Source organism: Aegilops tauschii, chromosome 5, assembly GCF_002575655.3.
Source record: "Aegilops tauschii subsp. strangulata cultivar AL8/78 chromosome 5, Aet v6.0, whole genome shotgun sequence".
Classification (NCBI taxonomy): domain Eukaryota; kingdom Viridiplantae; phylum Streptophyta; class Magnoliopsida; order Poales; family Poaceae; genus Aegilops; species Aegilops tauschii.
The window spans coordinates 581197837-581269084 of record NC_053039.3 but is presented as its reverse complement, the minus strand read 5'-3'; the positions used below and the strand labels follow the sequence as shown (position 1 = coordinate 581269084).

General features: G+C 45.5%; 3 protein-coding genes and 1 non-coding gene across 5 annotated transcripts; 3 read left to right on the top strand and 1 right to left on the bottom strand.

Moving 5' to 3' along the window:
- The first annotated feature begins 27612 nt into the window (after positions 1 to 27612).
- On the top strand, positions 27613 to 28708 carry LOC109766327 (membrane protein PM19L). Its single transcript, XR_005758519.3, has one exon. It is a non-coding gene; the product is annotated as a membrane protein PM19L (transcript).
- Positions 28709 to 36481: 7773 nt separating this feature from the next.
- On the top strand, positions 36482 to 50226 carry LOC109766321 (myosin-6). Of its 2 annotated transcripts, none has more exons than XM_073498528.1 (38): positions 36482 to 36590; positions 37303 to 37581; positions 37760 to 37905; positions 38000 to 38156; positions 38295 to 38353; positions 38475 to 38634; positions 39155 to 39304; positions 39397 to 39533; positions 39628 to 39774; positions 39874 to 39975; positions 40708 to 40765; positions 40868 to 40969; positions 41303 to 41340; positions 41423 to 41549; positions 42311 to 42478; positions 42553 to 42684; positions 42799 to 42908; positions 42989 to 43049; positions 43686 to 43863; positions 43949 to 44154; positions 44468 to 44587; positions 44946 to 45044; positions 45471 to 45719; positions 46089 to 46228; positions 46340 to 46442; positions 46529 to 46558; positions 46640 to 46693; positions 46784 to 46954; positions 47101 to 47247; positions 47488 to 47661; positions 48066 to 48170; positions 48249 to 48319; positions 48411 to 48510; positions 48777 to 48833; positions 49192 to 49248; positions 49337 to 49417; positions 49532 to 49605; positions 49718 to 50129. In XM_073498528.1, exons 1-38 carry the CDS (start codon positions 36495 to 36497, stop codon positions 49830 to 49832), a joined length of 4560 nt encoding a protein of 1519 aa, XP_073354629.1. In that variant the 5' UTR covers positions 36482 to 36494; the 3' UTR covers positions 49833 to 50129. The 2 variants fall into 2 exon arrangements, with proteins under 2 accessions (XP_073354629.1, XP_040247287.2); XM_040391353.3 differs by having other exon boundaries at positions 36484 to 36898; positions 49718 to 50226.
- A 13011-nt stretch (positions 50227 to 63237) lies between these two features.
- LOC109766320 (ubiquitin-conjugating enzyme E2-23 kDa) lies at positions 63238 to 65928 on the top strand. Its single transcript, XM_020325086.4, has 6 exons — positions 63238 to 63525; positions 63631 to 63710; positions 64823 to 64937; positions 65039 to 65091; positions 65198 to 65326; positions 65425 to 65928. Exons 1-6 carry the CDS (start codon positions 63482 to 63484, stop codon positions 65559 to 65561), a joined length of 558 nt encoding a protein of 185 aa, XP_020180675.1. The 5' UTR covers positions 63238 to 63481; the 3' UTR covers positions 65562 to 65928.
- Positions 65894 to 66852, bottom strand: LOC109766324 (1-aminocyclopropane-1-carboxylate oxidase homolog 1-like). Its single transcript, XM_040390277.3, has one exon. It carries the CDS (start codon positions 66850 to 66852, stop codon positions 66091 to 66093), a length of 762 nt encoding a protein of 253 aa, XP_040246211.2. The 3' UTR covers positions 65894 to 66090.
- Between the last annotated feature and the right edge of the window lie 4396 nt (positions 66853 to 71248).

The following is a 71248-nucleotide window of genomic DNA, read 5'->3' as shown; positions in this document are numbered from 1 at the left end:
CCGATCTGGATCGAGGCAACCCGTCCGCCTGAGCACCGCCCCGCCACGCCGGCCGGCGAGCCGACACCGACGAGCACCAGCTTGACCGCGTCGCGTCTTCACCAAGCACGAGCTCCTCCAGCTCCAGATTTGACGAGCCTCACCGGATCCATCTCCTGCACCCTGTAGCTCGGCGTCCCTGTGTTACTTGTCGCTGGAGCAGCCACACCAACCTCGTCGCCAGTGCGCTGGGCCTCCAACCACCTCCGTCAGGCCAGACCACGCCTCCCCTTTTTCTCCTTCCTCCCTCTGTTTTTCTCCCTCTCCCTCTCTCTGAACCTTAACAGGAGCCATGGCCAAAGCTTCAAGCGTTGCCCGTCTCGTCTCCATCCGATGCCGCCGCCCTGGCCTCGGATCCGTTGGGTCCCGGCCATCCCCGTCGTTGCCGGACCTCCCCAGCTCGCCGGAGTCGCACCCAAGTCCCTCGGCCCCGCCGCCTCGCCAAGTCCCCGCTGCCGCCGTCGTGCCCTGCTTCTGCCTCACCCGCTCGTCTTTGTACGCGAGGGAAATGAGCGCTCGACCGCGCCCGCGTGGACCAGGAGGCCTCGATCGCCTCCAGCCAAGCCGCCTAGGCCCAGCCCAGCAGCCCGCGTCCTGCGCCAGCAGGCCAACCCAGCACCGACCGGGCCAAGAGCCTACGGTGAGCGCTCAGCCACACCCAGCAGTTTCAGCCCAGTGCACGTTTTTTCCCTGTTCTGCGAATTTAGCAATTATCCTCATGTTCATGCATGTAATAACTAATTAACCATGCATCATATGTAAATAATTTATATATGTAAAATGCTCAGAATTTCATCTAGTTTCATAATATGCTGCTCTCATCCATGTTTAAAATGTTTAAGTTGCTGTTTACATTTATTTTGCATAAATGCCATGCTAAATGATTTATTTCATAACTAAATAATCGTAGCTCGCTCCAAATTTAATAAACTTTATATGTAAATGGGGTAGAAAAATGCCTAGCTTAACATGGTGCACTTTATTTTGCTGTTTAACAACATTAAAATTGTGTTTAGGGAAGAAAAGTACCAAATTCATAATATGCATATATATATGGGGATTTTCCGGAATTGTTGTTTGTTGTTCCGGCCTCATTTAAACTTGCCTAAATAGATAGTTTATTTATGCTTCACCCCTTGCCATGTTGAATAACATTTAATATTGTTGGGTACATAAACAAGAGCAAACTAAATAACTTGAATGTGGTGTTTCGTCAATATGCAACTCATTGCATATTGAGCTCCACTTAATTTGTAGTATTGTTTGTGCACTTTGCCATGCCATGCCTCTTTAAACCGGACATGCATCATACTTGGTTGCGAATCATGCCATGTTTATGTGATGGTTGTTTACTTTGTTGCTTGCTTCTTTCCGGTTTGCTTCTCTCGTTAGCTTCGGTTTCGTTCTGGAGTTGTGAGGATTCGTTTGACTACGTCCGTTTGTCTTCTTCTTGGACTCGTTCTTCTTCCTTACGGGATCTCATGCAAGATGACCATACCCTCGAAATCATTTCTATCTTTGCTTGCTAGTTGTTCGCTCTATTTCTATGCCGCGCTACCTACCACTTGCTATATCATGCCTTCCATATTGCCATGTCAAGCCTCTAACCCACCTTTCCTAGCAAATCGTTGTTTGGCTATGTTACCGCTTTTGCTCAGCCCCTCTTATAGCGTTGCTAGTTGTAGGTGGAGATGAAGTTGGTTCCATGTTGGAACATGGATATTTTTGGGATATCACAATATCTCTTATTTACTTTAATGCATCTATATACTTGGTAAAGGGTGGAAGGCTCGGCCTTATGCCTGGTGTTTTGTTCCACTCTTGCCGCCCTAGTTTCCGTCATACCGGTGTTATGTTCCTTGATTTTGCGTTCCTTACGCGGTTGGGGATTTATGGGACCCCCTTGACAGTTCGCTTTGAATAAAACTCCTTCGGCAAGGCCCAACCTTGGTTTTACATTTGCCTACCTAAGCCTTTTTCCCTTGAGTTTTCGCGAGCCCGAGGGTCATCTTTATTTACCCCCCCCCCCCCCCCCCGGCCAGTGCTCCTCTGAGTGTTGGTCCGAACCGAGTAGACCGCGGGGCCACCTCGGGGAAACTTGAGGCTTGGTTTTACTCGTAGGATGTCTCATCCGGTGTGCCCTGAGAACGAGATATGTGCAGCTCCTATCGGGATTTGTCGGCACAGTCGGGTGGTCTTGCTGGTCTTGTTTTACCATTGTCGAAACGTCTTGTAACCGGGATTCCGAGCCTGATCGGGTCTTCCCGGGAGAAGGAATATCCTTCGTTGACCGTGAGAGCTTGTGATGAGCTAAGTTGGGACACCCCTGCAGGGTATAAACTTTCGAGAGCCGTGCCCGCGGTTATGTGGCAGATGAAAATTTGTTAATATTTGGTTGTAGAGAACTTGACACTTGACTTAATTAAAATACATCTACCGCATGTGTAGCCGTGATGGTCTCTTTTCGGCGGAGTCCGGGAAGTGAACACGGTTTGGGTTATGTATGAACGTAAGTAGTTTCAGGATCACTTCTTGATCACTTCTAGCTTCTCGACCGTTGCGTTGCTCCTCTTCTCGCTCTTATTTGCGTATGTTAGCCACCATATATGCTTAGTGCTTGCTGCAGCTCCACCTCACTACCTTCTCCTACCCATAAGCTTAAATAGTCTTGATCTCGCGGGTGTGAGATTGTTGAGTCCTCGTGACTCACAGATACTTCCAAAACAGTTGCAGGTGCCGAGGATACCAGTGCAAGTGATACTACCGAACTCAAGTGGGAGTTCGACGAGGAACTTGGTCGTTACTATGTTTCGTTTCCTGATGATCAGTAGTGGTGCCAAGTTGGGACGATCGGGGATCTAGCATTTGGGGTTATCTTCTTTTCATTTGGTTTTGACCGTACTCGGTCTATGTGTGTATTTTGAATGATGTATGATTTATTTTAAGTATTGTGTGAAGTGGCGATTGTAAGCCAACTCTCTTTATCCCATTCTTGTTCATTTCATGGGATTGTGTGAAGATGACCCTTCTTGCGACAAAACCTACAATGCGGTTATGCCTCTAAGTCGTGCCTCGACACGTGAGAGATATAGCCGCATCGTGGGCATTACATCGGAGAGGCGCCGGCGAGTTGAAATGACGAGGGCCGACGGCGACGACCGGCCCGGAGACGATGGGAGGCCGTAGCAGGCGCAGACGATGGACGAGTCCGGGTCGTGGCCGGCTCTGTTTCCGGGTCGTAGAAGTCTTTAGAAAATTCACATCTGAGTCTGAGTCTTTGTCGTAGTCTTCTTTCCTTCTTTTCCTTTTGCTGTTTCCGCGACTTTGGCAATTCTCATGGAGAGCCGGTGTGGTACCGGCGGTTCACGGTGGAAGCGATTCATGGTAGAAACCAACAGTGGAAACAACCACGGCAGCGGTTTGGAAAAACTTGGCCTTGTGCATGTTGATGGTCTGCACCCATCGGACTTCAGTGCACCAATACTGAACCAAACGAAACCTTCGGGATCTTCTCTAATTATCTTGCCAACCGACCGGATGAACTCCAATAAAAATAATTCTAATTTTGATCAAAGCTGACGTAGGTCCTTCCAAAACCGACTTTCCTTCATCCAGAAATTTGTGTACTTCTCGAAACCCTAGTGAGAGATCCCTCCAAGAACTCAACACCACCGTGCGCGGGACCCATGGTGGGCGCCAACTGTTGTGGATTTCTCACGGCAGGTGTCCTAGTGTGAGGACTTATTCGCGAGGCCAACACATCTATGTGGTAGCTTGAGAGGGGTTGGTCGGGATGAGAGACGCGAGGCGGATCAACACACAAGACAAGGATTTAGACAGCTTCGGGCCCCGGGAAACATCATCCGGTAATAGCCCTACATGCTGTTTGTGGTTAGGTCTCATTATGATCATGAGGGAGTCGCTGTAAGCCAGCTCCCCTAGTTGTGTCTAACCTAGAGATTATTCAACCTGTCCCTCTTGGGGTGCCCTGCCCCTACTTATATAAGTTGAAGGGGCGGGTTACATGTAGTATCCAACTCGGACTTAAGACTTAACTATTCTGACTTCTCTTCACGGGCTTCTCTCCATGGGCTTCTTAACGTTTTGGGATTATTAACCCCAGGTGACTCTATCACAGTCTGACTTAAACATCTGGCTTAAACAATCTGCCGGCTTATAATCTGCCGGCTTAACATCTGGCTTAACTGTCTTGCTTAACCGTCTGTCGGCTTACCATGCTTAACTGTCTCCGCCGGCTTACCATGCTTTAACTGTCTCCGCCGGCTGACCCTGCTTAACTGTCCGCCGGTTTAAACAGCTTAAACAATCTATCGGGTCACCAATGAAACACCAAGTCCCAACCGTGTCATATCTCCGGCCGGGTCATACCGCGGGGTATATCCCCGACAACCGGCGAACGAACCCTAGGTACGGGCGGTGCGGTGGAGATTGACCGTCCCGGAGGCGGCGCAGTGCGGAAGCGGCGGGGGCTAGGGTTTGGATCGAGATTAGACTGATACCATGTTAGAAGGGAAAGAGAGGGATTGGTTCTCGTGGGCATATATATAGAAGTACAATGATCTATTTGGAGTACAAGACATACCAGAACAAATTCTAATATATCTCGTCTTTTTTAATAATCAATATACTCAATGTTGAGAAATTGAACTTGGGGCTGCCTTTTGTGTTGCAGCTACATTGTTCTGATCATCGCAGCGGATTTTTTTTCTTGTTTTTACTTTAGTAAGGTTGTGTGCATCCGTGGTGCCTATGTCAGACATTTTATTGTTCCAGCTGTGTGTATTGTCAGGCATTTTATTGTTGCAGCTGCGTGTAATTGATATCTTCACGATCTTAATATGTCTTTTTTATGAAAAATAGAATATTTGTGGTTTTAATTATTTCTTTCATAGAATCATAATCTGATTATCGCTCTGGCAGAACAGTAGATATACGCATTCTGTCTAATGAAAATGTTAGCGAATAATATAAATAAGGGTTGGTCTAGGGCACATCTAGATGTGCCTTAGGTATTGCACATCTAAGTGACACAAGCAAGCATAGAAAGGAAAAGAAAAAGAAAAAAAGAAAATACCCACACGAATCTTCATTTAAGATCAATGATATATGACTTAAATGTGCAATACTTATGGCACATCTAGATGTGCTTTAGCAAAACTGTATAAATAACATCATAAACAATACGCTTAGACCAGGCGAGTAAAATAAGTACCATCATAAGCAATACCCTTAGACCTGTTCATAATTTCATATGCAACGATCCCAAACTATGACTTCTCCCACCAAAGAGTGCACCTCGCAAGATAGCGAGGTCCGGAGCACTAAACTTATACCACTCCTGTTTAGTGGTCAAACATATTCCTATGAAGCAAAGTAGCGCACAACATGAATATGCAGGCTAGCGGCTCTAGCATTAGAAACCCCTACTTTTTTCTATAGTTATATCCAGTAAAAATTCCTCAAACTTACTAGGTGATGAGGACATAGACCTGGGGTAGGGTAATAGGCCTGATCTATACGTCTTACCTAAGGTCCTTGTCCTAGAAGCAAAGAGGTTCAAGAGTAAATAGAGGGGACCCAACAAAGGTGTCGAGTGCAATCCACTCGACCTACCATTCACTCAGACCCCCCCTTATTTAGGTCACTCGGCCACTAAACCATTCGACGTGCAGAAGACCTAAAGCCACTCCGCGCAGCAACGGTCGGGCATTTACCCTTAGACTTAATAGTCATTTATAGCACTTTACTACGGACGTTACCTGTAACGCTCCTTCTTTATGAACATTGAACCCTGTGTAACGGAGGGGAGCTGGGGTCCTGGCGCACTCTATATAAGCTACCCCCCTCCTCTAGGACAAGGGTTCGTACCCCCTGTAACACACACGCATATAATCCAGTCGACCGCCTCCGGGCTCCGAGACGTAGAGCTGTTACTTCCTCCGAGAAGGGCCTGAACTCGTAAAACTTGTGCGTACAACTTCTCCATAGCTAGGATCTTGCCTCTACATCCCTACCCCCCATTCTACTGTCAGACTTAGAACCACGACAGTTGGCGCCCACCGTGGGGCAGGTGTCTTAGCGACTTGTTGGAGAAGTTGCAATTTTTCCGATCCCCATCAGCATGGTTTCACACGGAGGATTGACCGAGGGCCGCGAGATCCGTCTCGGCGCGCTCGTGTTCGTCGCCGACGACTCTGCTTGGCTCCAAGAAGCTCCACTCGACGTCGAGGCGCTCCCCGTCTGCGGGGCAACGCACTTTCGCACGTGCGTCCTCCTGCGGCAACCGTCGACCCAGTATCGGTCGGCTCCTGTGGCGTCTTCACTCCCTGCTGCCCGCCGGCACAAGCGTTCCGGTCGGTCGAGGCTCCAGCGGTGGGTGAGGCACGCGGTGGCTCGCTAGTCGGCCACCCCCCAAGTCATGGCAATCGAGCCCGATGAAACTCTCTACGGCTTGTTCGACCTGTCGACTAGCTCCATTGAGTCTGCATCCGAGTGCGACAGCAGTGACCCCGCGGCGGAAGTCCTGATGGTCAACGGACCGCGTAGTCCTCCTGGCTTCCCCCGTGACGACGGTTGCGATGCCGGAGGCGATCCGTCGTGTGTCCACGAGGAGTACCGCCCCGAGCCCCTCTCTTCACAGCAGAGGGAAGAGCTTCGCTGCCGTAACATGGATGCACTCCACACTCCTATCGTTGGAGAAACCCCCGAGGCCCGGGCCTTGGAGGAGGTGCGCCTAGCCAACTTGGCTGAGCGCACTCGACTGGAGAACCTCCAGCACGCAGTCGACGAGCGTGCTCGGCAGCAAGTTCCTGAGTCCAGTCGACGGCAACTTTTTCCGCCTCCAACCCAGGTATATCGAACTCCGATCCAGAATCTCACAGCTGCTGCCCGAATAGTAGAGTCGATTCAGCCTTCCCAGTCGGAGGCTGGTAGGGGTTTGATGCAGATCCGGGCTTTGCTCCGGGCGGCGGGGGAGCAGAACACAGCAGTGTCACAGTCTCGGAATAGGATTCATAGTAGATCTGTAATGGCAGACACAGTTCAGTCGGCTCACAGCCCAAGATCACCTCCAAGGCGTGAGGGTCGTGGAGATCGACAGGATCAGTATAGAAACCGTGAGCAGTATGATCGTCGTCGAGTACCCACGCCTCCCCCAAGGAGTGGGTCATACGCGCCTCGGCAACACGATGACAAACGCCCTCACAGTGGTGGGCGAAGGATTCCAGCCGACCCCCGGGAGCCGGGCTTTGACGCGAGATCCATTCTCGTTCAAGGTCTGGTTGACAGGAACAGGGCACACAGAGATGGCCACGATAGAGATTACCCGACCGGCAGCAGGGTGCATGTTTCAGGTCCTGAGTGTTTCAGCAGAGCCATCAGAGCAGCAGTGATTCCTCCCAACTTCAGGTTGGCGACTGGAGTCAGCAAGTTCACCGGTGAGTCCAAGTCTGACACTTGGCTTGAGGACTACCGAGTGGCTGTGCAGATTCGTGGTGGCAATGATGAAGTGGCCATGAAGCACCTTCCTCTGATGTTAGAGGACTCGGCCAGAGCGTGGTTGAATCAGTTAGCACCTGTCAGTGTTTATAGCTGGGAAGAGCTTGCCCGAGTGTTTGTCAAAACATTTGAAGGTACATGCAAACGGCCAGCAGGGCTAACAGAGCTGCAGTCTTGTGTGCAGAAGTCGAATGAAACTTTGAGATATTATATCCAGAGATGGATCACGTTGCACCACACGGTGGAGAATGTGTCTGATCACCAAGCAGTTTGTGCCTTCAAGGAAGGCGTCAAGTATCGAGAATTGAATCTGAAGTTCGGTCGGACCGGAGATATGTCTCTGAGTCGAATGATGGAAATTGCCACCAAGTATGCTAATGGTGAAGAGGAGGATCGGCTCCAGAGTGGCAAGCACAAAATAGTCGCCCACGAAACCGGGGGAGGGAACTCCAGTCGGAAGCAAAAGCGCAAAGCCGAGCCAGCTGCTCCCGGAGAAGCCTTAGCCGTGACTCAAGGAAAGTTCAAGGGGAAGCCCAAAGGGCCATGGAACCCCAAGAAAGTAAAAGATCAAGATGGAAATGATGTGTTGGATTTACCATGCCACATTCACACCAAAAAAGATGAGGAGAGTAATCTCATTTACCCGAAACATACCACTCGACAATGTCGGCTCCTAATCCAGCATTTCCGAGAGAAACAGCCCAAAGAAAAGGAAAAAGAATCGGACAAAGTTGAGGATAAGGAAGAGGACGATGATGGTTACCCCCACGTCAATTCCACTCTGATGATTTTTGCTGATGTTGAGAGCAAGAGTCGACTGAAAGTCATCAACAGAGAAGTGAACATGGTCGCTCCGGCGACGCCCAGTTATTTGAAGTGGTCTCAGACTGCCATTACATTCGACCAGTCTGATCACCCGACACACATAGCCACCCCTGGGAGGCAAGCGTTGGTGGTCGACCCAGTCGTCGAAGGCACTCGGTTGACTAAGGTTCTGATGGATGGTGGCAGTGGCCTTAATATACTGTATGCGGAGACCTTGAAAGGAATGGGCATTCCGATGTCCAGACTCAGTGAAAGCAATATGAGTTTCCATGGAGTTATTCCTGGCAAGAAGGCTGAGTCACTCGGCCAGATCGCCCTCGATGTGGTTTTCGGCGATTCCAAGAATTACCGCAAAGAAAAGTTGACGTTTGAAGTCGTCGATTTCCAGAGTGCTTATCATGCTATTCTGGGCAGGCCGGCTTATGCATGTTTTATAGCTCGACCATGCTACGTGTACCTCAAATTGAAGATGTCTGGTCCTAAAGGAGTGATCCTATCACTGGCAATCGGAAGAAGGCGGAAGAGTGCTTCCAGAAGGGCTCAAAGATCGCCGATGCGCAAATGGCAGTAGTGGAATTGCAGGAGTATCAGAAAAATGCAGATCCGAGTGATTTGTTGCGAGCTAAGAAGCCTGCCACGGATTCAGCATTTCAGTCATCTGGTGAAACGAAGCCGATTTATATTCACCCGACCAATCCCAATGCTGCTCCGACTCACATTTCGACAACACTCGACTCCAAATAGGAAGAAGCGCTCATCCAGTTCCTCCGTGAGAACTGGTACATCTTTGCATGGAAACCTTCTGACATGCCGGGTGTTCCCAGGGGGCTGGCTGAGCACCGTTTGCGAGTCGACCCAAAAGTGAAACCAGTTAAAGAACATCTTCGACGGTCCGCCGTACAGAAGAGAAAAGCAATCGGTGAAGAAGTGGCTCGGCTCCTAGCAGCTGAGTTTATCCGAGAGATTTACCACTCCGAGTGGCTAGCCAATGTTGTCATGGTCCCCAAGAATGACGACTCACTTCGCATGTGCATTGACTTCAAGCATATCAATCAGGCCTGCCCGAAAGATCACTTTCCTCTCCCCCGCATCGACCAAATAGTCGACTCGACTGCGGGGTGTGAGCGCTTGTCCTTTTTGGACGCTTATTCCGGGTATCATCAGATCCGACTGTATGGACCCGATGAGATAAAAACAGCTTTCCTCACCCCATTTGGGTGCTTCTGTTATGTCACCATGGCATTCGGCTTGAAGAATGCTGGAGCCACATTCATGAGGATGATTCAGAAGTGTTTACTCACTCAAATCAGTCGGAATGTGGAAGCATACATGGATGACATTGTGGTCAAGTCACGTAAAGGTTACGACCTGCTGGCTGACCTTGCTGAAACTTTTGCCAACCTCAGAAGGTATGATATCAAGGTTAATCCATCAAAGTGCACATTCGGAGTTCCGGGCGGAAAATTACTCGGTTTTCTCGTTTCCGAACGAGGGATCGAACCTAACCCAGAGAAAGTTGGTGCCATTCTCCGAATGAAATGCCCTGTGCGTGTGCACGATGTCCGGAAGTTTACAGGTTGTTTGGCCGCCTTAAGTCGATTCATTTCTCGCCTCGGTGAAAAGGCATTGCCTCTTTACCAACTGATGAAGAAGTCTGATAAGTTCGAGTGGACTCCTGAAGCTGATGCAGCATTTGCAGAGCTCAAAGCCCTGCTTTCCACCCAGCCGGTGCTTGCTGCCCCAATCAGCAAAGAGCCTTTACTGCTTTACATTGCAGCCACTGGACAAGTCGTCAGTACAGTACTTACGGTCGAGCGGGAAGAAGAAGGAAAAGCCTGTAAAGTTCAGCGCCCAGTATATTATGTTTCTGAAGTTTTGACTCCATCAAAGCAAAGATATCCACATTATCAGAAGCTTGTTTATGGGATTTATATGACCATGAAGAAGGTTGCACATTATTTCTCTGACCACTCCATTACAGTCGTCAGCGACGCTCCATTATCAGAGATTCTGAACAACAGAGATGCAACTGGTCGAGTGGCAAAGTGGGCGATTGAACTCCTTCCCTTGGATATTAAGTTTGAGGCAAAGAAAGCTATCAAGTCCCAAGCAATAGCAGATTTCCTCGCCGAGTGGATCGAACAGCAACTGCCGACTCAAGTCCACTCGGAGCACTGGACCATGTTATTTGATGGTTCCAAGATGCTGAATGGTTCCGGTGCTGGGGTGGTACTGGTATCCCCCCGAGGAGACAAGCTCAGATATGTTCTCCAGATTCACTTTGATTCCTCCAATAACGAAGCGGAATATGAAGCACTCTTATATGGGTTACGTATGGCCATCTCACTCGGCGTCCGTCGCCTCATGGTCTACGGCGACTCAGATTTGGTAGTCAATCAAGTGATGAAGGAGTGGGACGTCAGAAGCCCAGCTATGACTGGTTACTGCAATGCGGTGAGGAAGTTGGAAAAGAAGTTTGAGGGGTTAGAGCTCCATCATATACCCCGACTGAAAAATCAAGCAGCCGATGATTTGGCAAAGATAGGTTCCAAGAGGGAAGCCATTCCCAGCAACGTGTTTTTGGAACACATTCATACACCTTCAGTTCAAGAAGATCCTTTCACTGAAGAGCCCCCGCAGCTAAGAGTGCCACAGATCCGACTGAAGTCGAAGTCCCAGCCGTGGTCGACCTGATCATGGAGGTTTTGGTCATCACTCCCGACTGGACAGTGCCATACATTGCGTATATCCTTAGGAAGGAACTCCCAGAGGATGAAGAAGAGGCTCGACAGATCGTCCGTCGATCCAAAGCCTTTACCGTGATAAGAGGACAACTGTTCAGGGAAAGCGTAACCGGAGTCAGCCAGAAATGCATAACACCAGAAGAAGGTCGGGTGATCCTCAACGACATCCACTCGGGGACCTGTGGTCACCATGCGTCCTCTCGGACCATTGTGGCCAAAGCATACCGAGCTGGATTCTATTGGCCACGAGCAAATGAAATGGCGAAAGATATAGTCGACAAATGTGAAGGCTGCCAGTTTTACTCCAATATGTCCCACAAGCCTGCGTCAGCCCTGAAGACTATTCCACTTGTCTGGCCCTTTGCTGTTTGGGGATTGGATATGGTTGGACCCCTGAGGACTGGTAGGAGCGGCTTCACTCATGTGCTTGTAGCAGTCGACAAGTTTACCAAATGGATTGAAGCCAAGCCTATCAAGAATCTTGAAGCCAGTACTGCCGTCAGCTTCATCAGAGAATTGACATTCAGATATGGAGTTCCGCACAGCATCATCACTGACAACGGGTCGAACTTCGATTCTGATGAGTTCAGAGCCTTCTGTGCTTCCCAAGGCACACGAGTCGACTATGATTCAGTCGACCACCCCCAGTCGAATGGACAAGCAGAAAGAGCAAATGGCTTGATTCTCAAAGGACTGAAACCCCGACTGATGCGTGATCTCAAGCACGCAGCAGGCGCCTGGGTCGATGAACTTCCATCAGTTCTTTGGGGAATGAGGACAACTCCCAATCGGTTGACTGGCCGAACTCCATTCTTCTTGGTTTATGGAGCTGAAGTTGTTCTACCGAGTGACTTGCTTCACAATGCACCCCGAGTCAAGCTCTTCTCTGAAGATGAAGCAGAACAGGCCCGGCAGGACGCAGTCGATCTCCTAGAGGAGGAAAGAGAGATGGCCTTAATCCGGTCGACCATTTATCAGCAAGACTTGCGTCGATTCCACGCCAGAAATGTGAGGGGCCGAGCCTTTCAAGAGGGAGACTTGGTTCTTCGAGTGGATCAGCAGAAACCACACAAGCTCGCCCCTGCTTGGGAAGGTCCCTTAATTGTCACCAGAGTTCTCCACAATGGAGCATACCATCTTTACAAGGTCGAGCATCAGAAAGACGAGCCACGGGCTTGGAACGCGGAGCTGCTCCGCCCCTTTTATAATTAAGTACTCATTCGGATGAGATGTAATAAGAAATACCTTTGTAGTTTGTTTATCAAAGACAAGAGCTTTACAGTCTTCCTAAATGGTTGTTGTTGCTTTTGTTTGCGTTTGAAATCCCCCAGTGGGTGACTTTGTCGCGGATCCATTTCGCCTAAAGTTTGAAAAATCCTACCGAGTGGTGAGCAACCCTCCCACTCGGGGGCTTAGCCGCGAATCCGTTTCGCCTAAGTTTGAAAAATCCTACCAAGTGGTGAGCAAACCTCCCACTCGGGGGCTTAGCCGCGAATCCGTTTCGCCTAAGTTTAAAAAATCCTACCGAGTGATGAGCAACCCTCCCACTTGGGGGCTTAGCTGCAGTCCAGTACTCGCCTAAGTTTGAAAAATCCTACCGAGTGGTGAGCAACCCTCCCACTCGGGGGCTTAGCCGCGAATTCGTTTCGCCTAAGTTTGAAAAATCCTACTGAGTGGTGAGCAACCCTCCCACTCGGGGGCTTAGCCGCGGATCCGTTTCGCCTAAGTTTGAAAAATCCTACCGAGTGGTGAGCAACCCTCCCACTCGGGGGCTTAGCCATGAATCCATTTCTCCTAAGTTTGAAAAATCCTACCGAGTGATGAGCAAGCCTCTCACTCGGGGACTTAGCTACAGTCCAGTACTTGCCTAAGTTTGAAAAATCCTACCGAGTGATGAGCAAGCCTCTCACTCGGGGGCTTAGCTGCAGTCCAGTACTCGCCTAAGTTTGAAAATTCCTACTGAGTGATGAGCAAGCCTCTCACTCGGGGGCTTAGCCGCGAATCCGTTTCGCCTAAGTTTGAAAAATCCTACCGAGTGGTGAGCAACCCTCCCACTCGGGGGCTTAGCTGCAGTCCAGTACTCGCCTAAGTTTGAAAAATCTTACCGAGTGGTGAGCAACCCTCCCACTCGGGGGCTTAGCCGCGAATACGTTTCGCCTAAGTTTGAAAAATCCTACCGAGTGATGAGCAACCCTCCCACTCGGGGGCTTAGCTGCAGTCCAGTACTCGCCTAAGTTTGAAAATTCCTACTGAGTGATGAGCAAGCCTCTCACTCGGGGGCTTAGCCGCGAATCCGTTTCGCCTAAGTTTGAAAAATCCTACCGAGTGGTGAGCAACCCTCCCACTCGGGGGCTTAGCTGCAGTCCAGTACTCGCCTAAGTTTGAAAAATCTTACCGAGTGGTGAGCAACCCTCCCACTCGGGGGCTTAGCCGCGAATACGTTTCGCCTAAGTTTGAAAAATCCTACCGAGTGATGAGCAACCCTCCCACTCGGGGGCTTAGCTGCAGTCCAGTACTCGCCTAAGTTTCAAAAATCCTACCGAGTGGTGAGCAACCCTCCCACTCGGGGGCTTAGCTGCAGTCCAGTACTCGCCTAAGTTTGAAAAATCCTACCGAGTGGTGAGCAACCCTCCCACTCGGGGGCTTAGCTGCAGTCCAGTACTTGCCTAAGTTTGAAAAATCCTACCGAGTGGTGAGCAACCCTCCCACTCGGGGGCTTAGCTGCAGTCCAGTACTCGCCTAAGTTTGAAAAATCCTACCGAGTGGTGAGCAACCCTCCCATTCGGGGGCTTAGCTGCAGTCCAGTACCCGCCTAAGTTTGAAAAATCCTACCGAGTGGTGAGCAACCCTCCCACTCGGGGGCTTAGCTGCAGTCCAGTACTCGCCCAAGTTGAAATACATCTCTATCCGCAAGGACGGCGAGGTGCAGGTCGACTGCAACCTTCTCCTTCGGAGCTGCGCCACAAGTACAACGTGCGCTCCATCCCTATCCGCAAGGACGACGAGGTGCAGGTCGACTGATACCTTCTCCTTCGGAGCTGCGCCACAAGTACAACGTGCGCTCCATCCCTATCCGCAAGGACGACGAGGTGCAGGTCGACTGAAACCTTCTCCTTCGGAGTTGTGCCACAAGTACAACGTGTGCTCCCTCCCTATCCGCAAGGACGACGAGGTGCAGGTCGACTGCGACCTGCTCCTTCGGAGCTGCGCCACAAGTACAACGTGTGCTCCCTCCCTATCCGCAAGGACGGCGAGGGGCAGGTCGACTGCGACCTTCTCCTCGGAGCTGCGCCATAAGTACAATAGTTGCATCTCAAGTACAAAGATTATTCCAATTGAAAAGCGAATTCCACTCGAAGGCAAACACAAGCATATTCAGAGATAAACCAAGTTCAGATAAATCCTAAAGTTCCGGACGACGGATCAAAAGTATTCGAGCATCAAACCCGAAGAAGTTTAACGATTACACAATCACTCGGCATTCCGAGGCAAATAAAGGTGGAGCATAATGTTTCTCGGTCGCGCGTCAGGAGAAGGACTAGCTGGGTCGCAGAAACTGTCAAGGTCTATGCTGTCTGCAATGCGAGTGGCGGCGTCAAGGAAAGTGTCCATGAAGGATTGGAAGGTGTGCCTCTTTGTGTTAGCAACCTTGAGCTCCGCCAGCTTGTCTTCTTTGACGTCTTTGCAGTGCACTCGGACCAAGGACAACGCGACATCAGCGCCACAGTGAGCAGATGACTTCTTCCACTCTTGCACTCGGTCAGGTATTTGATTCAGTCGAGCCATCAGAGACTCGAGGTCTTGAGACAGTTCCACCCGAGGCCAGAGTTCAGTATCAACCCGAGTCATCGCTGCCTTCAGGCGGGCAAGATAAGCAACCGCGCTGTCCATGCGAGATTCCAACCGTAGCACATTCATCGCAACATCATCCTTGACTGGACAATTTATGGGATCGAGACCCGTCTCGACCCGCCCAGTTTCTGCTTCAAAGTCTTGGCAAAGCTCTACACAGTTGAGTAAATGGTGAGTCGACGATATAATCAAGCTTGACAGTCGACCGTAATAAGTCAGTCAATCATCAGTACCTTCAAGTTTTAGGACCAGCTTTGCAGCAAGCTGGCCCAGATAAGACTCCAACTCGCCCTTCTTGGCCTTGAAGCTCCCAAGCTCGTCAGTCAGCTTGTCCTTGTCTTTCTTCAGTCGCTCGACCTCCCGATTGGCGTCAGAGACAGCAGTCTTCAGTTTGGAGTTCTCCTCTTCTAACTTGCCGACTGAAGCAAGCTTCTTGTCAGCAAGCGCCGTTTTCTCTCGCGCTTCCTTCTGTGCAGCAGCAAGATCCAGATCCTTCTTCTCCAAAGCGTGCTTCATTTTCTCTAAAGAAATAACATTCTTCAGACGGGCTTGGAGTTGACGGTTTTCACTACATACATCTGCTCGAGTGGAGTCACTCGGTTCAAAAAATGGAAAGGAAAAGTGCCAGCAGTGAGAAATACAGTTGATGATTGGTTACCTCCCATGGCAGCTACTTCATCACGAGCAGTCTTGAGATTCTTCTTGGCCAATTCCAGATCAAGGTTGAGGCTGATTTTCTGCTTGTTCATTGTGGAAAGCTGAGCCCCAAGATCACAAGATTTCTGCAGTATAAGCCATGTCAGTTGACCGAGATAAAAAGACATCACAGTGATAGCCACTCTAAGACTACCGCCGAATCAAACATTCAACGGCAGTCTCGGGGACTACACCCAGTGGGTGCACTTAGCGTGCCCCCACTGGTTTGAATAAACACTCGACATGGTCTGCCCAGCGCGAGAGTAAAAAAAGCAGTTCTCACACCATAGTCGACTGCCCACAGTCAACCACGGTCTCGGGGACTACACCCAGTGGGTGCACATAGCATGCCCCCACTGGTTCTGGTGTCATTCGACTTGGCCAGTCCAGACCGAGTGACAAAATTCAGATTCTCAGACCACAGTCGACTGCCCGCAGTCAACTATGGTCTCGGGGACTACACCCAGTGGGTGCACTAAGAGTGCCCCCACTAGTTCAACGATTCAATTCAAGACGACTCAAATTGACTCGTGCAACTTCAAAAACAGTCACACCCCGGTTGTCACGCCCAATATGCGACCCTATCCGAGAGTGACTTGAAAGTCCCACCAAGGATAGACCCGCATATTGGAAACGCTTTTGGAAGGTGGATATCATTACCTCATACCATTACATAATAGTTGGGGATACATACATAAGGCACATACGTCACAGAATACATCAACATACATGAGAACAACATCCGACTACGGATGAAACCTAAACAGAAACTCAAACAATATCCACCCTGCTAGCCCAGGCTGCCGACTCGGAACCTAACCCAAGATCGACGGAGAAGAAGAACTCCAACACAAGTAAACATCGCTCTCGCGTCATGATCATCGCACAACCTGTACCTGCAACTGTTGTTATTAATCTGTGAGCCAAGAGGACTCAGCAATCCCATTACCATGGGTATCAAGACTAGCAAAGCTTAATGGGTATGGAAAGGATAAGTGGTGAGATTGCAGCAGCGACTAAGCATGTATGGTGGCTAACATACGCAAACAAGAGCGAGAAGAGAAGCAAAGGAACGGTCGTCAACTAGTAATGATCAAGAAGTGATCCTGAACTCCTACTTACGTCAAACATAACTCAACAACCGTGTTCACTTCCCGGACTCCGCCGAAAAGAGACCATCACGGTTACACACGCGGTTGATGCGTTTTAAATAAGTCAAGTGTCAAATTCTCTACAACCGGACATTAACAAATTCCCATCTGCCACATAACCGCGGGCACGCCTCTCGAAAGTTTAAACCCTGCAGGGGTGTCCCAACTTAGCCCATTATAAGCTCTCTCGGTCAACGAAGGATATTCCTTCTCCTGGGACGACCCGATCAGTCTTGGAATCCCGGTTTACAAGACATTTCGACAGTGGTAAAACAAGACCAGCAAGACTGCCCGATGTGCCGACTATCCCGATAGGAGCTGCACATATCTCGTTCTCAGGGCAACACCGGATGAGACAGGCTACGAGTAAAACCAGACTTCGAGTTTCCCCGAGGTGGCCCCGCAGGCGGCTCGGTTCGGACCAACACTTAGAGAAGCACTGGCCCGGGGGGGCTAAATAAAGATGACCCTCGGGAGCGCGACTCCCAAGGGAAAAGAAGTAGGTGATAGGCAAATGGTAAAACCAAGGTTGGGCCTTGCTGGAGGAGTTTTATTCAAAGCGAACTGTCAAGGGGTCTCCATAACACCCAACCGCGTCAGGAACGCAAAATCAAGGAACATAACACCGGTATGACGGAAACTAGGGTGGCAAGAGTGGAACAAAACACCAGGCATAAGGCCGAGTCTTCCACCCTTACCAAGTATATAGATGCATTAATTAAATAAGAGATATTGTGATATCCCAAAATCATCATGTTCCAACATGGAGCAATCTTCAACTTCACCTGCAACTAGCAACGCTATAAGAGGGGCTGAGCAAAAGCGGTAACATAGCCAAACAACGGTTTTCTAGGAAGGATGAAAAAGGTTAGAGGCTATCATGGCAATCTGGGAGGCTTGAAGAGCAAGTGATAGGTAGCGCAGCATAGCGATAGAACGAAGCAACTAGCATAGCAATGATAGCAGTGAGATCCAAGGTGACGGTCATCTTGCCTGAAATCCCACTAGGAAGAAGAACGAGTCCATGAAGAAGATGAAGCCGCGAAGACGAACCAAGCGTAGACGAATGAATCCTCACGATCGCAACGAAACAGGAACTAACGAGAAGGAGCACAACCAGAAAGAAGCAAACAACATGGTAAACACTCCACATAAACAAGACATGATGCTCAACCAAGTATGATGCATGACAAGGCTACATGAAGCTACTCATGGCAAGAGATGAAGCACACAAGAACAACACATCAAAGGTAGTTTAAATGAGGCCGGAAACAACATATAACAATTCTGGTAAGTCCTCATATGCAAATTTCGAAATTGGTCCAGATCTGAATAAACCTTATGTTCAAGTGGTTAAACAGCAAGTTAAGATGCACCAAAATGATCTACACGAAATTCTAGTCAAGTTACATATAAAGTTCATTTAATTTGGATCTACGGCCTAGAAGATATGAGCAAAACAAGTTAAACATGGCATTGATGCAAAATGCATTCAAACATCAAGCAAACACACTCAAAACATGGATGCAAGAAGGTAACATGAAACTACATGCAAAACTAAGCAAGTTTAATATAGAGCACACTCAAAACGGAGCAACGGTTCAACACATACACATGAAACAAGTTTAAAGGAAAAACTGTCCAAAACAGCAATTAGGCATCTAGCAAGCATCAAAACAACATGCTACATCACCTCAATATGAAAACAAAAGGCATGGACGTGATGTAAAGGTAAAGCATTACAAAACATGAACACTGAGTTATCCCCATAAATCACTAAAACATGCTCAAAAGGACATGGCAACATTGCAAATAATAACAGTTTCACAGACTTGGCAGAAATCACTGGACATGGCAGAAATAATATCAGGTTGCAAAGTTTAGAGCTATCAAACAACATACTACAGGAACACATCATAGCAAACAAAGGCATGGAATGAATCTAATAATTGCATAGAACAAAAGTCCCTTAATGATCATGAGCCAAAAAGGCACAGAAGATATGATGGCATCCATGTAAACATAGCAAGTTTCATAAACAGATTCAGACTTGGCAGAAAAACTGAGCATGGCATAAACATAATTATGAAGGCATCTTTTCGAGCTCAAATCACTCATCACAAAGCATTTCATGGCATGTGAACGTAACTCAAAGTAAGAAGACATGTTCATGAAGCTAAAAATGGCAATAGCATAATCATAGGATGCATGGATCACTAGCAAAACACATGGCAAAACTAAACTAAATGTTAACAGGCTGACAGCAACATTATTTAGCAATTTGAGAGCAAGATTACAACAAGCTACAGCAGGCTATAAATGCAACCAAAGGCATGTTTTGATAGAGCATCACATGTATAGAAAAACATCCTTAATGAATATCTCCAGAATATGCACGGATTACTTGGTAGCATCAAGCAAAGATAGCAACATGATATAACAGTTTCAGCATTGACAGAACATTAACAGCAAGTAGCCCAGCTCACAAGCTTGATGCACTCACTATAGAGCATAACAAAATACAAGCCTTGCACCACTGTAAAGATGGCATGGAGACGCTTCACAAACATTTAGACATAATGCTCGTAGGATGCACACGCAAAATACAACAAAAATGACAAATCAACAAGTTATAACAAGTTTCAGCAGTTAACATCATATAGCACTCTTATAATGATAGTTAGGGCATCCAGATGGACTCAAACAAGCATGGCACAATGGAACAAAATGAAGAGAATCTCACAATGAACATTTTGATATATTATATGCATGATTCGGAGGAGCACACATGACGTTATGGCATGGCAAAGAGTGCAACATGAGATGAGTTTTCAGGGACTTGGTGGAAAATATACCCTCCGGAAATCTGGACAGGGTCGACCCGGGACGGAGGGATCCTGGTGCGGGGCGTGTTTGGTTGGTTGAACTGGTGGATCTGGTCCACCTCCAGATTCGGCGATTGCTCCGGCGAACTCCAGCGAGGAGGAGGCCGGAGCAGGCACGCGAGGACGAAGGGGCGACGGGGACAGCTGGATCAGGTCCGACCCGACCGGATCCGCGGTGAGGCGGCGGCGGGGCGGAGCTTCTCCGGCGGCGGCGCAGAGAAGGTCGCCGGCGGCGAGGAGCTTGGCGCGGGGCGGCGCTCGGGGAAGGGCACGGCGGCACTTGGGGTCGGGCGCTCGGGCGCTGGGGTGACCGGCGACGAGGGGGCAGCCGGCGGTGGCGCGGCGGCGGGGCCACACCGGTGAGGCGAAGGCGGCGAGGTCCGGCGACGACAGAGCGGGCCGGTGCGCTGGGCGGCGGCGGGCTCGCGCGGGCCCGCGATGGGCCAGGCGGGCCGCGGCGGCGGACGGAGGCGGGATGCCACATGGCGTGCCCGGATTGGTCACGGGCGGCGGCGGGATGACGTGTCGGCCCCGGATTGGTCCGGGCGACGTGGCTGCGGGGCGGCGGACACGTCCGGCGGCGGGCGGACATGTCCAGCGGGCGAGAGGGAGGTTTGATCTAGGGTTTGCCCGAAATTTCGGGGGAGGGGGGCTAATTTATCGGTAGAGGGAGCTAGGAGAGTTCAAATGGGGTGCGGTTTTCGCCCACATGATCGTAATCGAACGGCGGAGAGCATGGAGGGGGTTTAGATGGGCTAGGTGGGCTTTTTGGAGGGGTGCTGGGCTGCAAAGAGAAGGGGGTTTCGGTTAACTCGGTTAACCGTTGGGGCATCAAACGACCTCCGAATGGAACGAAATTTGACGGACGGTCTACCGGTGATATACCAAGGCCACTCGGCAAATCTCGGCCCATTCCGAGAACGTTTTTCTCCCGCTCACGAAACAAGGTCTGAGAGGGGCGACGCGCTCGTGTGGGAGTGTCGGAACGCGAAACGGACAATGGGGCAAAGGACCGGATGCAAGTTTTGAAAACATGAGGATGCAATGCAGATGATGACATGGCAAAATGCAACACGCAAACAAATGACATGGCAACAACGACGAATAACTGGAAGACACCTGGCGCATCGAATCCGGGGCGTTACACCAGTGGGTGATCGGATGAGAAATATGATCAATCAGAAATCAACTAACCTGGACATTGGTCTGCAGAGCAGCTCCGGCGTTGAAGGCCACCTGACTGGCCTCATGCACCACTTTCATTTGCCCCATCACAAGGTTCAACTGAAGAAGAGCTTCCTTGGCGGCAGTCGGTGGGTCGTCCGGGGTTGGATACGTAGTGAAAAGCGATGATGGAAGAGCAGTCGGAGCAACCGCTGGGTCTGATGCGTGGAGTTGTATTGGTGCAGCAGAGGTCTGAGCAGCTGATCCTAATGGGCAATCAGTCGACAGCGGGTTAGCGAAAGTGACGTTGGTACGTGCCGGGTCTGTCGATCGCTCGACTGCCGTCCCAGGCATCTCAGTCAACTGAGGAACCTGGGCCTCAGGCGCTTTCCCGCTCAGTTCCTTGTCCCTCCTCTTCCTTCCCCTCAGCGGTACTTCTTCTTCATCGTCCGGGAGCACAACAACGTCCCGTGGTGCTGCAACAAACAGAGAAAGTCAAAGAGATAGCTGACAAACAATCCAGTCGTCCAAATAAATTCGAGTCGGGCAGACTTACTGGCTTTGGAGGTAGCTGCGTCGTCGGTTTCCTCGTCGTCTGGGGTCTTGTCGATATCCATATCAGTCACAGCCGAGGTCGGGCTGTAAAGGTTCATCATCCACTCGGTCAGTACAAGAGAATCGGTCAGAACAAGAAAATACGGGGAGAACATTTACCTAGAAGCAACAGGAACGTCCATCTTGATTCTAGGCAAGGTCTTCCGAGCCTTCGAAGGATTGATCTTGGGCTGCTTGGTGACCTTCTCAGCCAATTCTGGAGTCGAAGACCGAGCGCGCTTTTGAGATGGAGCGCTCGAGGCCACAGCCTTGTCGCGCCTACCCGCGGGATCATGGTGCTGCTTGGATCGACGTTCAGAACAAGGTGGTGAGTCGGCTACCTCCTCGTCGTCCGACTCATCGCTCTCATCTTCATCATCGTCGGCTGGTGACTCCCACTCGCCGCTCTCCTCCGCGCCGTCCTCGCCTTCATGGTCCTGCTCCAGAGCTTGTTCGCCATTGGGCATTGAGTACATCTCTGTATATATCTACAAAACAAGGAGCCGAGTGGAAATCAGTCGGATCAACAAACAGTCAGAAAACACATCCAAATTCAATCAGTTGTAGTGGCCAAACCTTGTCTGGCTGGTTGCTGTCGCTGAAAGGGTTGACTCTCCTGGCGCCCCTGGGGTTGTCCTTGTTCCCGGTGATGCCCCTCAGCCACTGGGCCACTGTTTTGGCCGCCACCTCCTCCGGATGAACCCGAGCGGTATCACCAGCCTCGGAGTACATCCACATGGAGTGGTCACGAGCTTGGAGTGGTTGAATGCGCCGACTGAGGAACACCTCCAGCAGATCCATGCCGGTGACACCTTGATTGATCAGTTGAACTACTCTCTCGACCAGCATGCCCGTCTCCGCCTTCTCTGCGGCGGTCACTTTCAACGAAGATGGAGTTTGAACACGATCAAAAGAGAAAGGGGGAAGTCCAGTCGACTGGCCTGGGGTCACGATATCCTGGCAATAGAGCCAGGTCAACTGCCAGCCCCTGACCGACTCAGGAAGAGTCATCGAAGGGAAGGAACTCCTCTTCCTCTTCTGAACACCCACACCCCCACACATCTGGATAACATGGGTTTTCTCGTCGTTCGAGTTTGCTTTCTTCACTGTTTGGGAGCGGATGGTGAAAATGTGCTTGAAAAGACCCCAGTGCGGTCGACACCCCAGGAAATTCTCGCACATGGACATGAATGCGGCAAGGTATGTGATGGTGTTGGGAGTGAAATGATGGAGTTGAGCCCCGAAGAAATTCAAGAAACCTCGAAAGAAGGGGTGTGGAGGAAGCGAGAAGCCGCGGTCGACATGAGTGGCGAGCAGAACACACTCACCCGGTAGCGGCTGTGGCTCCGTTTCCCCCTCCGGCCGCGCGGACTCATGGACGATCAGCCCTAACTCGGCCATATCGTCCAAGTCTTCCTGCCGAAGTGAGGATCGGATCCAATCTCCCTGGATCCAACCCAACGGCAGCCCCGAGCACGATGAAGATCCCCGATTCGTCTTCTTGCTTTTCGCCGCCCCCGTCGCCTTCTTCGCTCGTTCCAGCGCCGCCGTTTTCTCCTTCCCCATGGCGACGGAGCGGCGGCGTCGAGAGTGGAGAAGCTAAACGAGGTAAAGGAGCAAGAGGAAGAAGAAGGAGAATGGGCACGCACAGTGCGGACGCCTCGGCCTCGCCGCTTTTAAAGGCCTACTTCCGAGTGGCTAACGCGTGGGCCCGGACGATCCTGTCAAATCCCTTAACAGTCGCACACGGGATACGTGGCGAAAAAGGTGGCGCGGAAATCGAAACGTCCTATTTTATCTACTCCGCTTACCACGGCGCGCTCCGCCTGGCGCGCTTCCACCAAAATTTCGAATCCCGCGAAATCCTGGATCCTCTACAACCGATCACGCCAAAGATTCCATGTCTAGGATAACACTCGACGGATGACGTTATAAAAACCAGTCGGCCATTTCTGAATCGATTAAGGCGACTGAAACGAAGCCGAAGTTCCAACAACTGGCATCCATTTGGAGATGACAGCAAGAGTCAAAGCAAGGTCAACTTCAACCTTCTTTTCACTCGGGCCTCAATCCATTCGGGGGCTAATGATGAGGACATAGACCTGGGATAGGGTAATAGGTCTGACCTATACGTCCTACCTAAGGTCCTTGTCCTAGAAGCAAAGAGGTTCAAGAGTAAATAGAGGGGACCCAACAAAGGTGTCGAGTGCAATCCACTTGACCTACCATTCACTCGGAGACCCTCCCCCCCTATTTAGGTCACTCGACCACTAAACCACTCGACGTGTAGAAGACCTAAAGCCACTCCGCGCAGCAACGATCGTGCATTTACCCTTAGACTTAATAGTCATTTATAACACTTTACTACAGACGTTATCTGTAACGCTCCTTCTTTATGAACATTGAACCCTGTGTAACGGAGGGGGGCTGGGGTCCTGGCGCACTCTATATAAGCCACCCCCCTCCTCTGGGACAAGGGTTCGCACCCCCTGTAACACACACGCATATAATCCAGTCGACCGCCTCCGGGCTCCGAGACGTAGGGCTGTTACTTTCTCCGAGAAGGGCATGAACTCATAAAACTTGTGCGTACAACTTCTCCATAGCTAGGATCTTGCCTCGACATCCCTACCCCCCATTCTACTGTCAGACTTAGAACCACGACACTGGGTCGAGATTCACCTATCCTGTCCTCAACAGGAATCATGCACACATTAATAAAATTCGACCAAATATATCTTGAAGATTAGATCATAAAGATGAAATAAAACACTAGGCTCATGTTGTCTAGTTGAGAATCTGAAATTTTGCACGAAAGTATTCATAAGGAGCTGGTATTGGTTGCACTTATCTTCAGCGAAGGTGTTCAAACCCGCATTCTCCACGTATTGCTCAAACTCATGTGGAAACCAGCCCCAACCATGAAGGTATTGCACGACCACTCACACGACCGTACCTTGGCATTACAAGGAAGATTGCACCTAGGTGTTTCTCGCAAAAGTTCCCTCGGAAATCTGGCTTGAAGCCTCTTGAGAACACTCTCCTCAACATCTCTTTTTTTCTAAAATTTAGACAGCTCATAAAAAGTGAACAACAATCAATGAAATTGATAGCAACTACTCCCACAAATATCTAGAGACTAAACCATGCATCAAAAATACTTCTGACCAAGTAAAATCAACATGGAAGCTCATTTTAGGGAAAATGGCTTCATATTGCAGAAAGAGGAGGCCAGAGGACAGTTGCGGGCCTCACAAGCAGGGCCGGCCCTGAGGGGGGGCAGGGGGGCGGCCGCCCCGGGCCCCCACTGTGGAGGGGCCCCCAATTATGTATTGCATTAGGCCTATAATTTCATGGGTGCGGTAAAAAAAAGATCATTAGGGCTGGCCCATAGCCCTAGTAGCAGCTCTCGTGATGCAGCGTGACTTACATCGCCGTCACTCACGCATCTACTCGCGGGATCCACCCAGAAACCCACGCATGCATCGCCATCATGTACGCAGCAGCCGCCGCCTTTGCTCCTCTTCCTCACGCCCAGATTATGACAGATGAACCAAAGCTTGCTCAAGGAGGAAGCCCAGATTTCAAGGGATGGAGCGACGGGTGCGCGCCGGAGATCAGCGGCGGACCGGAGCTGTTGTGTGTCGTCTGTGGAGGTGAGTATTGCCGGCCGGTCGACATCGTCCCTTGTTTGTACAGAGTACAGTTAATCGTTCTAGTTCTTCAGTTTAATATTGATGTTCATGTGGTGGCCTGGTATAGATCTCATCATCAAATAGATCAAGGGAAGAACCAGGTTCTGGATGCTGCTCATGGCGGTTGGTTATATATGAGCTGAGCAATGACGGCACAGTCTGGTAATTATCTCTTAATTTAATCATTTGCACAACTCGCTAGGTGGGAGTAACTTTGCAATATCGCAGCACCACAGATTTGTTGTTTAAAAATATGAAGGTATTTAATTTTTGAATATAAGAAAGAATATTTTTCACATCAGCTGCATGGATTTTGCTCCTCTATTTAATTTCCCAGATATTCTAATTTGTACTAATAGTCTTGCCATAGTCATTCCAAGAACTAAAAATGTGAATCCAACTATGCATTTTGGATGCAAATTCTTTAGGACTATTCTAGAGTTTTTTGTCGTTCTGGTACCTAAAATAATATACTCCTACAGTTGTAGTTCAAGCATGACATAAACATGAGTTTGCATCACGTATCGTTTTCTACTTTCTTCATAGTCTATTATTTTGATGCTTTAGTTAAGGGGCCCCGGATTTTAGTTTCGCCCCGGACCCCCAAAATCTCAGGACCGGCCCTGCTCACAAGGCATCAGGGCGCATCTAGGGGGGTATGGCGTGCCATGTTGCCTTCTGGGCAGCAGGTGGCCCCCCTCTGGTATTTCTTCGTTTCGGTATTTTTATATATTTAATAAAAATCTCCGTAAAGTTTCAGGCCATGTGAAGCTTCGTAGAATAGCTATATCTATTGTAGCTCTTTTAGGTCCAAAATTTCAGCTGCCGGCAAATTCCCTCTGCATGTAGATCTTGCAAATTAAAGAGAAAAGGTATTAAAATTGTATCATAAAGTGAAATAATGACCAAAAATATTATAAATAACAGTAGGATAACACTGTGTAAAATGGACGTATCAGGTCGCTGGTGGAGTACGGTCGCGGCGCGGAGCTCTTTCTACGTCAGATCTGGAGGTTCGTCTCCACTCTATCCTGCTGCCTCTCTCACGCCGTTCGTGTGGCTTGCATGTTTGCCGGCTCCAGGATGGTGCGTGCTAGTGGTCTGCTTGGGGCCCGGGGAAAACCTTGGCCAGTCCGGCCCGGCGGCGACGAGGCCCAAGGGCGCCACTTTCCTCCATGGAGGCATGGCTGAGGTTCCCAGCTGTCCACCCTGACCCCCTGCCCGGGTGAAAACCGTCAACCCACTTCAGATTTGGCGGCAGCGCCGCCGTACACGTCGTGACCTTCCTGGAGGCATCGTCAGGGCGAAGGGGCTCGGATGGGAGGTTCTGCGGGTTGAGGGGCTGATGTTTGCTTGCGTTTCGAGCCGGGGCGGTGTGCTGCGGGTGGTAGGCACCAAGGTATCTATAGGTTGGTGCCTCTCCAGTGGCAGTTTGCGTCACTCAGTCCCGGCGGTGCGACGTCTCGACCCCGACAGAAGGGGATATGGTTCCCTTTCCCGGTGGCAGTGGCGTGACAAAAACCGGAGACACCCGGGTCTTCGCAAAGGTGGTGCTCTGTTTACCTTGCATCTTGCCTCAGCTCGGTTCCCTGCTGCCTCCCCTTCGGCGTCCGAATCCATGAAGTTCCCTTCCTCCAACTAGTTGGGCGTGGACAGTGGCGAAGTTGCAAGCACGGAATTTCCCAATTCGAGGTGGTCGCGCAATGTTCACCTGTCGTTGCGAGCACAGCATTCTTTTGGTCTTGAGTGAGCTTCTTGGAATCCCGACGGTACGGCTCCTCGAGCCATGGCGAGGGGGTAGGGTCCCTCTTCAGTGACAAAGCAGGAAGATGCCGTGTCCGCTCCCCCCACAGGTGTTCTTGGTGCAAGGTCCATTTTCGACTGTGGCTATGTCCTGCTCTGCAGCTCCGTCCTTGATTTCTATGATCCTAGCTAGCGTGAAGTGCTCAGCCTCTAGCAAATTGTAATCTGTATTTTCATTTCTTTAGCTGCTTATGGAGGATGCAGTTTGTGATTGCTTTACGGTGATCCTCATTGTACTCGTTTGGCCGTTGTCCTCCTAGCCGGTTGATGACTTTGTTAATACAAAGCCCATGAGCCAGTAATTCAAAGTCGGACCGTTCAAAAGCCTTTGTTCTAAAAAAAGATGTTTCTGGATCCATCGGACCGTCTCCTGTTACAAAAAAGAAAGACACCGAAGCAAAGTGTACCCACGACGTGAGCTGATTCGGTTGATAGATAGACCATCTATATCTAGTGGCCAGGAACGCTTCTCGCCAAGCGGTACCACCCGTAGGCTGCCAACGGCTACTGGAAGCAACTACCGTACGTGTAAAGCCCATGCGGCACGTGTCCTCCCACCTGTAAGCGGCGCATCACGCGTGTCCCCTCACACGCGCCCTCTAGCACCACACCTATCTATATATAATCCGACTACACTCCACTCGACCACCTCATCCAGAAATAATCACTTTCTCCATTCGATTCTTCCTCTTGCTCTTGCACCCAATCTCCTCGCTACGTAGTTAGCTAATCTAACCATCAGTCCACCAAAGCCAATCCACTGAGTGCGAGAGCTCCATCTCCATCTCGATCTCGACCAAGGAGAGGAAGCTAGCTAGCTAGCAACAGGCAGCAGCAATGGCGGGCGTGGGTCGTAACATGGTGGCGCCGCTGCTGGTGCTGAACCTCATCATGTACCTCATTGTCATCGGCTTCGCAAGCTGGAACCTCAACCACTTCATCAACGGCCTCACCAACCGCCCCGGCGTCGGCGGCAACGGAGCCACCTTCTACTTCCTCGTCTTTGCCATCCTCGCGGGCGTCGTCGGCGCCGCATCCAAGCTCGCCGGCGTGCACCACGTCCGCACATGGCGCGGTGACAGCCTCGCCACCTCCGCCTCGTCCTCGCTCGTGGCATGGGCCATCACCGCCTTGGCGTTCGGGCTGGCGTGCAAGGAGATCCACATCGGCGGGTACCGCGGGTGGCGCCTCAGGGTGCTGGAGGCGTTCGTCATTATCCTGGCCTTCACGCAGCTGCTTTACGTGCTGGCGCTGCACTCCGGCCTCTTCGGGAACCAGTTGGGTGGCAACCATGCTGGTGGGTACCCGGCGGAGCATGCGTACGGCGCAGGCGGCGACCCGCACAACAAGGGCATGGGCACCGGCGGCGTAGCCAGGGTCTGAATCGGGTAGAGACCTCGCCGTGCTCCATCGCTTGGCGGTTGACAGTGACGGGCGGATAATAAGGTGTGTGTGTGTGTGTGTGTGTGTGTGTTCCGTCCCGTATGGTGTGAGCGTACGTTGTATGCAGACATGGTGTGCACGGTAGGCATGTAGTGACGGCGTGCGTGCGTACATGTGTAGTACTGCAGGATGGGCCCTTCTTCTTAGTGTGTTTTGTGTTTATTATGTAGTCCGAGATCAAGATGGAGATCGATCAGTCCATGCTATGCTTCTTCATTCTCCGACCAGACAATTGCAATGCATGTCTGGGTGTGGATGAATGGCTGCACTTGTTTAATTTAGTACTACTACTCTACAAATCCGTTTGTGTTGTGTTGTGCCCAATTGCAAGTGCAACCGTGTGTGTTCTTTCTGCAGAAGCTACTTTTAGCTGCTTGCTCAGTACATATATACTGTGGATACATAGTAGCATCGATGTGTATTGTGCAGTGAAGTGCCGTGCCGTGCGTACAGCTGCTACGTACTCGGCGAATGGGCACCCGTTTGTCCGTTTGTTTTCCCGTTTGATAGTATACAATATCAAATTCTTCTCCAATCTGTGGCCGCACGTCCCATATGCAGACCGATGATGGTAGTCTTTTCCTCCTGTGAGGACAGGACACGGCCGGCCCGGGACACGGCCGGCCCGGGCTACAGGGTCTAGAAGCTGCTTCAAAATTCTTAGTCTTAGATTTATTTAAATACAGATACCAAAATTCTTGTTTTAGATTTATCTAAATACAGATGTATCTAATCACGTTTAGGTACATCTGTATCTTGTATCTAAGAGGGATTTCCAAAATTCTTGTCTTCAATTTATACCAAAATTTTTGTTTTAGATTTGTTTAAATGATGTATCAATAACGTTTTAATATTAGATATATCTGTATCTAGACAAATCTAAGATAAGTATTTTGAGACGGTGGGAGTCGTGTCAGCCTCTGCACAACGTGCCATGCATGCTCATTCAAACAAGGGTCTGTTTACATGTGCCCTACTTATATAAATTACTTAATTAAACATAAAAAGAAAAAATATTAATGAATATGAAAAATGAATACCGTATAAAAAAATGTTAGTGCAATTAAAGAAAGTGTTGATAGCACCGAAAAATGTTCCAACATTCCAGGCAAATGTATGAAACTTTTGGAAAATGTGAAAAAGGTTCTGTGTAGTACAAAAATTGATTTGTACCACTAAAAATATGTGCATGAAATTTTGAAGAAAGCTTCTCACATTTTAGAAAAAAGTATTTATACAATGTAAAGAAATGTTTGCGCAGTTTTAGAAAAATGTAAAGAAATGTGAAGAAAAATGTTAGTGCAATAAAAGAATGTTTATCACCGTAAAAATTAACATTTTTCGTATTTGAAAAAATATTAACCATGCATTAAAAATGATTAAAATCTGTATTAAAATAAAGATGCACATCATGCATTGAAAAAGTTCATCGTGTATCAAAACATGTTTTACGTGTACACTAAAAATGTACATTGTGTACCGAAGAAAATTAGACATAAAGTAGACATGTGTTAACAAACCAATGAAAACCGACAAGAAAACAAAAACATACCATAGAAAACAGAACGGAAATGGAGAAAAAAAAACTAGTTAATAGAAAGAAATAAAGAAAGAAAGGAAACCTGCTAAAACAGAGGAAAATAAAAAATAAAAAATTTATTAAAACAGGAACGAAACGATGAACACCGATGAAAAAACAAAGAAAAATAGAAAAACTAGGAAACCAGTGAAGAAATAGAAAGAAAACAATAACGAATGAAACCTTGAGAACAAAACCGGCGAACGAGAAAAAAAAAGATGAAAAAAATGCCAGCCTGGTATATACATGTGGGGGCCTCGCTATAAGCAAGATATAATTGCGGTCCAGAGAGATGTATGTAAGTTCGGGGGCAGCTACCTTGTATCCTTTTAAACTTTTTTTTATTTTCTTGTAAGTGTTTTAAATGTATGTGTCATTTTGTATTTTCACCATTTTCTTGTTTCTAATTTTAATTTTCTCTTTCAAAACTTTTTTGCGATTATTGCTACACTTTTTGATTCTTATTTTTTATTAACAATATATTTTTATATTTATTGAAAATTTAAAATATTGCCATGCGGTTGCACAATCGCACTCGACTGCAATTTTATATCTTCAATGTGACTATAACTTAGTGATCTTTTGTCAATGGCGATGGCGGGGGCAGTTGTATGTCCATCACTAAGCACACAACCATAAGTGTTGTGCCTCGATGCAACTCTGTGGTGTTTTGCCCAAAGATGGGACAGTTGCATGTCTATCATTAGGCACACAACTGTAAGTGTTGTGCCCCTACTGCAATTCGGTGGTGTTTTGTCGAGGGAGGGGGCAGTTGCGTGTCTATAATTAGGCACACAACTGTAAGTGTCGTGTCCCAACTACAACTCTGTGATGTTTTGTCTGAAGGGGTACTTGTCACTAGGCATGCAACTGCAAGTGTCGCATGTCTTCAACGTGATTTTCCATCCTGACATATTTTTGACGGGGAAGGGGCGGTTGCATGTCTGTCACTAGGCCCTAACTTTAACTTTGTGATGCTTTGTCGGGGGAAGGGGGTAGTTGCATGTGTGCCACTAGGCACACAACTGAAAATGTCGCCCCCATTGCAACTGCAACTTCGTGTATAGGAAACGGACTACGTAATAAATGTTCTTACCCGATGAAAATCACCCAAAATCACTATGAAGATGCTGGGATGAATGAAAATTGTTGCACTTCTGCAGCGGTGTGCCGAGGTGAGAATATAATGGCTGCCTTAGCCAAAGTGATTGAGGGCATAATATCTCTGGAAATATTGGAAGCCGCATCAATATGTGAAGCTATGTCTTTAGTGAATAACATCCAACCGGTCTCAGAGTGCTTGAATTTGAGAATCTGCACCCGGGAAATAGGCTCACCAGCTACGGCTCGATTCTGAAGGAAACTGATAATTGAAAGGATATGCTCTGGCCGGTTAGTCATCTTTGACCATGAGCGAATAGAGTTTAATAGGGATGTGCATGCTTTAGCAAAGTTTTCTATGTTCCTTTGGTGAAGATAGACATGCATGTTTGGTTATCGGGGCCTCCTGACCCCACTTGTATCCTCGTAAACATGACTAAACAATAAAACTCTCCCGTTCTCTAAAAAACAGTGTGAACCACATTCTCTTCCCAAAAAATGGTGTGAATCACAATGAGCATTGGATGGTCGAAGTAGCTGGGGCTAGGATTTCATGGAAAAATAGCAGACGATGGATGTCTAGCAATTAGGAATTTAGTTAGCGCAAGAAATAGAATTGTGAATAACAGGTTCCATATTGACGTCGCGACCACCATGACTGAATAATCTTTTACCAGTAGGGTAAACTTTTAAGGTCATTTTTATTAGTCATTGATTGGATCGACATGCTAAGATGGTACGAACCAGCACAATCGGCAATGGCAATAACCCGCGTATATTGGGGCTGCGGAACAGGTTGATGTATACTCGAGATTATTGGCAACGGTGGTTTTTAACTAGTAGGTTTGCCCACGACTCCCAGATGAGAAAGGTGTAATCAATTTGAGAATTGTACCTCGAGTACACTCAGATATTCGGCGATATATCATCGGCCACTATGTCAAACACAAGGCAAGCTTTCCTCTTGAACATTCCATTCCAAGTTTGGAGCTTGGTGAAAATTCAATTAACTACGATCGTCTAAGTGGACTCTGTCAAGAAACCTTATATTTCACATCTTATGAGAGCACTTTGATTTCAAAATGAGTGATCACTTACAAGTGAACCATGTGATTCATTTTATAGGCACTTGGCCTTGCACGAATCCCCACTAACATTGCCGGAGCGAAAAGCAAGGGCAAAAGACGTCTATTCTAAAAACACCTAAAATTTCCCTAAATATAAAGAAAAGTAAGGTTGTTTCAGTCTTATTTGGTCCATGCACTTGATCCATGGTGAGAGGCTACCTTGGCCGGTTGTCATCAGTGGGCTTACATCTTTCTTTAGGGCTTCTTCTCCTTGGGTGTCTCTGACTTTAAATTTTTCTTTTTTTCTTTTGTGATTTATATTTCTACATGTGGTGTTCTAGCTCACATGATGCGGAGAACTGAGAGCCATCCAATCTGGAGCCGATTTTATCCCTTAGAAAAGATCACATTATTGAACTCACCTGGACGTGAGAAACATTTTAGTAGAAAAAAGAACTCGATAAAACAGCAATGACAACTATTAGACATCACGCTCTTTATAAACACCTTATTTTTTCTAGAACTTTCAATTTCCTTGTAACTAATTTACACAATGAACCACTATCAACATTTATTGATAAACCATACACTTTAGGATCTATACCCAAGATATTTAAGCATCCACAAATATATGTGAGTACATACACACTGAAATATAGCATAATATAATGAATGCAATTGACACAAATTAGTTCAGAGAGATATGTGATTTTATTCCTTTTTGTTTAATCAAATCCATGGATTGCGTTTAACTAAAGATCAATGCCTTGAAAAAAACTAGCATAACTTTGTTGCCAAATGTACACTTTTGTAATTTGTGCTACGCAAGTGTGTTATTCAATGATGTATATTCGAACTGTATAACAAGTAATATAAATATTAACACTTAGCATCACTGTCGTGTGTTTAGTTATGCTAACAAAACAATAAAAATATGCTAGGTAAGAACTTAAAATTGTGGTTTGATATATTAGGAAAATATAAAAGTTTAATACAAATAGTCAGTGTCCGCCTTTATCTTCAAAAAACACGTGAGAAATGTTTGTCACTATACATCTACCATCGACACTACTACCTAGCAATCCAAGAAGACAACTCACAACAATGCTTGTGTCAGTGCCACTACTATGTCAAAAATCACTATCAATAGCGTGTGAAATTCTATGGGCTACGTGGTGAAGACGGCCGCGAAGACCTATGACTAGCTGTATATAGTCTGCCCCAATGACATGTAGCATGCGCGTGCTAGTCACATCATGAGCACCGCCGTCTGCATTATCATCGTCCACATCCTCGTTTGTTGCCGCCGCCACGGTGATGCATCAGCAGTAGCAGCTACTCCGACGGGGGGGGGGGGGGGGGGGGGTGGGGCTTGGGGGATAGCAGCCGCATCATCCTCTACACCCCGCGGCTGATGAGTCCAAAATATATGATAATATTAATAGTTATTTTGTGCCTGCATGGTAGGCTTTGTGGAATTTTATTGCTTCTGTGCGTTGCTTTGCATCGGTTTTTCCAGGAAATGTCTTTTAGAATAAATAAACCTATTGGAAGGAACTCTAGGAAATTATGGTGGAATCATGTTAATGAATGTGATAATTAACAACATGAATAAAGCGAAGGGAGAAAGAAGGAGGCACTGTGGCTGGTCCAAAGCGCAAGACGTCCTAGCATATGAGCGCACGAGCTCGTATGCGTGGTCGTATGACACGCCAAAACCGCCTCCTCGTCCACTACTTCCACGGTTCCACCCCATATAGTCGGATCGAGAATAGACGCACAAAACCACCAAAAACACATACAGATCTCATAACCCTAGCCTCCGGAGGGCATCCGAAGGGAGAATCAATCCAAGGACTTCGGCGTTGCTACGGTACGTCAAAAGGGCTTGATCATCATCCTCATCCCCATCCATTTGTAACAGGCGGCTTCCTGAAGATGGAATAGGTTTTCTCCCCACCTAGCCACCATCCCAGTGGTGCTTCTCGTGTCGTCAAAGGGCGTGCGGAGGTTTATCTCTAGCGGATCTCATGAGATTCGGTCGACATTTGTCTTATGTGGATCCGCTTGGATCCAGTCTCCGTTCGTCTATGTTCGTGTGTCCACAGGTTAGATCCTTTCGATCTACACTTCTCTTCATCGGCGACTGTTGTTGTTCTGGTGCGCTGGTCCTCTAGGGTCTTAGCACGATGACCTCCCGACTGTATACTACACCAAGGTTTGCCTAGCTTCGGTGATGGAGGGATGACGACGACAATGCACCTTCGTCTCACTCCAATGCTTATAGTCGTCGTTATGTGGTATACAGACCTGTATGTAATTTTTACTTCTGGTGTTCTTTGTACTACCTTGACATTTGATGAATAGATCAGAAAGTTTTTTCTCAAAAAAAGCAAAATATGCACGCGTTCCTCCAGATTAGGAACCACATCAGCGAAACCTTAACCAGTGTGTCAGATCCAACCAAGTGTCACACACTGGTCGGTCACCAACCCAACCTCCGTGGCCACAGTCAAGACCGTTTTAAGGACGACATCACACAACATATCTAGTTATTCAATAAGAAAGACGACCTACATAACACACTATAAGAACCAGACCACTCTCTCCATCCTCGATCGCCGAAGAAACAAGAGAGAGAGGCCAACGGTGAAGGGGGTGGAGGAGCCCTCGGGAAAGGGAGAGTCAACAAGAGCCAATCGCCACAAGGGCAAGTCTTACAGCACTACCTCTCTTCCTTCAACTTGACTATTCCTCCAATTTTTTTATTCTTTTGTATAATGACATGTGATGAAACCATCCATCAAACAGATTCTAGCTAGCGACTTCTGATGATGACGAGGTGACTATGGTGATTTTGTTCAATTTGAAACTCCGTGACTCCTTACGCCTTCGGGCAACAATAAAAAATGTGACCAAGAACGACGACGAAAAAAATATTTTGGGCTTTGGGGGGAAAAGGGGCAGGGAAGCCCATCAAAGGTCCAGGATACCGAGAAAATTTGATCACAGGGAACGGCCCGGCCCGGCCCGGCCCAACACGACTCGACTCTAAAAAGGCCTAGCATAGCCCATGTCAACCCTTTTATAAAAGGGCCGTGGCATGCCGGCCCAAAGACCTGGCCACGGGGATTGGCCCGACACGGCCCGCCGCATGCCGGCCCGCATTGCTTTTGGTCTTGGTGAGCCTTCATGCCTTTTGTTTTTTCAGATTGAAAAAAAATCTAAAAAATTAAGGAAAAACAAAAGAATTGAAAATTTTAAGAAAAATAATCTATATCTATACCTATTAATAAAGTATCAATTGTTTCTGCCCGTTCACCGTCAGCATTTTTACAAAACCCCCCTCTGTTTTCAGGTAAGTAACCCGCATCCACATTTAAGTGAGAAAACGAACCGACTTTTACTGTTTCAAATGAAACCCCCTCCCTTTTTTTGGTAAATAACCCGCACTCCCAGAAAATGAATAGTTTTTTATATTTTAGCAGAAAAACCCTTGTTGTTTCTATAATTAAGCCGCAGTCCATCTAGAATAAATAATATTTTTTTTAAATACCCATATTTTTTAAACCCTAACTCCAATTGTAACATGTTATATATGAAATTTGATTAGAAAAATGTGTAGAATATGAATATGATGTTATTATACATGTTAATTCTTTTAAATTCTATTTAGGGTGCAACCTTAATTAGTAGTGCACGATCCGTCTTTCTTTCGTACCGGCACCTACCCGGATTGCAATGAACACCTCATCAAAGTCAAATTGGAGACTAAATAAATCATTGATAACCGTGCATGTATGCCTTGGCAAAATCTTGCATTAAAAAAATAGATTTCTCATCTTATGCCGAGAGGGACGCCTCGGCAAGACCTATTGGGGTCTTAGTCATGGTTATTGGGTTGGGGTTGTGTGGTATTTTCTTCTCCCGTTGCAACACACAGACTCTTTTGCTAGTAATACAAAACAAAATACTACAACTCTTTTGCTAGTTACAAGCGAGACGGGCCGTGTTCCGGTGTCATGCTGGCCCACAATTAAAAAGAGCGTGCCGGGACCGACCTTAAAGCCCGGCTTTCAAGAGAGGCCTTGTTCCATGGTGGGCCAAAGGCCGACCCGACCCGACCCTTTTAATCGCGTGCCGTGTCAATTCGGTGATCACGGGCTGGCCCACATGGCACGGCCCATATGGCCAGCTTTAATGCCGGCCCACAGGCCTGGCGGCCCGGCCCAAGAGAACCCACCCATGAGAGAGAGAAGGAAAGTGGCATGTGCTGGTTTTTTGTGTGTGAGAGAGAGAGAGAGAGAGAGCATCCCGCATTCTTCTCGGTGTGTGGCAATGGCAATGGCGCGGGAGTGCGGGGGCGGCTCCTCCTCCATTCTTGCATTGCATCCCATGACCACCCCCTCCTCCCCACACCCGCTGCTAAAAAAAGTAAGGGAGCTCCACAACCAGAGCGAGCCCAAGGAAATCTCGCCACCACCACCACCACCGCGTTGCTGTCGACGGACGGCAATGCTCGCTCGCCGTGGATTCGACCCTGCTCCGTAGGATTTCATTCATTCCCCCCCATTCTCCGTCGCCGTCGCCGTCGCCTGCAAGAGGGCCCGGTGCGGTGGTGGTGCGGCCGCCGTTCGACCGGCACCGCTCGCATTCGGCCTGCCGCCGCGGGACGGAGTTGATGCGGCCGGCCTCCCTCTGATCTCTTCTCATCATCGCCCCGCCGCCGTCGCCCAACAATGGTATTCTATCAATCTCCCCCTCCATTCAATCCGTGGAATCAAAATCGGTTCTTGGCCCCAAATGCGACCCCTTTGGCGTGGCCTCAGCAACTGTTTGATGAAATGCCCGGACGCGATCAATGCTTGTTGGCTCCTTTTTCTTTACTTTTGTTTTCAATTCAACTTGTTTATTCAACAATGCACATTTGGAACATCATTTCATTTCTGGCGCAATTCATGTGCCATGTTCAAGGGAAACGTACGGTACATACATCCTTCAATGGGGTTTCTGCATTTGACACATCTTGTAATGCAGATTAATTTCATCCATAATAACTGATAAAAGGGAATGTAGATTAATTTCTACTCACCATACATGCCAGCATCAACCAGAACTAATGTCAATCTTGTCGTCGTTGCTGCAGGCGTCCAAAACCAAAAGCCGCTTTGTCGTCGGCTCTCATGTCTGGATCGAAGATGCAGACGAGGCATGGATGGATGGCCAGGTGGAGGAGGTCAACGGGGAGGACCTTGTCATAAACTGCACCAATGGAAAGAAGGCCACCGTTAATCTCTCGACTGCCTTTCCCAAGGACACGGAATCCCCGCGTGGTGGTGTTGAGGATATGACCAGGCTCGCCTATCTGCACGAACCAGGAGTGCTCCAGAACCTCAAGTCCAGATATGCCCTCAATGAGATATACGTAAGTTGAGTCCCTCAACAAATTAACATCCAGGTTAATTTTGTGCTCTTCCATGAGCTAGTGGAATTCCATCATGAAAAATGCTATGACCTTCTTCATGTGCACAAAAGTAACTTTTTCATTTGAGATACTATTCATCTTCTTGCAGCTTCTCTAATGGATTAAATTCTTCTTCCAGACTTACACTGGGAATATTTTGATAGCTGTGAATCCATTTCAAAGACTCCCCCACCTCTATAACAACCACATGATGGGAATTTACAAAGGAGCAGAATTCGGTGAGCTGAGTCCCCATCCATTTGCTATCACCGACCGTGCGTATAGGTGCGTTCCTCCCCCACTGCCACTGCAGTTTCTCAGATTCAACATTTTACCTGACAATAATAACCAATTCACACCCTATCTTTATTCTTCCCAGACTTATGATCAACGATCGTATCAGCCAAGCAATATTAGTGAGTGGAGAGAGTGGAGCTGGCAAGACAGAAAGCACTAAAAGTCTTATGCAGTATCTTGCTTTTATGGGTGGTAAAGCTAAAGCTGAAGGAAGGTCAGTGCAAGAACAGATCCTAGAGGTGCGTTTCTCAGTGCCCTTCTTTTGCTGGTAGCACAAGCACACCTGGCAAGCTAAGAACCACTAAAAAAAAAGTGGTTAAGAAGCACTAGTATGTAATTCACATTATGTTCTGACATGCTCTGCTTACCTGACACAGTCCAACCCTGTTCTTGAGGCATTCGGCAATGCAAAAACAGTTAGGAATAATAACTCAAGGTAATGCACTAGTATTGATTTACTTTTTGGATGGCTATTAATTAATTTACCTACACAACTTGAATGTATTATTATCTTCATAGGATGTTTGCTATACATCTTACCTTTCTTGATTCTGCAGTCGGTTTGGCAAATTCGTTGAGATTCAGTTTGACCAGTATGGGAAGATTTCAGGAGCCGCCATAAGGACTTATCTTCTGGAAAGGTCACGTGTTTGTCAAATATCTGACCCAGAAAGGAACTATCACTGCTTTTACATGCTGTGCGCTTCACCACCAGAAGTAAGAGGCTCTTCTTCTTCTGAATTTTGTTGGAACCACATTATTTGTCAACTACTATGTTTTATTGAAATTATATCTTGCTTACAAAAACACCCTATTCTGCACCGTAAAAATTGAAGAAATTTGCAAAAACCTCAGGGCATTCACACATAGAGGCTAACTGCCACAAGCTGAAATATACTGTATGTCTTTCCTGGATAATCATTGCTTCTGGGATCTGTAAAATAGGTCTAAACATAATTATCATCTCAAGAAAGATATAGTTTCTCATACATTTCTTGCAAGTAAATCGGTCTGTTAGAGATATGGATTTTCAAATTAGGACGACTAGAAACTGTAAGATTGAGCCAAGACATAAGATGTTGATTAGCAACTGTAAATCATCTAATTAGCATTTGTGTTGATTTGCTACATCCTCTGATCCGCATTTTGTTGTAGCCCTTTGTAACTTTGAGTGTTTTATATAAAATCATATGTAGTGTACTAACCTATTGCTTTGATATGTGAATATGATTATCAGGACCGTGACAAATTTAAAGTGGGAGAGGCTAAAACATTTCACTATCTCAACCAGTCTAATTGCATTGATCTTAATGGATTTGATGACTCCAAAGAGTATATCGAAACCAGAAGAGCTATGGGTATTGTAGGTATGAGTAATGATGAACAGGTACGGCCAATTTCACCGGCAACCAGTTTAGTACATCAGCAAGGGAGGAATTTTTTATTTTTTATTTACATACAATTTGATATTTCTTTCAGGATGCAATATTCAAAGTTGTAGCTGCTATTCTCCATTTGGGGAATATAGAGTTTGGAGAAGGAAGTGAACCAGATTCCTCTGCACCCAAAGATGATAAATCTAAGTTCCATCTTAAGACAGCAGCTGAGCTTTTCATGTATATATATATTTCTTTATTAATGTTTTTTGAGTATTTTCCGAAAGTTCCTTTTTCATTCTTTTTATGAACATGCACCGGCAACATTCTGCAGGTGCGATGCAAAGGGTCTTGAGGAATCTTTGTGCAAGCGTGTTATGGCAACACGTGGAGAGAGTATTACAAAAAATTTAGATGCAAAGGGTGCAGCTCTTAGCAGAGATGCATTGTCTAGGATTGTTTACTCGCGCTTGTTTGATTGGTAAGTCTGGAAACCATCATTTTGGAAGGTTTCTTTGTGCTTCTGTATACTGTGCTATATCAAGATTAATTATGAATACTGTGTTCCCCACTGTTACAGGCTTGTAAATAAAATCAATAGCTCCATTGGTCAAGACCCAGATTCAAAGATTTTGATTGGTGTGCTGGACATATATGGCTTTGAGAGTTTCAAGACAAACAGGTGCTTAACTGGTATGCTTTTGCATTTAATCTAGTATTTATGTTCGTACACTTACAGAAGTCACATATGGAAGTCTTAGTAGATGGACTTCAGCACTAATGCACAACACACGTACGCATGGGAGGATGCGACAAGCTCCTTTGTCCCGTATGCCTTAATTGTGGATCAGATGGAAATTAATCAAACTATAACTGTATGATATGAATATCAAATGATCAGATGATATCCTTAGCATAAATATGCTTCTCTAACCTATGCAAGTAGCTGTGTGGACCCAACACAACACTAATCGTCCTTCCTGGCCCAAACTTGGACTGGGTATTAAACCCTTCTGTTTTAATGGGACATGCCACTCGTTTCGTCACTACTAAAAGAATAGTAATATAGTATTGGTCAAGAAAGCCATAATATTAATATTTTCTTGCTAACCTTTTTTGTTCAAGAAAGCGCAAAAGGATTGCGTCTCGATGCACTAAAACGAAAGTGGTTTATGTAAAAGCCTCAGGGAGGCACTACGCGCACACCACACTAAGAATGCAACACACTACACGGTAGCGCCGTCCGGCAGCAGCAGGGTTTTACTTGCTAACTTTCTTGTTCACTGAAGTCCTTGATTATGCATACTCTTAACTGGCAGTAGATGATAGTTCAACTTCTGCATATATAACTATCTGCTTATGCCAGATTTGAAAGAAGGTAATTAGTACATGCTGACATTTTGATTGTTTGCAGCTTTGAGCAATTTTGTATCAATCTAACTAATGAGAAGCTCCAGCAACATTTTAATCAGGTTATAAAATGGAATTTCCTTCGCTCGACAAGTTTTGTGTTTAGGTCGTCCAACCGGTTTAACGCCGAGTCTTTTCCTAACTAAAATATGTCCCATCAACAGCATGTTTTTAAGATGGAACAAGAGGAATATACAAAGGAAGAAATTGACTGGAGTTACATCCAGTTTGTGGACAACCAAGAAATTCTTGATCTCATTGAAAAGGTATTGAAACTCAGATTCTAGTTACAGTGACATCTTTATTTGGAGGTGATGAGTTAGATACTTAGATGTAGTGGTACTAGTTTGTATTCCAGATTGTATACTGAGATGCCGATAATTTCCATCCGTAACGTTTGCACATGCCATATTAGCAATCCGGGTTAGATGCTATACATGATGATAGCATTATTTCCATGCATGATAAGTACGTATCTGCTGTCTGGTTGATTGTGTTTCGTGCATTTTTTTTTCTAGTTGTATGCTTTAGCCATGATATGTTGTAATAACCAATTAATTATGTCATCTTATTTCCTGTTTCTAATTTGTTTGATGCAGAAACCAGGGGGGATAATTGCTCTGTTGGATGAGACATGGTATGCACATATAACCGTAAACATATCCTTTTCCGTTAGAATCTAATTTTTTTTATTAACAATGTGTTTTCTTATTATTCAGCATGTTACGGAATTCAACGCATGAAACATTTGCTGAGAAGCTATATCAAAAGTACAAGGACAACCCGCACTTCAGTAAACCCAAATTTTCAAGATCTGATTTCACTGTCCATCATTATGCTGGAAATGTAGGTAACATATCATTGATGTACATGTAAATATTAAAGTTTATGTTTCCTGGCAATATGTTTTTGAGTGGTTACCAGTTGTCTGCCCACACTGGAAAATACATGTGATTGACATGTAATTATGATAAATATGGTGTACTTACCATGCGAGATATTGCCATTCTAAGATCATGTTTAATGTACCCATCTGCATCTTGTTCCTTTGCAGTAAGCTGATTGTAGGTACCTTCTAGTATTCGACTACTTGGCATCTTATGATGCGGAGTCGAGGAGAGTTTATCTCTCCAGGGTATACAGCGCTTGCTTTAACCAGGATATTATGTCTTCTCTTCATAACTGATAACTGCAGATAAATCGAAATTCCGCATCTAGGGGCAGGTGTTTAACTTACTAAAGAAACTAACAGGCCTGTCCTACACTTGGATAAAATACGGCAGTTAATTTGAGCACTAAAAGGCTTGATGTTAGATTGGCCAAAATGTGTCCAAGTCTGCCAATCTGTTAGCAGCTTTTGCTTGAATCAGCAAGCAACAGAGTAAAATACTTCCCAAATGTGCTAGATAGAAAAGAATTGAAGCCCAAGTATTTTGCCTAGTCAGCTGACATTCCTTTGATCCTCCTGACACACATGTAGCACATTCATTCACTATCTTAACAGTAGATAGTTTATTGCTCCTGCTAATCAGACGGTTCTATTTGAACTGGCTGCTATTCACACAGTTAAGATGCGCACACTAAATAATTGTCTCTGCCTGCTGCAGGTCACTTATCAAACAGATCTTTTCTTAGATAAAAACATAGATTATGCTGTAAATGAACATCAAATCCTATTGAATGCTTCAAAATGTCCATTTGTTTCAAGCCTTTTTCCACCTGTTGAAGAAGCAGCAAAGAACACAAAGTTTACTTCAATAGGCTCAAGTTTCAAGGTACAACATTTGCTCTATTCCCTTCATATATTTTGTGTTTATTTACCCCTTTTTATCTTGGCATGATATTGCAGCAACAACTACAATCGCTGTTAGAAACGCTGAGTGCAACAGAACCACACTACATCCGCTGCATAAAACCTAACAATGTTCTCAAGCCAGCGATATTTGAGAACAGTAACGTTCTCCAGCAGCTTCGCTGTGGGGTGAGACCAATTTCTGTGCTGTTTCTTTTGCTGGTCTAAATGCATAAATGTCAGAGAAAATAATACAATTGATCTGCATTCGAGTCGTGAAATGCCATCTGTCTTTTTGAACAGGGTGTTTTAGAGGCAATAAGGATAAGCTGTCTAGGATACCCCACTAGGCGAACCTTCTATGAATTTGTCAATCGATTTGGTATTCTGCACCCCAAAGCTCTGAGTAAAGGGTAACTTACTATTTATTTGATTATTTCATTGTTTCTGTTCCATATGTTGTAAGTACTTATGTGTTTTTTTCCTTTGGCAGTAATACTGAAATTACTTCTACGAAGATGATTCTCGAGAAAGCTAACCTTGTAGGCTATCAGGTAACTATTAGAAGAAATATTAGTGCTTTGATGTTTCCAGTTTATTCATTTCTTGGTCCTGATCTTAGTTTGGCAATCTTAAAAGAGTACCACAATTCACAACAGGGACCACCAAGAGCCCATGATTGATCTAATGAATAGGCAGTGCTAAACAGAGTTGTGTTACAAAACTTCATTTTGATCTACACATTTTGTGTGAATTATAATCTGGATCCCCAAAAGAAGTTGTGTTTATTTTTCTCGGGTTTTTAGATTGAATTTTTGGTATTTGTGATCCACATACCTGGGACGGGAGCCAAATAGGCCCTTGGGGGTGTACCGACCTGGCCCAAGAATAATTCACACTAGTCTCTTGTGCACCACCCTAACCCATGCAAGCTACACCCTGATGGGCCAGAATACAGACATCAAAGAAAGGCACAGCACCGAATGAACCCTTGTCGTTCTCAGTCTAGCTCTGCCTTTGCACATGCCCCAAAGGAAATTGTTTGCTAACAGACATTCCAGTCATATATAGCAATCCAAGACTTGAATGTGATCCAAGTTTGACAAATCATTTTGTGTGAAACACTGATATCTGATATGTTGTTTCGTTATTCTTGTATCAGCCTCACCTTCTGATTTCGAATTTTACAGATAGGGAAAACAAAAGTTTTTCTCCGTGCTGGTCAAATGGCTGAGTTAGATGCTCTAAGAACTGAGGTTTTGGGACTTTCTGCTAAAAAAATACAAACCAAAGTTCGTTCATTTCTGTGTCGCAAGAAGTACGTCGAGCTGCGAACATGTGCTACACAGCTCGAGGCAGTATGCAGGGGTACATATATCTGTTTCCAGTTTATTTTTCTTCCACAAACCCTGCTTTAGCAGAGATAGTGACTCATATACTTTCATTATCGAAGGAACACTTGCTAGAAGGTTATATGAAAATCTTCGAAGACAGGCAGGTGCTTTGCGAATTCAGACGCGCTACCGTATGCGCCAAGAAAGAAATAAATTTAGAGATCTGTGGTCCGCATCAACTACTATCCAATGTGGTCTGCGTGGTATGGCTGCTCGCAAGAAACTCCGTTTTTGCCGACAAACAAAAGCTGCAGTGATTATTCAGGTATTTCTGAGGCTTCATGTTTAATTCAATCAAAGTAGATCCACCAAATAGAATATGCAAGTGCTGATCATATATGAGATACTTGTGATGGATATTTATTGATTCTGTAATTCTGTGTTCGTCTTACACAAAAGTTTGATATGTTCTGTATCGGCATAAATAAACCTATGTTTTCAGCATAGTGAAATGAGGTGCTAATAACTATGCTAGTAAAAAGTATCAGAAATATTTGTGTTTCTCATGATAACAAGAGGCTAAGTCACAAATATAGCGTTATATCATACCTAGTCTAATACAATTTCGTGCATTGTAGACTCGATGCCGCTGTCATTTAGCACGCTCAAGGTATGTGAAGATGTTGAAGGCTACACTCGCCACTCAGTGTCGTTGGAGAGGAAGAATAGCCAGAAAAGAACTTCGACAACTCAAAATGGTAAGAGCCCTTGTAAACTTATCTTGACTTCCTCCTTTCTACCCTTGATCAAGCTACAACATTGGTAGTTTTTTCAGGACAAAATCCCTTAAAATATTTCTTTTACAGCCATGGTAGTAATGTAACTGCAAACTTGTGTTGTTACAACTATTTTCATCTTCCTTTTTTTTTTTTGGTTAGGATACCACCCAGTTAGGTTGGAAACAAAAATATCACTCAACTACCATGGTCTTACATTTCTATTTCTCTGTATCACGAAGCAAATCATATCGCTGAGTTCATTATAACTCTGGTTGATTCAGTTATTGAGAACTATTTTGATTTCTTTGGTGCCTGGCCACTTTTTCATTACTTTCAGGCTGCAAAGGAAACTGGCGCCCTACAGGCTGCCAAGAGTAAACTAGAGAAAGAAGTCGAGGAGCTTACTTGGCGGTTACAAGTGGAGAAACGCATCAGGGTAAACTAGCACAGAACCATGGCCACAATGTTGTCTAAAAATGTTTTTTATGCATGGTCCAAATGCATAGAGTAAATTCCTTTGAAAACTTTTGTAGAGGAGTAACATAACATTTGCTATTCAGCACAAACATATCTGCTGACATGGAATTTATTAATAGGCGGCACTTCCTATGACCTATAATGTGCATTAGATTGCAAAACTTCTCTGGGCTGTCATGCAAATTAGCATCTTGTAGTGGATGTATAAAGAAGATGGAAAATAATTGGACAATAAGAACAAAAACTCGCAGATATCATGTCAACAGTTGGCACATTTGCAAGGCTGCTATTGCTAGTATGATAGAGGAGCATTGTGCATCTCATAACATTATGAAGGAAACTTTTGATCATTTTGGAATAACATATGCATACTTTGTACTTGCAGTCTGATTTGGAAGAAGCCAAGGAAGCCAAGATTCAAGAAAATAAGAAGCTCCAATCACAATTGCAGGAATTGCAACAGCAATTCAAGGAAACAAAAGAATTGTTAAAGAAGGAACAGGAAACTTCCAAGGCAGCATCAGAGAAAGCAGAGAAAGTTACTCTAGTGCCAGAGATCCGTGTTGATGAAACTCAAGTTAATGAGCTCACTGCCGAAAACGAGAAGCTCACTGCTGAAAATGAGAAGCTCAAGGTATTAACGCAGAAATACGAACAAATACAAAAGAAAATGTGATAACAAAATCTAGCGATGAATCTTGTGTAGCTTATATAGGTACCATTGAATCAGTGAACTCCTCATCCTTTTTTCTGGATATTCATGTGAAACCATAAATGAGGATGAATACCATTCAATTTTTTTAACAATCTACGTTATTGAACATCTTAGATTTTGATTAGTCTGGTAGCTTCGATGTTCAAATAGACGTATTCATTGGTTAAATCATTTGCTATTAAATGGCCAATCATAGGAGGGTGTGCATAACATGAATACACTTGCTATCCAATTATTATTTTTTGTACCCCTAGTGGAGTAATGGAGTGATAAACTTTTGACTTGCAGACACTGGTGAGCTCTCTTGAGACAAAAATAGAGGAAACGGAAGAGAGGTTTAAAGATCAAGACCAAGTCAGAGAAGAGTCTCTGAAGAAAGCTACAGAGGCAGAGTCACAGCTAAATCAACTAAAGAATGCATTTTTAAGGTTCTTCTTTCATGTTGTATTTGATATAAACTTGTGATGCTGGTAAATGCTTCTATCCTTTATTAGCCAAGCCATCTTATGTTAAACGATTGCAATTATTTCCATGACCAGCCTTCGAGAGAAGTTGGCTAGTGCAGAAGCAGAGATCATTAATCTCCGACAACATGCTGCGAGACCAAGACCTGATCCTTTGCTTAACATGCATAAAAAATCTGTAATCTCTCTCGCTCTCTCTCTCTCTCTTGTGTGCACACTCACATGAAAGTATTCTTATGCTTCTGAGTGTTTGCAACTGTGCAGAATTTGAGTGTACCTGCAGACGAACAACAGGTTTGGAATATCTTATACTGCTTGTTAATAACTCTTTAGATTTATTTTTCATGATTGAATCTAATATAATCATCCCTGCAGTCACCACCCACACCTATGGAATTCGGACGGAGATCTTTAATTGAGAGACACCAAGTACTTACTTGGGCTGATGTTCGATAATTAAAGCAGTTAATGAAGTCATTAGAAAACAAATTAAACTATGGCTCCACCTTTTACTTGCAGGAGAGTGTTGAAGCACTGATTAACTGTGTTAATGAAAACATTGGATTTAGCGAGGGAAAACCAGTTGCTGCAATAACCATATACAAATGTCTTCTTCATTGGAGAACTTTCGAGGCGGAAAAAACTAATATTTTTGATCGACTTATTCAGATATTTAGTTCAGCCATGCAGGTATTTCTTTTGTTCAAGCCTTAAACAATTCTTGTGCTCGTTTTCATTCTATGATTTACTTAGTTATGTCCATCATAGCGTGATTCTGTCAGGCGTATTCAATTTATATTGTTGCCCTTTTCAAATTTGCACAATTTGTATCACAGAAACAAGACAGTAACGCCGATCTTGCATACTGGCTATCAAATGCATCATCATTGTTGATTATACTGCAAAAGAGTCTGAAACCTGCTGGCACTGTAACAACACCACTGAAAAGAACGACGACTCAGACGTCTTTTCTTGGGAGGATGGTATGTTATATATATATATATCCTTTTCTTTTCTTGAACACGCATAAGGAGAACCAGAAAAGCCAAAAGAGGGAACGAGAAACAAAAAAAAAGAGAACGAATAATCATCCTTTTTTTTAACAAAATGATTAACAAGGGTTCTCTGAATTCTAGCAATTGTATTTTGTGAAAATTGTATGATAGGCTAGACGAGGTTATCTTGACTCATTTCTTAATCTCTTGGTGTTATATGATCCACAGGTATTTCGTGCTTCAAGCATTACTGTTGATATGGATCTTGTGCGCCAAGTTGAGGGCAAGTATCCTGCATTCCTTTTCAAGCAACAGCTTACAGCCTTTGTGGAAGGCCTATATGGAATGATCCGTGACAATGTGAAGAGAGAAGTGTCTTCAGTACTCTCGCATGTTATTCAGGTTACCCCATCTATCACGGGTCCTCAGGTTAATTATCATTTCATGCTTTAGAAGATTCTTGCTGGACAAATATAATTTTAGAAATAAGCATGAGACATCTCAGCAACCTCCCATGGGAATCCAGGAATACTAAGTTAACTTTGACTCACGCTTGCATGTTTTTGGCTAGTTCCTCTCAGTTGGTAACTTGGCATAACACTTGAACCCTTTTGCAAACTTAACGAGAAGAAATTAGACTATTATTTATATCACGAGTACCTTTGTACCATGATGAATTTCTATTGCCTGATGATTAGGCTATATAATTCATATGTTAAGATTTCATGCTAACTCTGCACCTGCATGGCAATAAGTTGTTGCTGCTGGTCTAATGCTCATTCCTGTATACACATTGATACTCAAAGGCGCCAAGAACTGCGAAGGCTGGTTTGCTAACAGATCAACATAGCTATTGGAAAGCGATAGTCGGCCATTTCAATGATCTCCTGAAAATCTTGCAAGAAAATTGTGTAAGTTTAAACCTTGAAACCCGCATTGCATTTGGCTGCATGGTGTTCTGACTTCTGGCCTTAATGCTGAAATTTCAGGTCCCAACCATTTTTTGTCGGAAGATCTTTACACAGCTTTATGCATACATCAACGCTCAACTCTTCAATAGGTAACTTCGTGTCTAGACTAGACTTTCCTTGCCTGCCGTCAATTTCCGCAGTTCCTAATTCTCCCTCTTCTGATGTTGCTATATGTCCCAGTCTTCTTGTACGGCGAGAGTGCTGTTCTTTCAGCAATGGAGAATATGTGAAACAAGGGATTGAAGAACTGGAGGCATGGTGCACACAAGCCAAGCCAGAGGTAAATATATATGTTTGATTTTGCTATTCTTTCTAAAGATGCAGACTTTATATTATGATTGTTAAATGCTCGCAACCAACATTGTAGTCTAATAACTTTATTCTTTCTCAATAGTAACTACTCCCTCCGTTTCTAAATATAAGACCTTTTAGTGAACCTCTAAAAGGTCTTATATTTAGAAACGGAGGGAGTACAATGTAACACCAGTACTAATATCTTCACTTTATTTACCTTGTGCCTAACCGCTAACCGTGAAATACCAACAGTACGCAGGATCTGCATGGGATGAACTTAAGCACATAAGCCAGGCTGTTGGCTTCCTTGTACGTAACTACAAACTTCAGCATGTATTTTGTATTTCGGCATGGATTCTTATCATTATCTTAACAACATTTGTTACTCCCTCTGTTCACTTTTATAAGGCTTTGTAGATGTTTCAGACATTGTGCAAAACAGCTCAATTTCACTTGTCTGAAACGACTTATAAAAGTGAAAGGAGGGAGTAGTTCTTTTAAGTATAAAAAGTTGTGGAGCATTTCAATCGATTTTGAATCGCACACTGGGAACAGTTTAGTTGTGTTTGTGTTTGCTGTTCAAAGACTGCCGCTGTGCTGTTTACTGACTTCTATGAAAATTGTGTCCCTATTAGGTAGGTCTGACCATCTTTGTGCTGTGATGCAGGTCATTTTCAAAAAGTTCAGGGTATCATATGATGAAATAATGAGTGATCTCTGCCCAGTAAGGCCCCCCCACCCCCACCCCCAAACCCAACGCAGCATCCAGAAGAAGAGTAGCTAAACACCTATTTCTGCATGCCGTTATGCAGGTATTGAGTGTCCACCAACTTTACAGGATATGCACACAGTACTGGGATGACAAATATAATACTGAAAGTGTATCCGAAGAGGTAATTAAGCACCAAATCTAACTTCACAGGGCTAATCGAGCACCTTCCCCTGCATTCTGTCTGTGCCAAGCTGAGGTTTCAGGGCTGATACATTTCCTAATGATTGTATTGTAGGTCCTTAATGAGATGAAAACGTTGGTGAACGAGGGAGCTGGCTCGGGCGCCTATTTACTAGACGAAGAGACAAGGTATGTGTACGCCGTATATCCACAAATGGCGCACTCTCAGAAACTAAAAGTCGTACGTGCTGAATCACAGTGTCGAACTTGATTTCGAACGCTCCGTGTGCCCTGCTTGCAGCATGCCGTTGTCTCTCGAGGAGATAGGCAACTCCATGGACACCAAGGAGTTCCAGAACGTGGTCCCGCCGCAAGAGCTCCTGGAAAATGCGTCGTTCCAGTTCTTGAAGAGCTGAATGGGTTCCGCGCGAGGGCAGAAGACGGTAGCCTCCGGAGGATAGAATGTTGTAAATTTGTCAGTTGATATAGGTTTTTCTCTTCCTTTCTGCTCCCCCGGTCGGGCCTTGTAGATTATTCCATTTTCATAGTCATAGGTTGGTTGGTGTAAAGATGTCATAGCTTTTTGTTTTTGTTTTTGTTTTGTTTATGGCTGCCGGCTGGGTTGGGAAGAGAGCACAGGGCAGGCAGGAGGTCATTCACATCTATTCTCGATTCTTTTTTTCTAGTCACGGTAGATATATCTTATATGTATGTAGCAGTATCCAAAAATATCCATTCTGTGTAGCCAATGTATAGTTATATATACATTAGTATCAATGAGAATGACAATTGTGGGGCTTGATGTAAGAAGGCTCCCTGTCTCCTCATCACATTAGTATCCATATAAACTACTATCACATCACATTTCAATCATGTGAAATGTATATGATGCATTGTACTTGTTTGTGGCTGAAAAGGATTCGGATAATAGCCGTAGAGTTAAATTAAATTAGTAACAAAGATAACATCTACAGCTAGTCTGAAATATGTATAATAGTAGCATCTATTCTTTGCGGCTGCTATGGAACGAGTCTCGTGAAAGGTAGCTATGGTCCACATTATACTCCATGAGTTGATTGTTTGTGTAGGTTTGGTGTTTGACAAGCAAGAGGTTTGATTGTGTTTATTCTTCACATCACCAACCTAACCTAACCTAACCTTGTGGTCAACCAACCCTGTTGTGTTGTGTTGATTGTTTCTTTCTTATCATCCATATGCATATAAATCATCACATCACATTTGACTCTACTCCATGAGGAGTTGATTGTTTGTGTGGATTTGGTTGGTGTTTGAAAAGCAAGAGGTTGAGTGTTTATTGTTCCATACTAGTACATCATTAGAAACTTAGAAACTTTAGGTTATATGTTATATTTCCTAACGGCATAACTTGTGTGATATACAATATGTATTACTTACATTGGTCGAAAAGAGGCGGTATCCTCCTTGGGGTCAAATTCTGCTCTGCTCTAACAGAGGCGGTTTCCTCTGTTATATTTTTTGGTGTTACAAGTTACAAAATGATGTACTAAGAAATATAAAAAAGGCCTTCATTTCGTAAGAAAATATAGCATTGATAAATAATGGTAATTACTCTTACTAATTAATATCTTGAGCCACAGAGACGGCTAGGAAGGAGGATGAGTGTGGCTGGTGACTGATAGCAACAAGGGCCACGTGGCTCATCCAAATCCAAACTCAAATAATTGGTTGTTTGTCTGCTGGTGCTTGCTGTGGGTGAATAGAAGTAAAATAAAGAGCAGGACGGAATCTTCTCTTGCAGCAGAAGAAAATAAAAGAAACGAAAATGATAGATGTTGAAGTGGTCTGAAAAGCATGGATGGAATCTCTCTCTCTCTCTCTCTCTCTGAATCATTATCTTTGGATTGATGCAATAGTATCTTTTTGCCAGCAATAGTATCTTTTTGCCAGCAATAGTACTAGCTAGTTGTGCCCAACAAGCTAAGCTAGAGTCAGTATTATTTTTACTAAATGCCCCCTGAGAAACTTAATCTGCACGCAGGCTCCTGGAAAACTTATTTTAGCATCTGGCGCCGGATTCGTGCCTTACAACAAACCAGGTCCCTAGATTACACGTCAATCCGACGTACCCCCAAGGCGTGTTTGACCGGCCCCGGTTCACGGTTGTCGGCCACGCAGCTAGTGTGGCACCTCCATGTCCCGCCTCACGGAAAAGTGTGATGATTGTATCCTTTGAGTTGCCATCAGTTGTCTAATTCGGGAGTTCCTACACAACCCCGGCAATATTTAATTCATCTTGTTCCAAAATGATGTCCCTCTTCAGCCACTGGATAAGGCTACCCTTCGCCAGCTCGAGTGTGTTCATCTCTTCATAGGGGAGTACTGGAATCTTGAAACTTTTGAACGGGAGATGGTAGTCGTCCACGGTGACCGTACCATGTTTGGGGCTAGGGACAACATTGTGGACTTTCGGTTGCTCTAGGATAGGAGGGTGGAATTGGCCCTAAGCAGCTTCCACAGCCTCGTCACAGCCGACGATCCTTACTATAAGCTTGTAGGGCTTGATAACCTATAACCAAATGGTAAATTTTGTCTTAGGACGGATGGGTTATGAGTATCATGTATGTAGTATTATGAACATTTACCGTCGACTTACCATAACCTCATCGTAGGGATAGAATTTGGGCAGTAAAGCTTAAGCTTGAGGGAAGGCCATGGAAGCGCAACTACTTCGATGTGCTTACAGACCTTCAATCATTGGCGCAGCCGGTGCTGGTGCTGGTGATGCTGGTCCTCCACCCAACAACTCTGTTCGTAGGCTTTGTAATAACGACGACTCTTTAAAATCCTCCAATTTTTCATCTTCACCAGCCTTTTTCTTCGCTTTCTTCTTTTCGCGCTTCTCTTGCAAACAATGGTTGCGGGCATATTTCCATGGAGCAAAAATCTCAACTCCCCTCGTGCGGCCGGGGTGCTTAGGGTTTCCCAATACTTCTGGGGGGCCCTTCTCCCATGAAGAGGCCATTGTGTGCTTCTTTATCTTTCTTAATCTACGAGGAGAAATATCATTTGATCATATTGTACGAGTAAAAAATTAAACTCATTGTGCTCAAGGTTTTGTTGACGACTAACCAGCTTCTCCAATTACATCACTGACCACTTTTCGGCACCATTAGTACCATAAGCACCATCAACAACCAGACCATTTTCAATGTTCAAAAAATCCAGGTCAGTAACACCCGATGACGTGAGTGATGTTTCTCTTCCTTTTACCCAATTTCCAGTCCTCGGGTCGTGGATGTAGCCAAATTTTTGGGAAAGGTTGGTGCTCACAAGATGCTCATCCTCCTGATTCGAAACCTCGGCCTTTGCACCGCAACAACTGCTAGGTTATCACCTGTTAAATTTCTGAACTCATGTGTGCTGATGTCCCTCTGGTATACAGTGCAGAAAATTTCCTTTTTCAAACACACTGAACAATCATCGGCTGGGCCTTCGTTCGGGGTTGTCTGCGTGGCTCACCAAGTTTTCCAACTCAGCCTCCTCCTCCGCCTCTTCGGAATCAGCGTAAGTTGCATCGATAAGCTCATCGGATGCGACAGTGGTCTCCTATGCATGGATATTTCTATCAGTGGAAGCTCCGGGTCCATTACGTCCATCGCTGCCTGCTCTTCATCCTCCTCCTCCTCCTACTCCACCTCTTCCTCCTCTCTGTGCATGCCTGCTAACCGCCTCTCCAAGCGAGAGGCCTTTCTAGCAAACTTGCATCTCTGTCGGCCTCGCTGCCTTCTTTACCGCTCATTTGTACCACTACTGAAGCTGCTTCGTTGTTCAGATCAAACTCACCAAGCCCATGTCTGGCAGCTTCTACAATGTCATATAGAACTGATCTACAACCTCTTCAACTTGATTCATATAAAGCTTACCTTACAGATATTCCAGTATTGGAATTCCATATCCTGAATCATTTATTCTTGCCCGCTTCAAGATATGATGACTAATTAAAAAAAAATCAACCTTGGGATAAAAAGTTTGCACTGCTTATGTTTACTTCCACTTTTTTCTTGCACGTAGGAAATGCGATATTTTCTTTTTACTACAAATTTATAAGCTGTTTTGTTTCAGTCATATAGCTATCTAGTTTAACTTACCAACCCAAATACTAAATAAGAAAAGGAATATAAATAGTTAATGGATTATATAGGAAAAAATTCCTATTTTAATGAATCACAAGTAGAGATATTGCGACCACACAAAAAGTTAATGGTATTTCATAACTAATGGATTGAGCAACAGCTCGTAGACCGCCTGAAAAAGAATATTTATTATTTGAGCTATATCCTATCACAAGAAGACCAATAGGAGCTATACTTGAAATGGCAATCCATAGAAAAACACCAATACTAAGATTGGCTGAAAAAAATGATATCCCAAAGGGATGACGAAGAAACTTAATAAAACCGATATGACTGCTATAGAGCGTCCAATGCTAAATAAAGACATATCTTCCACTCTTCTGCTGGTAGGGTTTCGGATTGGGCTTGGTGTTCGGGGTGTGGAATTGGGTCTGGTTGGGGGGGGGTGTTGGGGAACGTAGCAATAATTCAAAATTTTCCTACGTGTCACCAAGATCAATCTAGGAGATGCTAGCAACGAGAGAGAGGGAGTGCATCTTCATACCCTTGAAGATCGCTAAGCGGAAGCGTTACAAGAACGCGGTTGATGGAGTCGTACTCGCGGCGATTCAAATCGCGGAAGATCCGATCTAGCGCCGAACGGACGGCGCCTCCGCGTTCAACACACGTACAGCCCGGGGACGTCTCCTCCTTCTTGATCCAGCAAGGGGAGAGGAGAAGTTGACTCCAGCAGCACAACGGCGTGGTGGCAATGGAGCTCGTGGTTCTCCGGCAGAGCTTCCCTAAGCACTACGGAGGAGGAGGAGGAGTTGGAGGAGGAGAGGGCTGCGCCAAGCCAGGGGTGCGGCTGCCCTCTCTCTCCCTCACTATATATAGGGGAAGGGGGTGGAGGAGGCGCCCTAGGGTTCCCTAGGGGAGGGGCGGCGGCCACAGGGGAAACCCTAGATGGGTTTGGGCGCCCCCACCCCTGGGAAACTTGCCCCCCAAGCCGGGAGGGGCGGCTGCCCTAGGGGAGGCGCCCCCATCTCTCCTGGTTACGTGAGAGGGGTTGGGAGGGGCGCACAGCCCCTTAGTGGGCTGGTTTGCCCCTTCCCCTTGGCCCATAAGGCCCCCCAACGCTTGTCGGGGCCTCCGAAACCCCTTTCGGACATGCTGGCCATAGCCTGGTACCCCCGGAACACTTCCGGACTCCAATACCCTTCGTCCAATATATCGATCTTCACCTCCGGACCATTCCGGAGTTCCTCGTCATGTCCGGGGTCTCATCGGGGACTCCGAACAACCTTCGGTAACCACATACTATTTCCCATAACAACTCTAGCGTCACCGAACCTTAAGTGTGTAGACCCTACGGGTTCGGGAACCATGCAGACATGACCGAGACACCTCTCCGGCCAATAACCAATAGCGGGATCTGGATACCCATATTGGCTCCCACATGTTCCACGATGATCTCATCGGATGAACCACGATGTCGGGGATTCAATCAATCCCGTATACAATTCCCTTTGTCCATCGGTATGTTACTTGCCCGAGATTCGATCGTCGGTATCCCAATACCTCGTTCAATCTTGTTACCGGCAAGTCTCTTTACTCGTTCCGTAACGCATGATCTCGTGGCTAACTCCTTAGTCAGATTGAGCTCATTATGATGATGCATTACCGAGTGGGCCCAAAGACACCTCTCCGTCATACGGATTGACAAATCCCAGTCTCGATTCGTGCCAACCCAACAGACACTTTCGGAGATACCTGTAATGCACCTTTATAGCCACCCAGTTACGTTCTGACGTTTGGTACACCCAAAGCATTCCGACGGTATCCGGGAGTTGCACAATCTCATGGTCTAAGGAAACGATACTTGAAATTAGAACAGCTCTAGCAAATGAACTACACGATCTTGTGCTATGCTTATGATTGGGTCTTGTCCATCACATCATTCTCCTAATGATGTGATGCCGTTATCAATGACATCCAATGTCCATGGTCAGGAAACCATAACCATCTATTGATCAACGAGCTAGTCAACTAGAGGCTTACTAGGGACATGTTGTGGTCTATGTATTCACACATGTATCACGGTTTCCAGTTAATACAATTATAGCATGAACAATAGATAATTATCATGAACAAGGAAACACAATAATAACCATTTTATTATTGCCTCTAGGGCATATTCCCAACAGTCTCCCACTTGCACTAGAGTCAATAATCTAGTTCACATCACCATGTGATTAACACTCAAAGTTCACATCGCCATGTGACTAATACCCAAGAGTTTACTAGAGTCAATAATCTAGTTCACATCACCATGTGATTAACACTGAGCGAGTTCTAGGGTTTGATCATGTTATGCTTACGAGAGAGGTTTTAGTCAACGGGTATGCAACATTCAGATCCGTGTGTGCTTTACAAATCTCTATGTCATCTTGTAGATGCAGCTACCACGCGCTACTTGGAGCTATTCCAAATAACTGCTCTACTATACGAATCCAGTTCACTACTCAGAGTCATCCGGATTAGTGTCAAAGTTTGCATCGACGTAACCCCTTACGACGAACTCTTTTACCACCTCCATAATCGAGAAAATTCCTTAGTCCATTAGTTACTAAGGATAAGTTCGACCGCTGTCATGTGATCCATTCCTGGATCACTATTGTACCCCTTGACTAACTCATGGCAAGGCACACTTCAGGTGCGGTACACAACATAGCATACTGTAGAGCCTACGTCTAAAGCATAGGGGACGACCTTCGTCCTTTCTCTCTCTTCTGCCGTGGTTAGGTCTTGAGTCTTACTCAATACTCACACCTTGTAACACAGCCAAGAACTCCTTCTTTGCTGATCTATTTTGAACTCCTTCAAAATCTTGTTACGGTATGTATTCATCTGAAAGTACTATTAAGCGTTTTTTATCTATCCTTATAGATCTTGATGCTCAATGTTCAAGTAGCTTAATCCAGGTTTTCCATTGAAAAACACTTTTCAAATAACCCTGTATGCTTTCCAGAAATTCTATATCATTTCTGATCAACAATATGTTAACAACATATACTCATCAAAAATTCTATAGTGCTCCCACTCACTTCTTTGGAAATACAAGTTTCTCATAAACTTTGTATAAACCCAAAATCTTTGATCATCTCATCAAAGCGTACATTCCAACTCCGAGATGCTTACTCCAGTCCTTAGAAGGATTGCTGGAGCTTTGCATACTTGTTAGCATCTTTCAGGATTGACAAAACCTTCTGGTTGTATCACATACAACCTTTCCTCAAGAAAATCATCGAGGAAACAATGTTTTGACATCCTATCTGCAAGATTTCATAAATAATGCAGTAACTGCTAATATAATTCCAACAGACTCTTGGCATCGCTACGAGTGAGAAAGTCTCATCGTAGTCAACTCCTTGAACTTGTCGGAAAACATCTTAACGACAAGTCGAGCTTTCTTAATGGTGACACTTACCATCATTTTCCGTCTTCCTTTTAAAATCCATCTGCACCTAACAGCCTTACGACCATCAAGTAGTTCTTCCAAAGTCTATACTTTGTTTTTATACATGGATCCTCTCTCGGATTTTATGGCCTCGAGCTATTCGTTGGAATCTGGGCCCACCATCGCTTCTCCATAGCTCGTAGGTTCATTGTTGTCTAGCAACATGACTTCCAAGACAGGATTACGTACCACTCTGAAGTAGTACGCATCCTTGTCGACCTACGAGGTTTGGTAGCGACTTGATCCGAAGTTTCATGATCACTCTCATAAGCTTCCACTCCAATTAGTGTAGGTGCCACAGGAACAACTTCCTATGCCCTGCTACACACTAGTTGAAGTGACGGTTCAATAACCTCATCAAGTCTCCACCATCCTCCCACTCAATTCTTTTGAGAGAAACTTTTCCTCGAGAAAGGACCCGTTTCTAGAAACAATCACTTTTGCTTCCGGATCTGAAATAGGAGGTATACCCAACTGTTTTGGGTATTCTATGAAGATGCATTTATCCGCTTTGGGTTCGAGCTTATCAGCCTGAAACCTTTTCACATAAGCGTCGCAGCCCCAAACTTTTAAGAAACGACAGCTTAGGTTTCTCTAAACCATAGTTCATACGGTGTCGTCTCAACGGAATTGCGTGGTGCCCTATTTAAAGTGAATGCGGTTGTCTCTAATGCCTAACCCATAAACGATAGTGTAATTCGATAAGAGACATCATGGTATGCACCATATCCAATAGGGAGCAGTTATGATGTTCGGACACACCATCACACTATGGTGTTCCAGGCGGTATTAGTTGTGAAACAATTTCCACAATGTCTTAATTGTGTGCCAAACTCGTAACTCAGATATTCATCTCTATGATCATATCATAGACATCTTATCCTCTTGTCACGACGATCTTCTACTTTACTCTAAAATTACTTCAGACTTGTATTTCATCAAGTAAATATACTTAGAATCTACTCAAATCATCTGTGAAGTAAGAGCATAATGATATTCACTGCGTGCCTCAGCACTCATTGGATTGCACACATCAAATGTATTACTTCCAACAAGTTGCTCTTTTGTTCCATCTCACTAAAAACGAGGCCTTTCAGTCATCTTGCCCATGTGGTATGATTTGCATGTCTCAAGTGATTCAAAATCAAGTGAGTCCAAACGATCCATCTGCATGGAGTTTCTTCATGCATATATACCAATAGACATGGTTCGCATGTCTCAATCTTTTCAAAAATGAGTGAGTCCAAAGATCCATCAACATGGAGCTTCTTCATGCGTTTTATACCAATATGACTCAAATGGCGGTGCCACAAGTATGTGGTACTATCATTACTATTTTATATCTTTTGGCATGAACATGTGTATCACTACGATCGAGATTCAATAAACCATTCATTTTAGGTGCAAGATCATTGAAGGTATTATTCAAATAAACAGAGTAACCATTATTCTCCTTAAATGAATAACCGTATTGCGATAAACATAATCCAGTCATGTCTATGCTCAACGCAAACACCAAATAACAATTATTTAGGTTTAATACCAATCCCGATGGTAGAGGGAGCGTACGATGTTTGATTACATCAACCTTGGAAACACTTCCAACACATATCGTCATCTCACCTTTAGCTAGTCTCCGTTTATTCCGTAGCCTTTTATTTCGAGTTACCAACACTTAGCAACCGAACCGGTATCTAATACCCTGGTGCTACTAGGAGTACTAGTAAAGTACACATTAATATAATGTATATCCAATATACTTCTGTCGACCTTACCAGCCTTCCCATCTACCAAGTATCTAGGATAGTCCTGCTTCAGTGACCGTTCCCCTCATTACAGAAGCACTTAGTCTCGGGTTTGGGTTCAACCTTGGGTTTCTTCACTAGAGCAGCAACTGATTTGCCGTTTCATGAAGTATCCCTTATTTCCCTTGCCCTTCTTGAAACTAGTGGTTTTACTAACCATCAACAATTGATGCTCCTACTTGATTTCTACTTTCGCGGTGTCAAACATCGCGAGTTGCTCAAGGATCATCATGTCTATCCCTGATATGTTATAGTTCATCATGAAGCTCTAATAGCTTGGTGGCAGTGACTATGGAGAACCATCACTATCTCATCTGGAAGATTAACTCCCATTCGATTCAAGCGATTATAGTACTCAGACAATCTGAGCACATGCTCAACGATTGAGCTTTTCTCCCTTAGTTTGCAGGCTTAAGAAACTTGTCAGAGGTCTCATACCTCTTGACGTGGGCACTAGTCTGCAATCCCAATTTCAGTCTTTGGAACATCTCATATGTTCTGCGACGTTTCAAAAACGTCTTTGGCGCCTTAATTCTAAACCATTTAACATTACGCACTGAACTATCACGTAGTCATCAAAACATGTATGTCAGATGTTCGCAACATCCACAAACGACACTCGAGGTTCAGCACACCGAGCGGTGCATTAAGGACACAAGCCTTCTGTGCAGCAATGAGGACAATCCTCAGTTTACGGACCCAGTCCGCATAATTGCTACTATCAACTTTCAACTAAATTTTCTCTAGGAACATATCTTAGTAGAACTAAAGCGTAAGCTACGACATAATTTGCAAAGACCTTTTGACTATGTTCATGATAATTAAGTTAATCTGATTATTTAATGAACTCCCACTTAGATAGACATCCCTCTAGTCATCTAAGTGAAACATGATCCGAGTCAACTAGGCCGTGTCCGATCATCACGTGAGACGGACTAGTCATCATCGGTGAACATCTCCATGTTGATCGTATCTACTATACGACACATGTTCGACCTTTCGGTCTCTTGTGTTCCGAGGCCTGTACATGCTAGGATCGTCAAGTCAACCTAAGTGTTTCACATGTGTAAATCTGGCTTACACCCGTTGTATGCGAACGTTAGAATCTATCACACCCGATCATCACGTGGTGCTTCGAAACAACGAACCTTCGCAACGGTGCACAGTTAGGGTGAACACATCTCTTGAAATTTTAGTGAGGGATCATCTTATTTATGCTACCGTCGTTCTAAGCAAATAAGATGTAAACATGACAAACATCACATGCAAATCATAAAGTGACATGATATGGCCAATATCATCTTGCGCCTTTTGATCTCCATCTTCGAGGCGCGGCATGATCACCTTCGTCACCGGCATGACACCATGATCTCCATCATCGTGTCTTCATGAAGTTGTCTCGCCAACTATTACTTCTACTACTATGGCTAACGAATAGCAATAAAGTAAAGTAATTACATGGCGTTTTTAATTGACACGCAGGTCATACAATAAATTAAGACAACTCCTATGGCTCCTGCCGGTTGTCATACTCATCGACATACAAGTCGTGATTCCTATTACAAGAACATGATCAATCTCATACATCACATATATATAATTCATCACATCCTTTTGGCCATATCACATCACATAGCATACCCTGCAAAAACAAGTTAGACGTCCTCTAATTGTTGTTGCATGTTTTACGTGGCTGCTATGGGTTTCTAGCAAGAACGTTTCTTACCTACGCAAAAGCCACAACGGTGATATGCCAATTGCTATTTACCCTTCATAAGGACCCTCTTCATCGAATCCGATCCGACTAAAGTGGGAGAGACAGACACCCGCTAGCCACCTTATGCATCAAGTGCATGTCAGTCGGTGGAACCTGTCTCACGTAAGAGTACGTGTAAGGTCGGTCCGGGCCGCTTCATCCCACAATGCCACCGAATCAAGATAAGACTAGTAACGGTAAGTAAATTGAACAAATCATCGCCCACAACCACTTTGTGTTCTACTCGTGCATAGAATCTACGCATAGACCTGGCTCATGATGCCACTGTTGGGGAACGTAGCAATAATTCAAAATTTTCCTACGTGTCACCAAGATCAATCTAGAAGATGCTAGCAACGAGAGAGAGGGAGTGCATCTTCATACCCTTGAAGATCGCTAAGCGGAAGCGTTACAAGAACGCGGTTGATGGAGTCGTACTCGCGGCGATTCAAATCGCGGAAGATCCGATCTAGCGCCGAACGGACGACGCCTCCGCGTTCAACACACGTACAGCCCGGGGACGTCTCCTCCTTCTTGATCCAGCAAGGGGAGAGGAGAAGTTGAGGGAGAACTCCAGCAGCACGACGGTGTGGTGGCAATGGAGCTCGTGGTTCTCCGGCAGAGCTTCGCTAAGCACTACGGAGGAGGAGGAGGAGTTGGAGGAGGAGAGGGCTGCGCCAAGCCAGGGGTGCGGCTGCCCTCTCTCTCCCTCACTATATATAGGGGGAAGGGGTGGAGGAGGCGCCCTAGGGTTCCCTAGGGGAGGGGCGGCGGCCATAGGGGAAACCCTAGATGGGTTTGGGCGCCCCCACCCCTGGGAAACTTGCCCCCCCAAGCCGGGAGGGGCGGCTGCCCTAGGGGAGGCGCCCCCATCTCTCCTGGTTACGTGAGAGGGGTTGGGAGGGGCGCACAGCCCCTTAGTGGGCTGGTTTGCCCCTTCCCCTTGGCCCATAAGGCCCCCCAACGCTTGCCGGGGCCTCCGAAACCCCTTTCGGACATGCTGGCCATAGCCTGGTACCCTCGGAACACTTCCGGACTCCAATACCCTTCGTCCAATATATCAATCTTCACCTCCGGACCATTTCGGAGTTCCTCGTCATGTACGGGGTCTCATCCGGGACTCCGAACAACCTTCGGTAACCACATACTATTTCCCATAACAACTCTAGCGTCACCGAACCTTAAGTGTGTAGACCCTACGGGTTCGGGAACCATGCAGACATGACCGAGACACCTCTCCGGCCAATAACCAATAGCGGGATCTGGATACCCATATTGGCTCCCACATGTTCCACGATGATCTCATCGGATGAACCACGATGTCGGGGATTCAATCAATCCCGTATACAATTCCCTTTGTCCATCGGTATGTTACTTGCCCGAGATTCGATCGTCGGTATCCCAATACCTCGTTCAATCTCGTTACCGGCAAGTCTCTTTACTCGTTCCGTAACGCATGATCCCGTGGCTAACTCCTTAGTCACATTGAGCTCATTATGATGATGCATTACCGAGTGGGCCCAGAGACACCTCTCCGTCATACGGATTGACAAATCCCAGTCTCGATTCGTGCCAACCCAACAGACACTTTCGGAGATACCTGTAATGCACCTTTATAGCCACCCAGTTACGTTGTGGACTTTCGAAGAACACGCCCATGCAATAAATGAATCAAAAAAATATAACGATCATATTGAATGGCTAGGCGGTTGACACGAGGCCTTACCACGCCAAACTAGAGGGCGTGTGGACTTTACAAGGTAAAACGTCTAATGGCCTGGTTCTATATAGTGCCATCATATATGCGAGATACCGTCCGACGAATCTACAACTTATGAACCCTAAATTGATGACGCCTATTTATAGGGTGTTTGGGGCTTAAATCAGCTCATCCAGCAGGAAACGAGACATGCTGAAGACTCTCGTGATGGTCGACCATCTAAAAGCAGGGGTTGTAGGTAGTATCGCATCCTTCCATCAAGCGGGAGAGGGAGGTGCCATGCTGGCGACGCCACCGACGACCGTGGACCAGGCCGGTCAGACACGTCTTGGGTGACGGTGGCCTCACGTGTAATTTAGCCACATGATGGCGTGAATGCGAGGGGCCAGATGACGAAATAAGTTTTTGGGAAGGTCGGTGGATGAATTAATTTTCATGAGGGGCCATTTAGCAAAAACAAGACGCTAGAGCCATCCGTGTGCATCGGCTGATTTCCATGTCCAGAAAAAGATACTCCAGTGCACAACAAGTAGTCCCTGTCACCAGACTCGTCCATCCATCCTCTACTCTACTAGTAGGAGTACTAGTCTCTTTCGGCAACAAAACAAGTTGCACTTTTATTTCAACCAGATAAAGATTTAAAATAAAATTGAAAAGGAAGTGCGTGATCATTGCTCTGTCTCCGTGGTGTGGACGAAACGTAACCTAACCATTTTATTTATTTTCTTGCAGACGATCGAGTGTACGTACTCTTATAAACTACTAGTACAACGTAGGAGTATATTATTTTATATAGTTCTTCCTTCATCCAAACAATGAATGCATCTGGACGTAGTTTAATACTAGATACATCATTTTTTCCTCTGACGAAGTTTTCCAGACGAAGGGAGTAGACATATTTTAGTTCTAGCTAAGCCATTTCTATTCATTTCTTTAACAAGTACTTCAGTATTTCTGAACAAGAGGGAGTAGTATTTATTGATGTGTGCAAGATAAGATTGGCCCTTATGCCACCACTCCTCTTTTCTGGAATATTATAGCCCTGTGCTTGCTCCCATACACACCACCTGTCCCCCCTCTCTCTCTCTCTCTCTCTCTGTGCAAAGAGAGAAAGAACCACCTACAAACAGACAGGCAGGGGAAGCAGAGCAAGGAGGAAGAAGAAGTGAGATGTCTTCCCCAAGCAAGCGCAGGGAGATGGATCTGATGAAGTTGTCAGTCCTCCTCCCCTTTGGCCTTTGGGTGCATCCATCCATTCATTCCTTGTCTCTTGTGAGGACTGTTGATTCATGTTTAATACTAGCTTGCTTCTCTTGTAGGATGATGAGCGATTACAAGGTGGATATGATCAACGACGGGATGCAGGAGTTCTTCGTCCACTTCCACGGACCCAAAGACAGTTCGTCTCCTCCCTCCTCCCTCACCCCTCTCTCCATCTGTCTCCTCCTGCTTAACCTAATTCTTGTTTTGCTTCCTTTGATTGATTGATTAGGTGCGTGATGATATCTGTTTCTTTCTTTCTTTCTTTGCTTGCTTGATTTGCCCTCATGTTTGTTCCCAAAATAAATCTGCCTGTTTGTTCAAGTCCTTCCTGACCTACAATACAATGGAGGATGAACTCAGCTGCCCCCCTTATTTCGGAACAAACAAACAAAAAGTAGCTTCTCTTTTCTGGGATCTTCACCCATAGTCATACACACCTCTGCTTTCACCCAAACGGAAAGGGTTCTGAACCGAAACGTGTAGAGAGATGGATGCCCTTCCACATCTAGCTGCTTATCTCATCTTTTCCTTTTTATAATTAAGAAACAAAAAGGAAAAAAAAATCCACTTTTATTTGAAGAAACTCAGCTTATCCATGCCATTCTGATGGATGGGAAATGACTTTCTTGCTTCACTTGCTTGTTTCTGTCAACATAACCAACGATTGTATTGTACCCCATCCATATCCATATGACATCTGACTAGATGAGCATGGGAGGACTTATTATTATTAACCCTGCATTATTATATGATATGGGTACGGTAGGTAGGTGCTTCATCCACATCACAATGGCCTCTCTCTCTCTCTCTCTCTCTCTCTGCTCTGCTCTGCCCAACCAACAAGTTGCCGGAGAAAAATAGACAGATTTGACCAATACCCCCAAAAATAAATGATGTCACTCATGCTTTCACCCATTTATTCTTGCAAGTTTAGTACTACAACTACTAGTGCTTGTCTGTTCAGCTGTCAAGTTTTCTCTTCCCCAACCCCGCAAAAAAAAATGTAAAAAGTTTTCTCTTCCCCACTGCATGAGTACTAGTCCCTCCGTCCCAAAATAAGTGTCGCAAAATCAGCGAGCAACACTTATTTTGGGAGGTGGGCTTATATAAGTAGTACTGTAGCAATAAAACTCTGTACATACAGATTACACAGTAATTTTGAACAAATTTGATCCTTCAATCTGCTCTCTAGGACTTATAATTTATTTGGTGCCTAATTACCTGGCTTCCTCTGCTTCCTTGCTGCAGGTATTTACCAGGGTGGTGTGTGGAAGGTGAGGGTTGAACTCACAGAAGCTTACCCCTACAAATCCCCTTCCATTGGCTTCACCAACAAGATCTATCACCCCAATGTCGATGAGATGTAAGCCTTTCTTTCTTCTTCATTTCACAAACCAACCATTCTCTGCTCTGCACACACATACTCTCAGGTTTCATCGTTTGTTTGTCCGTCGATTTGTTCAGGTCCGGTTCTGTCTGCTTGGATGTGATCAACCAGACCTGGAGCCCAATGTTCGGTAAATCCGATCGATATATCAAAACTAGTTTAACTTTGATGAATTTTACCAACTGAAGCACCACATTTTTGCTGTTGTCCTCCTGCTGCTGCTGCTGCTGCTGCAGACCTTGTGAATATCTTTGAGGTGTTCCTGCCCCAGCTTCTCCTGTACCCGAACCCCTCGGACCCCTTGAACGGCGAGGCGGCATCGCTGATGATGCGCGACAAGAATGCCTATGAAAATAAAGTCAAAGGTCCGATTTGTACCAGGACTTGTGTATTCCATATCTCTGTCATAGAGTGCATTATACAGTAGTATTTCCTTAACATAAGCTAAAAAATCTCTGTTCAGAATATTGTGAGAGATATGCCAAGCCTGAAGACATATCCCCGGAGGAGGAGGAGGAAGAGGAGAGCGACGAGGAGCTGAGCGACGCCGAGGGCTACGACTCCGGCGACGAGGCCATCATGGGCCACGCAGACCCTTAACTGGTGGATGGATGGATGCATGGATGGTTAGCTCAGTCAGTAACTCAGTAATGGAGGATGATCATGATGTATCTCTGTCTGTCTGTACATAGCTGCGGCGCTCACTGATGAATGCCGCCATGGCAGATGCTGAAGAAAGTCATCAGCCATCTCAAGTCAGCTCCACTAGTTCATGTGTCGCCGTCGTGCTAGTCGCTGTGAATAACTTGCCATTTGTTTATGTTGGTTCCATTTGCAGTTCATGTTTCCATTGTAGGGGATGTATGTTCTGTTCTGTTCTGTTTATTCATTTTCAGTTCATGTTACTGTCTGTAATTCTGTTTCTGTTGATAATCATCTCATCTCAGGGGAATTTATATCTGCTCTGCAATTCCAACTGAATCCACAGTTCCATCCTCAAGAAAACATGTACTACTACAGAGATTGCATCCTGCATTGCTAGGATGAATTTGAATCATGATGAATCTGAATCATCAGCACACACAAGAATTGACTTGGATACATTCAGATTCCGTGAGATGAGATCCATTCAGATCCTGACGCGCTGGAGCGCAGAGACGCCGTCCAGGCCCTTGGCGCCGTAGTCCGGCACCGTCGTGCTCCTGTACCGCGCAGTGTCGCCGGCGGTGACTATCGGCGCGAGCACCCTCGTCGACGCGTCGGCGCGGAGGAAGCAAGCCACGGAGACCCGGGGACCGGCGCCGTTGGCCACCACGCGGTGCTCCACGCTCCTGAACCGGTCGTTGGACAGGATCTGCAGGTAGTCGCCGACGTTCACCACCAGCGCCCCCGCCTCCGCCGGCACGTCCACCCACGCCGGCCGCCGCTCGTCGTCGTCGAGCAGCACCTGGAGGCCGCCGACGGCGTCCTGGAGGAGCACGGTGAGGAAGCTGGGGTCGGAGTGCCTCGCGGTGCCCAGCGTCCGGCGCGGCTCCGGGCACGCCGGGTAGTAGTGGCAGCCCACGCTCAGCCCGTCCAGGCACCCGGCGGTGTCCTCCAGGTACCCACGCCGGAGGCCCAGAGCCTCCGACAGCAGCCCGAAGAGCTTGCGCCCCAGCCGCGTGTACTCCGGCACGATGGCCCGGCACGCCGGCGGGATCTCCTCCCGCGGCGGTGGCTCCGGGGCCATCTCCATGTAGAGCGTGTCGCGCCAGCCGGCCGCCAGCGACCGGAACAGGTCGAAGTTGCACTGGTACCGCGCGCGTCGCGCGGGGTCCCGGCTGTAGTAGGGCGCCTTGGCCTCCGCCGGCTCCTCGTTGAAGCGCCGCACCGCCGCGAGGGTCTCCGACATGGCCGACTCCGGCACGCCGTGGTTCGTCACCTGGAAGAAGCCCACCGTCTCCGCGGCCGCCCTTACCGCGCCGACCACCGAGGCTCGCCCCGACGGCGTCGCGAGGCCGGTGAGGTCGATGACCGGGATGGCGAACTGGTGGTGACCATGGTGATGGGGCGCGTCGGCTAGGGAGTCCGGCGGGTGGTGGAAGATGGCGGGGATGGCTCCCTTGTGAAAGAGAAAGAGTGTGTTTAGCGAAAATATGCGTCTCTACATTAGATCAGCGCCCTTCATGAGCAAAAGAGCAATAGTTAAAAGCAAGTGCTCGATATTTGATCTCTTGAATGATCATTGAGCAAACCTTTGCAATAAGTTGTTACCTTCACCTGAGAAGCCTTCAGCATTGATTTGTTAAGATCATCCGCTAAAGTTAAACTTTGGTGGCAGGCCATAGTCTCAAGAATTTCAGGATATGAGAGGCCTTCGTTCATCACAGCTGACGGGCCCATGTAAGCCCCTTGAGAATTTTGAGCTACTGCACTGAAAGATCCTTTATTGCTATCTCTTGACACCGCTCGACTTTGTATGTTCCTGGTTCAGGAATATCCTATTTGACGCTAATTGCGGCAAACTGTCGAGGGAACGCACAAGGAACAGGTGCGAGCGAGCGACATGGGCCGGCCCACTGCTGGTGGATTACCGTGCTACAGGATCCCGGTTTTGGGAACCTTCCAGTTTTATTGGCTTTTCGACTTTTCAGATTTTTCTTTTTTTCTGCTTCTTTCCTTTCTTCATTCTTCCTCAAGTTTTTATTTTCCTTTTTCCGTTTCTTTTTCAATTATATTCTTTTTTCATTTTCATTTTTCTACTTCAGAAAAAGTTTGAATTCCGAATTTCTAAAATTTTCTCTTTTTTTTCAATTTTGTTCACAAATTTAGAAAAAATATGTTCCAAATATGTTCCCGTTTTCTGAAATTCATTCAAAAATTCAAAATATGTTCAGGAGTTTTCCAAAAATATTCCTGGTTAGAAAAAAATTTGAATCCCAAAAAAAGTTCCTGTTTTTCAAATTTTGTTCACGGCTTAAAAATCGTTCGAGAATTTCAAAACATGTTCAGAGGTCTAAATTGTTCAAGGGTTTCCGAATTTGCAAGAAATGATCACTTTTTTCAAAATTTGTTCACTTTTATAAAATATAAATTTGTTAATTTGTTCACATTGTTAAATAAATGTTCGCATGTTCAAAAAAGTGTTCACAATTGGAAAATATGTTCGGATTTGAAAATTTTCAACAATTTCAAAAATGTTCCTTTTCTAAGCAATATTGAATTTCAAAATTTGTTCGGGAAGTTCAAAAAATCTTTGTGATGTTCACTGTTTTTTCTGAATTTGTTCACAACTTCATAATATGTTCAGTAGTTTTCCAAAAATGTTCGTTGTTTGAAATTTTTTGAATCCTAAAAAGTGTTCCTGTTTTCCAAATTTTGTTCACGGGTTAAAAATCGTTCAAGAATTTCAAAAAATGTTCAGGTTTTAAAATTGTTCAAGAGGTTTCCAAATTTTCAAGAAATGATCACATTTTCCAAAATTTGTTTGCGATGTTCAAAAAATGTGCGAACTTTGAAACATTGCTTATGTTTTAAAAAAATCTTTATAATTTCCAATATATGTTCGAATAAAATCAATGGTGTTGAGTTCGGGCACAATGGCTTGTTCTTAGACATCAGCGCTACTCATTAGTCATTTAGAATTATCAGTTCAGATGGCTATCCGCAGCACATCTTTTTGCGAGGTCGAGAGTTCGATTCCCTCTAGAATGTGTTGCTTTTTCGTTTTTTCTTGTTTTGCTACAGTACCAGCATGGGCTTCTCATCACGCTTGATACATGCACCCTGCCATGGGCTAGCCCAGTCGCTGCGTATCCTGTGCGAAGCAGCGTCCTTTTGCCGCAAAGTGTGGCGTATAGGAGTATTTGTCGAAATCACTAGTTGAGTAGTAGTCGTTGCAAAGATCACTCTAACTCTCCAGGTTGCGACAAGTGGCTCACATGCAGCGCGCCAATTATCACAACCTGGGAGTTTTCCTTTTTTTCATAGATCCGTTTATTCAAAACGTTTTATCTCTCAAAATGTGCGTCCAAATCTTAAACCGTTTTCACTGTTGGATTCCTCGCGTCGAGATCTTCAAAACTAGATCCCATATTGATAGGTTTTGATGAACTTTTTTTCACGAAATAAACCGGCCAAAAAACCGGACAAAAAAATCGAACCGGGAGCATGGGTTTTTCCCCTTTCCGAAAGAGGCACACCCGTGCCGCTCACGAAATCACAACTGTGCCTCTCGTGGAAGCAAAAACCGTGGCTCTCGCGGAAGGAAAAAAGAAGAGAAAACACTTTTTTTTCGTTTCCGAGGAGACACAGTCGTGACTCTCGCGAAAGCACACCCGTGCCTTTCGCGGAAGCAAAACCGTGACTCTCGCGAAAGGAAAAAAAACAGAAAACGCGTTCTTTCCGTTCCTGAGAGGCACGGGCGTGACTCTCGTGAAAGCACAACCGTGCCTCTCGCGGAAGCAAAACCGTGACGAGAGGCACGGTCGTGATTCTCGTAAAAGCACACCCGTGCCTCTCGCGGAAACAAAACCGTGACTCTCGCAAAAGGAAAAAAAAATAGAAAACACGTTTTTTCGTTTTCGGGAGGCACGGCCGTGACTCTTGCGAAAGGAAAAAGAAAGAAAACGAGTTTTTTCGAAAAAAATTTGAAAAAAAATTTGGTCGAAAATCTAAGGAAGACCGGTGAAAAACCAAAACGTCGAAAAAACCCGGAAAAAAACCGTTTAAATAGCCGAAAACGCGTGCGGAAAAATAAAAAATAAATCCAAAGAGAGCGCCCAGAGCGCGACACGTGGCGAATGGCTGAGAGCGCCCCAAGTGGCGCTGATTGTTGAGACGCTCCCGATGGAGCGCTCGTTAACTAGTGGCTCACAGTATTTGTTGTAGCAATTTAGTGTTTTTGTCCCTGCATCGTTGGTTTCTTTATGCCGGCCCATGTGGGGGCGGGATGGCCCATGTTCTGTTGCTGTTCTGTTTTTTTAAAATAATTCGGAATTTCAGAAAAGTTTCAAATTTCTGAAAAATTGTATTTTGAAAAAATCTTCAAGAAATAATAAAATGTTCGTGATTTTGAAAAAAAACAAATGCTTGGGAAATCAAAAACATTGCATGATTTAAAAAAAGTTCGCGTATTCACGAATATTCATGAATTTTAGAAAAAATGTTGGCAAATTCATAAACTGTTTATGAATTATTTAAAAATATTCATAAGATTCGTAAATGTTTGTGAATTTCAAGAAATATTTCAATTTATTTTAAAAAATCATTGGTTAAAAAAATGTTCATGAAGTGTTCATCGATTAAAAAAATGTTCACGTGTTTAAAAAAATGTTCACAATTTCAAAAAATGTGCACGAATTTGAAAAAGTTCCATGGTTTAAAAAATTGTTTGCGAAATTGTCAAAAATGTTCATGAATTCTGGCAATGCGGAGATCAATATAGTTTTAGCTACACATACAAATATGTTGGTCATAATTTTGACTCATGTTTTTCAAGCAGTTTGAGCTAGAATTCTTAAAAAATACACATTGGGACATGACTCAATGTGATGACTAAATCAGGACCATTTATTTTAGGGTCTGTCTAGGACACATCTAGATGTGACATAACTATGTCACATCTAACCTGATGTCCACTCTGTTTATGGTCTATTTTTCTTATCCTAGTTTTTTTTTGTTTCTTGTTGCTGCATTATATACTTGTGAGAGCTTAGATGTGAGATCTTTAAAAAAACATCTAGGTGTGAATTAGACAAACTGTTTATTTTATGGCTTGGGATAAGTATACCTAAAGCGCCCTTTTGACCCCCAGCATTTATTTCGTATTTTTAAGTATTGTCAATAATCCCCTAAAAAAGTACTTTCAATAATAGGAGGGCCAACAAAGTTTGACGAACCGACCTAATTCACCAGCAAAACAAGCATTTATGTGTTGCTGAACGATGACGCATGAGCATGCGTGGGCTTCATTCTGTTTTTCAATCAACCAGGCTTGGAGCCCAGTGTTTGGTAATAATCGATATTGAAACTGGTTAGTCGTTACTACTCCCTCCGTAAACTAATATAAAAACGTTTAAATCACTATTTTACTTACTAGTCCTTCCCCGCAAAAACAAAAAAGGTCGTTACTAGTCCCTGTCGGCTCGGTTGTTTTCACTTACTAGAGGTAGGTAGAGCATCAAATTGTTGCTGTTGTGCTGCTGCAGAGTGCAGACAGCAACACAACTGCAAGGCGAGGCGGCTTCGTCGATCTGTACCCCTCGGACTCCTTGAACGGCGAGGCGGCTTTGCTGACAATGCGTGAC

Bases quoted from the DNA above. Each gene is read 5' to 3' on its own strand.
- LOC109766321 (XM_073498528.1), top strand. From the start codon at position 36,495: ATGGCAATGGCGCGGGAGTGCGGGGGCGGCTCCTCCTCCATTCTTGCA. The intron at 44,155-44,467 runs GTATTTCTGAGG...CGTGCATTGTAG, and splicing joins AAGCTGCAGTGATTATTCAG to ACTCGATGCCGCTGTCATTT. The intron at 44,588-44,945 runs GTAAGAGCCCTT...CATTACTTTCAG, and splicing joins AACTTCGACAACTCAAAATG to GCTGCAAAGGAAACTGGCGC.
- LOC109766320 (XM_020325086.4), top strand. From the start codon at position 63,482: ATGTCTTCCCCAAGCAAGCGCAGGGAGATGGATCTGATGAAGTT. The intron at 64,938-65,038 runs GTAAGCCTTTCT...CGATTTGTTCAG, and splicing joins CACCCCAATGTCGATGAGAT to GTCCGGTTCTGTCTGCTTGG. The intron at 65,327-65,424 runs GTCCGATTTGTA...ATCTCTGTTCAG, and splicing joins CTATGAAAATAAAGTCAAAG to AATATTGTGAGAGATATGCC.
- LOC109766324 (XM_040390277.3), bottom strand. From the start codon at position 66,852: ATGTCGGAGACCCTCGCGGCGGTGCGGCGCTTCAACGAGGAGCCGGCG.